General features: G+C 46.1%; 3 protein-coding genes across 3 annotated transcripts in view; all 3 read right to left on the bottom strand.

Annotated features, from left to right (window-relative positions):
* Positions 1-11,517: 11,517 nt before the first annotated feature.
* Positions 11,518-46,149, bottom strand: LOC121047795. The gene is made up of 5 exons (XM_042288603.1): positions 46,110-46,149; positions 43,405-43,540; positions 33,889-34,034; positions 32,644-32,776; positions 11,518-11,770 (listed from the first exon to the last, which is right to left on the bottom strand). Exons 1-5 carry the CDS (start codon positions 46,147-46,149, stop codon positions 11,518-11,520), a joined length of 708 nt encoding a protein of 235 aa, XP_042144537.1.
* Positions 46,150-51,237: 5,088 nt separating this feature from the next.
* LOC8041743 lies at positions 51,238-58,734 on the bottom strand. The gene is made up of 5 exons (XM_040217005.3): positions 58,728-58,734; positions 58,182-58,311; positions 55,445-55,593; positions 54,520-54,652; positions 51,238-51,490 (listed from the first exon to the last, which is right to left on the bottom strand). The coding sequence occupies exons 1-5, from the start codon at positions 58,732-58,734 to the stop codon at positions 51,238-51,240; spliced, it is 672 nt and encodes a 223-aa protein (XP_040072939.1).
* A 12,466-nt stretch (positions 58,735-71,200) lies between these two features.
* Positions 71,201-72,089, bottom strand: part of LOC115322167 — an 8,702-nt gene continuing 7,813 nt past the window's right edge. The window contains exon 3 of the mRNA XM_029982492.4: positions 71,201-71,620. Coding sequence (XP_029838352.2) covers positions 71,368-71,620 — 253 coding nt within the window. The 3' untranslated portion in view covers positions 71,201-71,367. The remainder of the gene's footprint in view (positions 71,621-72,089) is intronic.

Here is a 72,089-nt window from a genome sequence, read left to right as displayed (position 1 = left end):
GACCAAAGTTAATTGCATATCTATTAAGTAAATTTAGGAACTTATATTGAGTTGTTAATGACCAAAGTTAATTGCATATCTATTAAGTAAATTTAGGGCTTGCTAGAAACCGCGTCTCAAGACGCTCGCGCAACCGGGCCTTTGAAGGGCTTTCTATCACCCATTCTCAGCTAAGACGCTGTTCTAGCAAGCCGGCCGTGAATGATGGAAAGGGATTTATTAATTGGCAAACTTAATTGTGTTCTTAATCAGTAAATTAAAAATACCCAATTGCATTCATAATGAGTAAATTAAAACATATATATATATATATATTATATTATATATAATAAATCGTCGGTTGTTGCTGTTTTCACCGAGGGTTTTTTCTTCGCAGTTATATATATATATATATATATATATATATATATATATATATATATATAACTGCGAAGAAAAAACTCTTGGTGAAAACAGCAACAACCGACGATTTATTCTTCGACGTTTCGGCCGGAGTCCGGCCGGAGTCAGGAATATATATATATATATATACATAACGGGCATGGTGGCGGGACGCTGAAGGCGTGGATATATAACTGGGAAGAATTCTTCCCAGTTATATGCCCACGCCTTCGGCCTCCCGCCACCATGCCCGTTGCATCCAGACCGGCCCCCTTCGCACCCAAGGTGGAGCAGCTAACGCAGATGTACCCCAAGTGTCTTCCTGACGAAGGCCGGACTCCAGCCGAAACGTCGAAGAATAAACCGTCCGTTGGTGCTGTTTTCACCAAAGGTTTTTTTTTCTTCCCATATATATATATATATATATATATATATATATATATATATATATTTTCTTTTTTTTTTTTTTATACAGGGTGTTTTAGAGAACGCAGGCCAAATCGCTCCCGCGAAAACTACTCATCGTAACGAAAAAAGGCTTGTGGCGTTGTGGTCCTGGGCCAGGGGCCCATTTAAGAAAATTATTAAAGTCCGGGATAATTAACTTGTTAATTATTTTTGTCTAATTAACTTTTTTAATATTGTCTTTAAGGGCCTGGTTTAAATTAGAAAATTGCTCAGCATCATCGAAAACCACTAAACCAACGAATTGCAGAACGATAGTATAGGCACGCGAAGCATTTTACGGCTTTTTGAAAAACCGCACAAGTTCGACGGGTTTTTATGTTTCGGTTTGTTATCGGAGCGCATCTCGGCCCCGGCAGCACCGCAGCCGTGGAGAGAGTGCAACCAGACCGTGGTGCGTCGCGCGATGACAGCGCAACAGAAGTTGGGGATGTGGTAGCGAGCGCCCCAGCATGTACCACACCATCTAGAAATCCCCCCCCCCCCCGTGAAGGTATCGCCCCCATCCCTTCCACCACCCTTTTCTCCCGGGAGGCTGTCCTATCTGGCACAGAGCTTGATAACCAGCAGCGACTGTTTGAGCGAGTCCGCCGAATCTGGGTGGCCAAAGGAGCGCTGGACTAAGGGCACCAACCTGACACCGCAAGGCCCTTTCACTTTTCGAATATTAAAGTTTACGATGGTGATTATAATATAAAGGCGGGCTTCGTTCATTATTTGTGTGAACGGTAAGTTCTCTGGGTCGTCAAAAATTGGACCGCCGCCTGGTGGCGTTTACCATGAAAAAACTTATAGGCAGTGTCACCTCGGCTTTAGGGCTAGTGGGGACTTACCACCAATGTGGACATCCGAGAGGCGCTATCATTTGGCACGAAGCCCGAGATTTTATTTGGCTCACCAGGGCTGTATAGCTTACGTCGTCTTGGAGTCTTTTGAGACGGAGTAGTATAGATATACTCCGACTCACATTAAGTCCGCCGACAGCAGACAGCGCTATACAGTTCGATAGAACCGCTCAAGCAGCACCAAAAATACATCGTTAGGGTGCTCGTCGTCCTTGTGCGTTTGCTATATCTCCGACCAAAAACAATCACGCACAGTGAAGGCAGCATGACCTCGCGCTTTTCCTCTCTGTGCGCGATTTATTTAGCAGGTGATGGAAAACGTCGAAAGACGACCATGACAAGATGCGCTTTTGAAGGCTGCTTGATTGGCTCCATTCGGATGATATGCAGAGGGCAAGTGCGCCTGCCTCTTGAGCAGGAGTTGCGGTGACGTCAGAATGACGCCGAGCTCCAATTGGCTCTGATTGAAGGATATTGGGTGGACATCAAGTCAGCTTGGTATGAGGTCTACCCACCACCCTTCGATCAGAGCCAATCACAGCTCGGCGTTCTGGCTCCACCATGACCCCCGCGCAAAAAAAAGCAGACGAACTTGCACTACGTGCTGCGGGCGGACTTTGTGTGAAACGTAGTAGAGTGCCACTCTGACGGCCCAAGGATCGCGGGGCATGGCAATTTTCGAGGATTTTATGAACGCCCCGCGGGATTGCGGCATAAGACGATGAGCCAATGACGAAGCCAACATCTTGACCGCCATGATCCCGCGACGCCCTACGTTTCTGGACCCGTCAACGTCTCTCCTCTGTGAGGTAGCTGCAGCTGCATTAAAGTCGCTTGCACGTCGGGGAGGCAATCTTCTTCTCGTGGCCATGCCTTCGCATTTCCCTTTCCTCTTTTTTTTTTGTTGTTGTTCTCGGTAGCGGACCTTTCCTGAATTAAGTGACACTTCCAGACAGGCACGTAGCCAGGATTTTGTTGTGGGGGGCACTCATGACAAAATGACAAAATTCTGTATGAGGGGGAAGGGGGAGAGGAGGTTCCAGCAAAATGGAAGATTTCGGGGGCTGGGGGGGCACGTCCCCCCCCCCCCCCCCCCCCCCCACTGGCTACGTGCCTGCTTCTAGAACTTTTCGTGCCAACGTATAGAGACCATTACGCGAAGATCCTTTAGATCCCTACTGAAAAGTCTTATATGTATAGCAAAATTCCTTGGTCCATTGAACGCATATGATCAAACAAGATCATAAAAGACATACAAGAACCTTATAAGAACATAGAAGAACTGTATGCGGAAGGCAAGTCGTCTGCTTCTTGCGCAGGAGTTGCGGTGACGTCAGAACCGCGCTCAGCTCTGATTGGCTCTAATTTAAGGATAGAGGGTAGACCCCAAAGCGAGTTGCCTTGAGGTCTACCCATTAGCCTTCAGAAATGATCAATCAGAGCTCGATGTTCTGACGTCACCCGACCCCTACAAAAGAAGCAGACGAACTTGCGCCCCGCATAGGATCATATAAGAAGAAACTTTTTATCAGTTTCTAATAACTTCTTATGTAATCCTATATTGTTCTTATATCTTCTTATATGGTTCTTGCATGATCTTATATGATCTCTGATCATATGCGTTTATTGGAACTAGAAATTTCTTATACATATAAGATTTTTCACTACAGATCAGTCGAAAGAAAGTGGGCTGCACCCCCCCCCCTTTTCTTTCCCGGCTTTCCTTAATTTTTCTTTGTTGTTTGGAATTTGCTTCTTCATGCTCATGCTCTACCTGCACGGGAAGGAAAATATTAAAAATTGGGTTGTGTGTGTGTTTATACAGACTAGAACTTGGTCTGCCTCACAGGGGCGACGAGTCTCCCAGCTGTAGATGAGCAATTTTGCCAGTGCAGTACAACCGCTAGCCTGGGGTTTTTAACGTGCATCACGCAGTAGTGATACACGACCGCACGCCGGTACGATGCTCATCCATATCGAAACGGGCAGGGGTGGGGCTCAAACCCAGGATCCCTGGGTTCTGCAGCGCGAGCTTTCGCTCCACGTGCTCCGAGCTGGTGTGCGATAGACCTTTTCGGCCACCGATCCCCCCAAGAAAAATATTACGAAATTACTATACTGTACATTGCACCAGCATCCCGAAGTGCTTGATTGTCTCCATCGGAGTTGGCTGGGGTCGGATGTAATGTAAAACAAATTATAAAAACGTCTTTTGAAAAAAAAAAAAAAAAAAAAAACCAGCTCATCGTCTTGTCATTAGCTTGCACGCAAAGTCGCGTCCACGCCGCTGTCTCCAAAGGCTAGCGCAAACGAAATTATGGTCCTTCACAGCGCAGCAGTAAGGAGCTTGAAATACCTCCAAGGCCGCCGTTTACAACTGCTCGCTCGAGCGAGCCAATAACATCTAGAAGCAAAGGCCTGCCCATGACGTCACCGTTAGTGGGTCCCCGACCCGCCCCAAGCGGCAGAACAAGCCGAAGCCTGACGAGTGACGCCGCTAAGCGGAAAACGCGTTCGTTTCTGCGTTACCGTCTGCTAGCGTCGCGCTCGCTGTAAGAAGCTGCGAGACGCCCTGACCACGATGCTGACAAAAGCTGAGTAGCGCTGCACAAAACCAATAGTTATTCGTCTTCTCAGCTTACATAAATTTTAGAAAAAGAAAATAATAACATTGGCTAGGTGGCGCAGGCCGCCTCCCAATTCGACGGGTTCAACCTCATCCATCCACCCATCCAGTGATGACGTTTGGAGAGAAAAGGCCCAGGCCTTGTCTTCTGTGTGGTGCTGAACGAGCACCTAATCATGAGGATTTTCCGCAGCTTCGAAGTAAAGAAATTCAGAAGACGTATATGCATCCTTAAAAACATTAATGAGCTTGTTTTGCGAAACTTTCTGCAACACCATTTGTCTTCTCTCTCGCTCTGATGAATGTCAGGTGCGGCGCGACAGGAGCAGGAAATTCGGAATGAACAATATTTTCATCCGTCCTAAAGGAGGAAAATCAAAGCTATTAAAGTTTTTTTTTTTTGTGCGTGTGTGCATTGTGTATACGCGCTTACGGTGTAGAAATGTCTTCTAATTATGTAGCGTACCGGGGAAGCCTCCACAGAGCTGGCGAGAAAAGGAAAGCTAATGCGATTCAAGACACGATCGCGTCCATATACTTTGACGGGGGAATATTTCTTTCCTTCCAACCACCCGGTAGATTAAAGCTTCCACGTCTCTTTTCGTCTTTTTTTTTCACTATATACCTTTTCCACAAGGGTGCCGTCGTCTTGAGTGTCGCCACTTCCAGGATGAGCGAAAACATTGCTTTGCCGTCGTCACGCCCATAGAAGTGATTCGGTATATAAGCCTAACCGTCACCCGTCCACTCTCGTTTTGCCTCACATCTATAGATTGTTTTCACTATTTGCAGGTTGGATTGTTTCATTAAACCTGATGAAAAACAGCCTCAGATCAACAGGGATGAAGACCGGGTAAAGGATACGACAGTATAAAGGCTGACTCGCAACTGAAGTTTATTGAAAGAAAAGTGAACCAAAGAAACTTGTTGAACAGATTACACACATGCAGATTATGTGTGCAATCTGTTTTATTTTATTTTTCTTGGTCGCCCATACCGAATATGTCTACCAGGTAGCTGGAAACGAGAGTAAACCAAAACGTTCTAGACTTGGTTCCAGCTCAAGTACAGAAGGAGCCGGTGCTACAAGCGCGAGCATGTGGCCCTGAACAGTGCTTGCACTGCACGAGCAGGCGTGCTTGGCAGGGACGCTGAAAGCCTGGAGCTGGCGCTTGTAGCATAGGCTGCGCCTGTACTTCAGCCAACAAATTACAGGGTGTCCCTGAAAAAAACAAAACAGAAATGCATGTTTATTCTTACCGCACAAATAAGCGTGTTTCACATGCAGCGATTTTGGCCCTAGAGCGGCGCGATTTCTGCCGTCGCGGCGCTCGTGCTGCTCAACCGCTGGTGCTGGCCAGAGCGCTTGTCGGCAGAAATCGCGCCGCTCTAGGGTAAAAACCGCTGCATGTGAAACACGCTATAAGCTATGCATCGCCGAATGCTCATTCTCAGTACAAAGGCAGCTCCAGAGGCCGGAACCAGTTGTCAATGTTTCAGCGCGAACCGAAATGTTATTAAAAATGATCAATTATTTTCTGAAACTTTTAATGGTAATATGGTGGCCGCCGGAGCTGGTGCTGGTGCTGTATGGCGCCAGAAACCGAAAACGGGCAAAAATGGGCCCCATTTTATCGTTAAAAGCTTTAGTAAATCACTTATAACTTTCGAATAAAATATCGGTTCCAGCTGAAACTTTGGCATCTGGTGCGGACCTCTAGCAGTACCTTTCGGCCTAAGATAAGTGTTCGGCCAAGCATAGTTTACCTTTGTGGCGAAAAAACCCTGTAAAATGTTCTTTCTCGAACATCCTGTATAAAAGCCGCAGTCATACTTGTGGTCACGCTGCTCATGCACTATACGAAAGACGGTGTCCGTTTCAAACACGATGACCTAACCTATATCTTTAACAGCTTGCCCTTGAGTCCCAAAGAATACAGGTAACTAGGGTGCCTCAATGTCCTTCTGTTTAGAATGATGCCACCCTTTGTATAGTACCCGATGCCGACAGCACGTGCTCACGGGGAAACTACAAAGAAATCGACGAAAACAAAATGTCGCCATAGCACAGTCAGCGCCATGAACGCGTGCAGAGGCACGCTCTTTCACGCGCTTCCGAACAAAAAATAAAGATAAACGTGTGGGACAAAATGGCGAGATGCCACCACCCTAAGCAAAGCGCACATTAAGGCACCCTACAGGTAACAAGTTAGGAAAGGTATTGTGAGTGTTTATTTTATATTTGTCTCATAAATTAAACACCGTCCTGTAGCCGTTCGAGACGACCGCCGTGGTACCGGAACCTTAAGCTGGGACTGCAGCCCACTCAAAGCTACAAGCGCGAACAAGCCCTCGCTGCTTCCTTTGATACGTGTTTCACCTTACTTGTGACCACAGCGGATGCTACGAGCCGTTCCAGCCAATCTAGTTCCGTGAATGTAGCACGTGATACGTTCCCCGCTGCACTCCCTCCAAGATCAGGGTACAGTCGCGCGGACTCGGATTGGCTACGGTTGCTCCTAGCATCCGCTGCGATTGGTTCTAAGGTGAAACGAAGTTTCTGTAGTGCGAGCGCTTGTTCTGCCAACGGACATCTTAAATCCGTTCTCTTTTGCTCTCGCTTTTGTAGTCTTGGCGCCAGTATCAACTAAAGTGTACGGCGTGACTTTGTTCAACCCTGGAGAGTGGGGAAACGAAAGGCAGGGCAAGACGAATTGGCGTCCTTGAGCGATCAGCGAGCATCGCTCAACAAGCCTTTCAGACGTTCAACATTATTCACACCATTAATGAGCCTTAACGCAGTTATTTCACGAATATATCTTTGAGGCATTGTGCGAGTCATTCACGTCGCTTTGTCGTAATTGCCTGGCGGACACGAAGAAACGTTGAGACGACCGTAGTCGTAACGATTGTGTCACAATGACAACAGAGCACCCCTTACGAAAATGGCAGATCTGGACTTATATAAAAAAAGACAAATATGGATATATAAAAAATTGGGCAGATCTGGCCATATCAAGCACATCAGTTTATATAAGCCTTATATAGCCAGATCTGCCCAATTTTTTATATAACCATATCGGGGTCTGCCAAATAGGGGTATATCTGCCTCCCATATCAGGGTGTTTTTTGTTTTTTTTTCTATTCTTGCAGATTTGTTCTTAAAAAATTCAGGAAAGCTGCACTTATGTGGTTTCTGCGGGTGAGTTATACGCCAAGGGGGATATACGTGGGCGCTAAGCTGTGCGATTACTCGGCTAATGAATTAAAATTCACTAATGAACTTTTCAATTAGTGAAAATAAACATACGGTTCCAATAAGCAGCTAGTGGGGCGTCGTCCAAAATCCCTAAATCAGTCATTTTCAGAAAGTCTTTCAGCGCGTGAGAAGCGCGCTAAAGGTACCACTCGTGAAGCCGGTACAAGGCTAGCGGTTTCGGTAAGGCGCCCCGCAATTTTTCTGTCTCTTATCTAGCCCAGCCTTGTACCTGGTCCACGAGTGGTAACTTCAGCGCACTACTGCGCTTCACACGCGCTCAGTCTTTCTAAAAATTACTGGTTTAGGGGTTTTGGACGACACTCAGCAAGTTTCTAATTGAAACCATATGTCTATTTTCACTAATTAAAAGTTAATTAATGAATTTTAATTAATTACCCGACTTATCGCAAAGATTAGCAGACTACATAACGTCCCCCTGGGCGTATCACTCTCGCACAAACCGCATAAGTGCAGCGTTCACGGCTTCTTTTTAAACAAATCTGCAAGAACAAAAAAAAAAAACATAAAAAAAACGGTATTTATGCTGGTAGTTGACTCTTCGACCCTCCACAGCGGAAGCAATGGTAAACTGTGCTGCGCTCGGCTGTAGCAATTACCCGGTATCGCAACGATCGTTTCGTCGGCATGAACCGCGAGACAGAGTGTCCGTCAAGTTAGAGAAAGTACAAGCGGGAGGAGAGGGATACGCCCGCGGATGACCGACTTAGCGGCACGCATCTCATAGCGGCGAGCAACGGCACTTTTCTACCGTTGTTTACGTTCGCGCACGCCTTTGCATCCGTTTTTGCCCATTTGTGGAGTAGATGTCCTGTGCCTATCGTTACATAACGCCGATAACGGCGATCGGTCGGCGGCGGCCCCGTGTGCAAGTTCGCCGAGACGCCGCCGTCAGGGGATCGGTTGGTGCCGTCCGCGAGACAGTAACCCTTGCAAGGAGCGAAAGTATCTTGGCATGCCGGTTAGGAAACATCATAATATAAAGCCTGAGTCAATGAGAGTTGTCCGTTATTTGATTTATTCTCATCCCAGGGTTTAGATTAGGACGGTAACTTAGCATTGTTTACCAGTATTTCGCAAAATCGTCACAATCTTTCTACAAGCGACTCGTAAAGCCACTCGTCAAATTTTGGAACCCGTAATTAAGAGTCTCTGTTTCTGTTCTTTTTCGGCGACACGTCAAAACTTTGTCGGCGGCATATCAAAACTTTCTGCTTGCAGCGCAATCGCACTAATGCCGAAACATTCTGCACCATGATTCTCCCGGCTGCCAGGAGATAGACACGGCCTAAATCTAGAGGTAACCTGGAAGAATACATTTAGGAAAAACGATCTATTGTCACGAAGTAGGTTGCAGCGCACTTACGTTGACGAGACGAAGGTGTTATCCAAGGGAGATGTCGACACGGCCACGGCAAAACCACCACTCGAACAAAGAAACGCGAAGGTGCCCTTGAAGATTCAACACGATGTAGCACAAGCTGTCGTTTGTAGAACCGAACACTAAACAGATCACAAAACATTCTTGGGCTTCTTTGAAGAAATCGCTTGCAGAACCAGACATACGCAGCAGCCACAGATGGAGAATTCACACGCCAAACTAGGTCCGGCTAAACGCATTCCGAGATCGGGAACGGCTAATGCGTCATCCCTCAAACCACGTGACCACTCAACTTTTACAACGCTTTCAGCTTAGGGAGAGAGAGAGGAGGATCAAGGGAGAGGCCAAAACGGGGTTTCACGAACAAAAGGCTTATCTTACGGGGCCGCAACGAGGGGATGTGTCACTTGTAACGAAGGTTGACAGTGCTGTGAATGCTAAGTGTGGCCTTGGGCGCCAGGCAGGTGCGATGTCCTGCTTTGTCACCAGATTCTGGACTGTAGTCACGTGACCCTAACCGGAGACATGATTGGCCTAAAACACGCGTAGCATCTACCCTGCTGTCAATATCGAGTGAACATAGAGCTCTACGATGTCCAGCTTTTGAACTCAAAACGATGCGAGTTTTACGCTGTATAGCCCACATTATAATTTTAAATAAAAAATAAACGCGACTATTTTTTTGTGCATGATGTCGACAAATAAATAAATATGTATACATATATATATGTTTACCAATAAATTTAAAATCATGTGTACACTGTTTCAAAGTTTTTTACGAACGAGTTACAAATAAAAGACACCACGGACAGCACATCTTCCGACTTTCAACACACGATGAATCGCCGACGCTCGCAAACGAACGGATATGATGCTGCGCAAACGGTTTTGAAAGAGTTGCATTTTGTACCCCGGGCGCAACGGCTTCCGTTCGAAGGGAAAAGGATTCGGGACGGCGAAGTAGCGTCTAGCATCTTGAGTAAGCTAACGGTTCGTGTTTACCTGCTCAATTTAGCGGGGAAATATGAAAAAAAAAATTTGTTTCACTGCCAGATTTCGCGGCAAAATTGACGTCACGTGACTAACGTACCAATTCAATTTTTCGCTAAATTTAACGGGGCGGTTACACCGATGGCGACGCCAACACCGCTTAATTCGGAAGGGTGCCTAAGAGCTGCGACTAAAATCCATTGTTTGATTAAGTCGCGTTACGATCGCACTACGTCATATTGGCACACATCAAACATACAACCAAATTTCATTTGTCTTTCAATCTTAAAATTGAGCAATTGATTAATTGGTCCAAATATCTGGAATAACTTCACTTTAAGGATGTTAACAATAGTTAACCAATTGCATGAGACTCATGCAATATAAATCAATCAACTAGTGTCTCAGCGAGTACATATAACTTGTTGCTTCCACAACTGAAACGGGCCCGTATATCATTATCTGGGGCTATATTTGCCTGCGTATATGGTGATATATGCCTGTATTTACGCACTTATACGGCCAGATCTGGCAGTATTTGCCCACCTATATGTCGAAATACGGCCGTATTAGTTCCCATATCTGGCGAAATACAGCCCTATTTGACTGCTTATATTATCATATCTGGCCGTATATAAAATATATCAGGGCCATATCTGACATTTTCGTACGGGACCGCACTCCGTACAGTCTTGTTGCGGCATTCTAGAAAAACCCCACTAGCGAATGCAGCAGACAGCGTTCGAGGCCACGGGGCGAGGGTAATCTGATTAATGAAAGAATGAAAAAAAGGTATATCTAGTCATTAAAACGAATGGGAGGACAGTTCAAGCATCGTCCTGCAGGAAAACTCGGAGCGAGCTTGTCTTTCACATCACATAGTCCACATTCGCCCAAATTATCATTATAAAATGCCATATAGCTTCCGTCTTCGCAATATACCCTTTTCTTAAGTCCATCAAGCAACAATGGCGGTCGTAATTTCTCGGGCAGGGAGCTTGTGATTGGATCCGAGATTTCGGCGAACGCTCACTTGGAACTCGTTCTCAATAAAAGCTGGGCCGAGTTCACGACGAACGCTGACGAAGCTTCGTTCACCAAAACGTGCTCAGAGGGCGTGCCCCAGCATTGATTGACTGGGATACTTGGCGCAGAAGCCGCTAGGTGACACACACTTTTGAAAATAATCTATTATAAAAAATTAAAAAAAAAACAGCAACAACAACGGTAGTTTTCTTCTGCGTGACCTTCTCACCTATCAGAAAGTTTTAGAAGACGCTACAATGCTTTGGGTCCCCTGAGCAGCCACAATGCTTTGGGTCCCCAGATCAGCTTGGGGCGCTGCACTGCTCATGCGCAGTGCGGCACCGCAAGCTCCTCGGGGGATTCGAGCGTTGAGACCCCCTATTCTAAAACCCTTTATGCTTCCACTTATAAACTGAGTTCTGCGGTTGCGACGTCGTACTCCAACGTTCTCTGCGAACGTTCTCGTCGTCACGAGCGTGCCGACGGCGCCGGTCACTCCGTAACGGTCTATTCAGCTTCGCGACGATCATCCGAGAGAGCGCACTATGGCCTTGAGCGGCGAGATCAGGTTCCTGGGCACAGTCTGGTTGGCCGGCAGCGGCGGCAGCTTGCCGAGTGCCAGGCAGTCTGCCGAGCCCCGCTGGTAACGTCCGCAGACGATACTCAGCAGGTCCCCGACCACGTTGGACACCGTGTCCTGGACGTGCTCGATGGTCTTGGGGTCCCCGCAGTTGTCCCGTAGACTCCGCTCTGTGCACTCGTAGAACTCCGAGTACTCACTGCGCGTGTAGACGAAACTCTCTTTAAGAACCCTTTCGAAAGTCATCACGTGCCGATTTGCTAAAAGCCATCCACTCATTCATCGTCAAAAACTTTTTCCAAAAGTTTCGAGGTTCCGCGAAACAGTAGAAGATCGAGGTTGGACAAAAGTTCGCAACATAGCTCTCTCACCAAAGGCCCGTTCACACACTTTCGTTTTGCTTATGACCGAGCTTTTGTGACCTCCAACGACGAGAGAACATACTGGAACGTGGCGACATCTATGTGGTCACCCTGGAACTGCATTTCACTAGGGCGAGGATTGTTGCGGTATTTGTCAGGTCAAATGTACGTACTATTGCGGACAATAATAGCTGAAACAGCCCTTAACGCTTCTTTCGGTGTACCTGCCAGGCATTGAAAGAACTGTGGGCCGAACTAAGAAGGGAATGCGAAGTTGAGGTAGCATAAACAAAGAACGAAGAGCGGGTTTCTGAAAATACAAGAACCAAACGAATAATAAAACATTTATGGACAAAAAAAGACAGCTCAGTTCTTTCCCCTATATGAACAAATGTTTACTGATGCCTCCTTCAACGCGAACATTCTCCCTCTCAACGTTTTAAGCTAAAGGAGATACATTAAAAACACCCGAAAAAAAAAACACAAAAAAAGAAAAAAAAAGAGAAAAGAAAACCACTTTTCTAATTTAGTTCTGGCTTCAGATAGTTAATTAAATTTGCAAATAGTATTTTTTCTTATTTGTTAATTTCTTCTATCTATTTTCTTCTTTAGTCTTTTTTTCAGTTTTTTTCTCAACTTCGTTTTCTCGTTCCTTTATTTCGGGGTTTTCTTTCTTTCGTGTGTTTTTTTATGTAACTTCCTCAATTTAAAAAGTTGGGAGGGAGAATGTACGCGTATAAGGAGGCACCAGTAAATGTTCGTTGCTAGTTGAAAGAACTGTGCTGCTTGCCTGTCCTTGTCCCCAAGTGTCTTCGTTTTTTATTTGATTTTGAGGTTCCATCGTAAAGGACAGCAGACGCAGAGAAAAGCCGGATCAGGCGTTTGAACTCATGTGTGTCCCCGGGTGTACTACCATCTTTGAGATCGTAGTTTATAGCATTGTCAAAACTTCAGACAGTATGCAAAGATTCTCTGAGACGTGTTTCTTCTTTGTATTCAATTACTGTCACAATATTCATAAAAAGAACAATGGAACCGACCTTTATTCGCAGAGTCCTTTTATGCATGAAATGCAGTACGGTGCGATCGCTTAAAATTATTTAGAGGTGGGAAGACATTAAACCGTCAGTTCGGGAAGTGAAGAACCTTTATTTTTTTTTTTTCAAATTCCCCAAAGCGTTGAGCGGGGAAACTGTAGTGTTGTTTAGGTTGCAACAAAATGTTCACTTGGGCTAGTTGGTTAGATAGATGCGCCGGAGCACAGGGACAAAGTGAAGGAGGCGCTCCGTGTATGATCGTTACCTTTTTCACTTTGTCCCTGTCCTTCGGAGCTTCCATCCAGTTCTGTATTGGCCTCGTGCCGTAAAGTCACGTTACGTCAATTTTTCTCGCTAAATTTGGCGTGAAAGTGAGTCGGCGTATCGTCCACGTGACACCAGGTCACGTTGCGTTAATTTTGCCCGCTAAATCGAGCGGGACATCTGAAGTAGCGTGTGGGTCACGTGACGTCAGGTCGTGTGACGGCAGATTTCCCGCTAAATTTAGAGGGGAAACTGATTTGGGGTAGAGGTCATGGGACATCAGGTCATGTTAAGTAAAATTTTCCGCTAAATTTAGCGGGGAAAGTGTACTGTTATACAGGTCACGTGATGTGAGATCACGTTACGTAAATGTTTTCTCTTCTAAATCAAACGGGACAACTGAATTAGTGTATAGATTACGTGACGTCAGCTCATGTGACAGCACATTTTCCGCTAAATTTAGAGGAGAAACAGGATTGGTTATAGGTCGTGTCACGTCAGGTCACGTGACGTTCAATGCCCGTCACGTGACTTAAACACAGATGCACTTTCCCCGCCAGATTTAGCGGGAAATGCAAGGACGGCAAAAAAAAAAATTAGAGGTTTGGGGTTCCGTTAAAAAAGCATTTCATGCTTGAAGAATGCCTGCAGACAAGTTCGCAACGTACATGCCCGAGTGAAGCGAACACACCTCGAACATACTTGAGGTACGTCTTCTCGAGAACTCTTCCATTATGTCTTCTGCGACCATTGTGCCTTTTGTGCTATGTATGAGCAGAGTGATTGCGCCTTGAAGGTTTGGTTCACAAAGCCCCGTCTCGTTACCTTACTTACGATACGAAAACTGACGTCTGCTTAAGCCTCAAACCACCGGTTCATCCGTGCTTCATTCTAAGAGTTAGTCTGGCACGCGGCATTCGTACGTAGAAAGTGGTAAGCAAATGGTGTTGTGTGAACCAGCCTTCAGCTAGGCTATATCCCCGCGCGACCTGTTCGCGCAAGTACACACTAAAGGCTCGCCCACACAGTTGCGTTTGGCTGCGTTTGACTTTATGATCGACTGCTTGCGTCGAGCTGTTGCCTTGACGACCCGGGGAGGGACGACACCCCTCCCCGGCTTTCTCACCTCCTCGCTCTCTTCCCTCGAAGGAAAAAATGCCTCCAAGTTTGCCCCCACATTGCGCCCCCCCCCCCCCCCCCCCCCCCCCCCCCCCCCGATTTGTCAAGCTCCAACGACGCCCCTCCTCTTCCGAACCGCAACCCCGATGCCCCAACACACACACTTCTTGATTTATCCCTCCGTCCATCGCCTCCTTCCGTCTCTCTCGCGTCCTATCTTCCTTTCTTGTTTTTTTGCCATTTAAATTGCTCGCATCTTTGTTGTTTTTTTTCACCAGAAGTCTCAAAGTCTCTCTGATGTAAGCGAAGCGCGAATGCACGGGGGAACGCGTACCGTATCTGACTGAACGTTGCTTACGCCGTAAAACGCAAACAAGAAACTATCGGAGCCTGGAAGGACATTTTTGGGGGGCTTCGCTTCCCGCGTCGCCCTCAGATGCTGCGTCATGGCCCCGCAAGGGCGCTCAGAACACCAGTCGTGGGTCTCCCTTTTAATCGCCCTCAAGCCGAGAGTCCCACTGCAAATGCATCGTACAAAAGAGAGACTGCAGACATGGTCGAAGCGCACAGATGTGTGAAACTATAGACCTTTTCATTTCACTAGTTGCCTGACCGTCGGGTAGAGGGCGCTGGCGCACTCGCCGCCATGGGGTTGCTTCAATTTGGTTGGTTTCGGTTTAGACGTGCACGCGATTGTGTTGCTGTTTCACGCCATTTTCGCTTAATTTTGTGATACAAATTTCTTTATTGTCGCATACAGCGAATGAAACATTGGCACTGAGGCACTTAGGGAACCACAAAGTGGTTTCAACTTAAATCGACGAGCACTTTCACGAACACCAGATGCGTCTGATTACGTCCATCGTTAATTTCGGCCAGGTTTCCGGCGGTGAAACAACTGCGCTGGTGCACAGGGAGGAGTACCATCGCCCACCGGTCGTACCCACGAACACTAGTTTCCAGAAAAATAAATAAATAAAAGGCAGGACAAGCTTCGCCTCAGCACGCGCTTCTTGCGTGCCGCCGGGCTTTGGCTACGCGTGCACCGAGTGGTGTGGAAGGGCTCGCGCTCAAGTAAGATATTCGACCGCTCATTTAAAGGCTGGTTCACACATTGGCTTCGGTTGCGTTCGCATGCAACCGAAACGACCGCTACGACAGAGTCACCAAGACAAGTGTTCGCCGTACACAGCGTGGCAAGCAATGCAAGGGGTAGCTCCGCGAAGTAATCCATGAGTCACGGTTGTTCCGGTGTTTTGGTCACTTTTGTCATTTCGGTTGCATGCGAACGCAACCTTTACAAATGTGTGAACCCGCCTTTATATTAGGGAGTTTTAGTAGATAGTTTTGAAATGCCCACTACCGCTACGGGCGCGCGCTTCAGAGCATGCATCGAAGTGGCAGCGCTCTAAAACTTTCTGTTGTAACAGACTATAATGCATGAGTGCTTAGTGAAGAAGCAGGTCCACAACATGATTGATAATGTGCTGAATCACGAATAGCAGATGAAGTGACAAGTTTACTGCTGGATGTTTGGAATTCGTACACCAACTTTTTGTGAACTTCGCAGACTGGAGAAGTCTCCTATAATGACGTATACATAATATAAAGAAGTGTCATTCTCTCGGCCTGTTTTATTTAAATAAATTAAGTTTCCGAAAATATTTTAATAGACCAACCCAGGTCGACTAGAGAATTTATTTAACTAATTACTTATTAACAGAATTTCACAATATTGGCCTTATAACATGGACTATTTGTGATTTGGACATTTGCTTGCGACGTTCTCAAGGTATGAGATAGGTGACAGGCCCCTTAAATGAAGCCTGACATTCATCTTCCGAAAATTTTGACATATGAAACTAAAGGGCGCAAAAGAAGTGATCCCCGGTAAGTTTGATTGAAGTTGAGTGCTAGGCACCACATGGACCTGTGTAGAAAGCTCTTTACTGGTTTGGACCGACGCCCTTTGTAGATTTTGGCGTCGCCAGCTACTAAAAGTGAATCGCCATTTGCCGTCGACAACGCTGCACTCGGGCGATTTTCATACAGACGGTTTCTTTTTGGCGTCACGCTTTTGTGGACCCCAGGCATTCTCAAGCTGCCTGTGAAAGTTTCTTACGCGGGGAGTCCCAACCTTTGTGTTGAAATGAATTAATTGAATTGGACTGGTTATCTGAAGAATGTCATTTAAGCAATTAAAATACTGTAGACATGGGACTAATTAACGGCATGCAGTTTCTTGGAATTCATAAATAAACCGATCAAGGGAATGTTTATATCGCAAAAAAAAAAAAACGACTAAGAACGTCAAACAGATGTAGATGTAATATTGTAAACAAATAAATTGCCCTGATCTTGACGTACCATTATTTCTAGCACTAGAAAAAAAAATTCAAATAAAACGTTTATTTTCTTGTCCACGAGTTCACCCATATAATCAAAAGCCACTGCTTTCGAACTGTTATGAATAAAAAACATGATGCTTTCAGGAAACGCACGTGGTTATTTGCAGTGAGTACTTTGTCACCTTCCTTGGGTTTCCAAATGCGCGATCATTATATACTTACATTGCGCTTCCCATTTCGAATGTTTTGCCGCTATTAGCAACCAAACCTGAGTTCTCGTAAGTTTTGAACTTTAAACCCCTTGTGCTGTCTAGTCATATATGTGCTGAACGTGCGTGAGCGCTAACACTGATTCATGTGCCCATACAGCCTCTTCACGCGTAGCCGGCAGGCCGACGGTAAAAACAGTAAAAATGTGTTACACAAATTAACTACAGAAGTTGTGCACACAATGGTGTAGTAGAATTACGTGGTAAATATAAGTATCGGATAACGCTTTACGGAGAAAGCTAAGAAATGCTGTGAAACGCGGCGAAAAACGCGAATTCAATGCATCCGCCAAGGCGCGGAGTGTCGCCGGGGAGAGCGGAGCGACGAGTTGAAGCAACCTAATGGCGGCCGCATCACGTGATGCCAAGATGGCAGCGCCCATGCGGCGGAGGGTGAAAAGGTCTATAGACTTTTCCAAAAAGAGCGCTCTGGCCGCCGCCATTTTGCGAATCGAGCGACCCCTATCAGCCAGAAATTTCTGGCACCCGCCTGAGCTGTGGAAACCCGGTCAGCGTGAATCCCCACCTGCATTTTGCATTCGGAGTTCGCCGGCTTTTCTTGGAAGTTTTTGCTTTATTCGCCTGTTTAGGATGCTTACCCTTTGTATGTTATCTTCCACTGTGAGAAACAGGGAATACCAGGGCTCGTAGCCCGCTCGGCCTTCGCAGGAAACGAACGAAGAGAGCGAACGTCAAGCAGCCCGCGACGCAGGCAGTTCGACGTGCTTGGAGGATTATTTCCGTCGAGATAATCTCCAAAAAGCCTTCCAGGCTGTGTTCCGGGTCTTCGCAAAAACTAGCTGATAGGGTCGGGTCCGGGGTGTGGCGACATAATAAGCACGTTCGTTCATTTGCTATGAAGCTGTGCAAAAAAGGAGCCCTCTTCTACATGTTCCCCAAAACACGCCGGATTCCGTCCGATCGTCGTGAAGTGACTATCGTCGACACTGTATATTGGACATTCTGTGTTATTTGAGACCTTTCTCGGATCCTGTTCGGATAAGGCGGCACCGAGGGGTACGTACAATATATTTTTTGTTCGATTGATGAGACTCATTGAATTTTATGTTGTGGGCGGAGAATATCCATGCAGTACGGATATCCTGTGTGGTCAAATATTTTGACCGTTATAGATTGACACGGCTGAGTTTACGGTGCCGTAAAACAATGAACATAAAATGAAACAAACATTCCAGTTGCATTTGTACTGTCGCGCACGGACTCACCAAAACAGCTTTCATTTCTTTGTTTTTGTTCCCAAAAATAGAGCACTGCTTTCTTAAAGACCTCTATAAATTATGCTCGCCACAGAATACAAGATAAAAAAGAAAACGCGGCAATTCAGCCGCCACCAGCGTTCGGAATTGCGCCAACGCAGGCTGCCACAGCCTACTGACGAGAAACTCCACAGCTCAGCGCAGTCGGGCAACACTGACGTACACTCTCAAAACCAGGGACACGCGCTGTAAATCGCTTCGTTCGAGACTGCCGCTGGAAAGGTCTATAGCCTCCTATGTATACTGACAAAGCCTGGCAGATCGCCACGAGAAGCGGCCGCCGAAATGGAAAAGGTGTAGCGGCAGACAATGAATAAGAGGAGAGCCACGTGACTGGCGCCCCGCTGCGGCGAGACGCCGAAACACACTTCTCCCGAGCGAACAAGAGTGTTTCGGGTCCTCGCCGCTGTAAAAGCTGTGCGCTGACGTCCAGGTTCGCCAAGAAATGGCTCTTTGATACTCTGTGCTACCAGATCTTCGCGCTCGAAGTCTGCGAACGGGCACTCTATGGTTCCGTCGTCGAAGAGCTAGGCTTTGTGAGTATAGATGAGGCTATGGCAGTAGGATCGATTCTAAAGCAAAAACCCAAAACAAATTTCATCTTGCACGCCCGTTCTGCAACGCCTTATTTTGGTTATTTACTTCGAATCTTTCATACAGGGAAGGCGAGCGCTTGCGGCGCGTGCACCTACAGTCCCAGCCTTCCCATGATGCTTAGGTAATTTAGCAATATGTCTTTTTGCACAGGATGAAAATATGAAAGCCGTTTACAACTCCCCGTAACGCCGAACTAGAGCGCAGCTCTTGAGGAGGAGGGGGGGAAGGTACGGAGGGGAGGCTATGCCCCTCTTCCTTTCCTTTTATTGAGGGGAAAATTTTCCGCAGCGGGGGAATTTTTCCGCGGCGGGAAACCTTTTCCGATAGATTTAGCGGGAAATTTTTCCAGCTAAATTTAGCGGAAATTTATTCGGCAAAGTTATTAACGGAAAAAATTCCCCGCTAAAATTAGAGGGAAACTTGTTCAGCTAAATTTAGCAGGTAAGTTTTTCCGCTAAATTTAGCTGGGAAAAATTTCCGCTAAATTTACCGGGAATGTTTTCCCCTGAATTTAGCGGGGAAAGTTTTCCGCTAGATTTAGCGAGAAAAATTTTCCGCTAAATTTAGCGGGAAAATTCCCCGCTAAATTTAGCGGGGAGTTTTCGCCGCTGAATTTAGGGGAAATTCTTCCGCGCTAAATTTAGCCGGAACTTTCTGAGGTAAATCTAGTGCAAAAACTTTTCCGCTATCCCCGCTAAATTTAGCGGGATATTTTTTCAGTTAGATTTAGCGGGTGATTTTTCCGCTAAGTTTAGCTTGAAAGTTTTCCGCTAAATTTAGCGCAAAAATTTTCCCGCTATCTTCGCTAAATTTAGCGGGATATTTTTTCAGCTAAATTTTGTGGGTAATTTTCCCGCTAATGTTAGCGGGGAAATTTTTCCGCTAAATTTTGGCGGGAAATGTTTCAGCTGAATTTTGCGGGGAAACATTTCTACTAAATTTAGCGGGGAAAACTTTCCGCTACATTTAGCGGGGGAATTTACCTATAATGCACCGCGCGGTTACGCCGACGGCGACGGCGACGGCGACGCCGCTCAAGCCGGAAACGGGCGCCTAAGAGCTGTGCTCTAAAAGGGCTTTTCCTTCGAATGCCTCCAGCACGTGCTCATGGGCTCCCGCATTGCAGTGGCTGTACGCACCAAACGAGAAAAAAAAAAGCTGTAAAAATACAGCTTGACGATAGGCCCTCGATCCCTTACACAAGTATTACAGCAGAGGCGTGGCAACATTACATATGGAGACAGGTTCAGTGCGCATGCCTCGCAAACAAGAACACATAAATCCTGAAGTAACAAATAAAGAATCAAAACGCTGCTACGTCACCCATAAACATTTGCAAAATATTCTTTAGGCTGTTTTGATATTATTTTAACTAAATGAAACTTCCTATCGTCAAATTTGTTAAGTATTCTAGGCAGCGTAGAGCCTTCATGTTTTCTCCGCGCGACCATTTCCAACGTTCCGCGTGACGAGTGTGGTAAGGTGGTTCCTTTACAGAAAGATGTGCCAGATTTGTAGGGAAACACGCATTTTTACTGTTTTCCATTATACAAGTATTGCTAAGTCTATGTTTCTATAAATTACATATTTTAATAACGTTGAAAGCCTTAAAAAGTCCAGTTGAATGGGAGTCGAACGGAACACTACCGATAGACCTCAACACTCATTTTTGTAAGAAAGCTATTTTCTCCATACTAGATGACGTAGTTGAGCTCCAGACAATGTGTCAATATTTTAAATTCAAACAAAACAAAGAATTATGATTTATCAATGTTACATTCATTGGTAAAATTGACTGGTGGCGGCATGGCAATCCGGCCTTTAGTGATATTTTGGTGACCATACAATTTACGTGATTGTCCCAGGACATACTCACAGGAAAACCAAAATGATTTCCAGAACCCTGAAATTACCCACAATCTCAACTGGAGTTGAATTAAGACTAATATATCCCGTTAGTGGGACCGGTTTGTTGTTTGTGCCAAAAAGTACTCCTTTAGTTTTATTTATATTAATTTGCAATGCGGTTGCGCCACTCCCAATTTCTAATCTGGACAACGTCATATTTGCAGAGGGAATTTCATAGTTGCAGTGTTCACCAGCTGGCACGTCGCACTCCTCTTCCGAAGTAAGTCAAATTTTATCGTTGGCATAGTTGACAAATTTTACATTTGGGTGAGTGTTGTCGACACCATTTACAAATGGGCTAAAGAGAAGAGTTCCTAATATGTACTCCCCTAAGGAACACCACATAGTATAGGTTTTACACAGGAAGCACTGGAAGCCCCTTCCCATTTCCACCCCGTCAGTGACAGGACAAGCCTTTCGTGCGGCCGACTCGGTGTCTCTGAGGCACAGCGCCAGCCTACGGGTCCCCAGGTTCGAATCCCGGCCGAGGTTCCCAAATTCTGCAGGACAATTATTGCGGAAAAGGCGCCGTGTAACAAGAGCTTTCGGTTGAACGTCGAACGTTCACCGACTGCAATAAAACTTGTTGTTGGCCTAGTTGGTTCATGATCCAGCGTAGATGATTTTGCGCGACACAAGGGACAATCACAAGGGAATAGTAGACACGGAGAAGCGCAACTTTCAACTAGTTTATTCGTGCCAAATCAACCACGAACATCCAGAAAAAGCATGCGTAGCACGCTCCTTATGCTAAGCATGCTCTTTCTGGATGTTCGTGGTTGATTGGGCACGAATAAACTAGTTGAAAGTTGCGCTTGTTCGTGTCTACTACTCTCTTGTGATTTTCCTTTGTGTCGCTCAAAGACTTCTCTACGCTGGATCACCAAGTGGTCAAAATTAATTCTCAGTCATCCTCTGGGGAGCGCTAGATGAGCGTCATAGGCTTGGCACGTAAAACCCCCGATTTAACTTTAGCCACTACGTGCGCAATAGAAGAGGTGCACTCGCGTCGTTAATTCTCTTGTCTGTTCGTTCCACGTACCCTGATAACCATCAGAACGCCCTTGTATTTTTTAATTTTAAATTTTTATTAAAGCGAAGATAAGCGTAAGTTACGGATCCGTTCCTCAAAGCCGTGGTAAGATGATAATCCGTGTCCTGGAACAATGCCACATAATCGTAATTCGACTGAAAAAAAAAAAAAAGAAAAAAAAAGATTATAGAAGAAACTTGACGATTGCGATTATGGGAAAATAGGCGAAGGCGCGGCCGAGCAGAACTCGATGTAAGATAATTGGAGTCTGCAAAGGGGCACAGGGACAAACGCAAGCCGACACGGACAAGGTCTTCCTTTTGAGACCTTGTCCACACCTCTTAGCGTCCAGCCCTGTCCCCTTTTCAGCCTTTCGGTAACGCTACAACTCCGTAGTTTTCTCTTTATCGATACACTGCACGCTAACGATAACTACTTCGAAAAAATATAAACAAAGTTGACGTGGCTAAACGACGCTTTGCATATTCGTTTCTTTTGGCGGCGAGATGTTTTGGTTCCGCCCTATATGATTCCCTCTCGTGACGTCATTAGCTCGGGAACAACAAGTTTGATGGTGTTTGTAATTAGCGTGATGGAAGCTTGAAATTACTGCGCTCTGAAAGCAACCCTGCTAACACCCTCAAACTTGAATTTCTTTCATTCCTCTTAGTTCCGTCGATGAGAAATCCTTTGCTGACGTCATAGTCAACATTCGGCCAGTCGTGGCCGGCCGACCACAGCGACGTTTTTGATCGCTCACATCACCAATAAGGGGCATTCACTTGAGTCCATATTTGAATGCGATGCTAAGAGCGTATGCTGAAAACGAGCTCACAGTAATAACCGGCTAAGACCGGCAATCTCGATGTTGCGGAATGCACCTTGCAAAAGAACTGCGAAGCTCGTCGCCAGCACGCGCGCAGAAGCCACGCATACAGCTATGGCTGCTAGTGAATTCTTTCTATATCATATACTCGCAAGGTCACTATTACTCGCAGTCAAGTTTGATTGAGGTCAGGCTTAACTGCGGTTAAGGGTACCGGTGAAGCGGGTATAGTTGGCAGTAACTCTTGACCGTACCTAAGCGTGACTGCGATTTAGAATCCCTTTCGGGCATCTTTAACCGCAGTTGTCACATTCAAAGGGAAACTGAAGCGGTTCTGTATTTGAGAGAAAACACTTAGAACGACATCAATTGGTCTCCAGGATGACGAATTTAAAAAAATACTTTTCAATTTGGTGCACAGAGGCTGTAGAAAATAACTTTCAAAGTACCGCTGAAGCGCCCTTCTTTCCTGAGCCTGACGCAATATCCAGAGTTTTTGGAATTCCCGTTCTCGCGCATCTTCAGCACCTATCAAAGCCATGCACGCGAATTTTTACTGTTTTTAAGAACATCAGAAAACGACGTCGCGACTGGTGTCGGTGCAGGGGGATATATAAATATACTTGGCAAGCTTGCAATTGCCCGCGCTGCCCACACGAGCGACACGCGCTTGGCATCCTAAAGATCTGGGTGTGACGTAACCATTGGTGGGAGATGTTTGGCGTTTCCTCGCGTTTAGTTACATCCTCGGGGAAAACGAACGTTATAGTCACATTCAAGAAAAATAATACTCTAAAATCTACCTCTAACTCGTTTTTGTTTTTTTCAAGAACCTCTTTAGTTGTTTTTTGAGCTGTGATTAAGGGTGGCCATGTGATGTTACAGGTATGCAATGTGAGTGTGCTTAAAAAGGCGTTATTTATTGACCTGTGCTTTTTAAACCGTGCTTCAAGTGAAAAAATAAAATCTTAAGAAACAAAAAAATGTATGAGGGGCTGTTTCGGTGGTCATACTTTTGATGAAAAGCGTAAATTTTTAAAGTGCGTTGAGGCTATTATCTTTTCTTAACGTTTCGCTTTCATCGTGTTTAACCTTTTTCTACTCATTGACTCATTGATAAGTGCACCACTAAGGAGGCATTAAGCTGTTGGTGGGTTACTGAAACTAACAATAAATAAATAAATAAATGCCACCCCATTCCTTCTGATTTCTTCCAGGTTTGTGCATTTCTTTTTACAGCGGAGCTGTTAAGGGCTAGGTTCCCGAGGATTGTGTCCGGTACCAAATGCCTGTCGACACAAAACACTAGACATCTACCGCCATATATAAGCGACGGCGACAAGCACACAGCCAATCTGGTTGCCGCCGTCGCTCTTAGATGGCGGCAACCTTTCCCGCTTTCACAGAAGAATGGATGGTTTGCGCGTTGGTGGGAATTCATCGTAGAAAACCGCGCAAAGAACAGACGAGGACGAAGAACTAACAAACGTGACGGTGTGTTTCTTCGTCCTCGTCTGTTTTGCGCGCTGTTTCCTACGCTCTTATCAGCTTCGGTTTGGACTCTGGATGTGTCGGGCGCGTGCTCTGTCGGGGAAAGAAGACTGGGTGCGGAAGGAGCGGCGACGTACGCAGCAGCGCGAATGGGTCCGCAACCGACGCAAAGCCGCTGTCGCCTCGACTTCCACTGCGTCCACTGTTTCAGACTCCCTTGCGAAGGAAGACCACATCGCTCGCCTGGAAAGCCACCTCCGAGAACAGAACCAGGGATGTAAACGGCGCCGGCGGGCCAACGCCACGGACGACAACCGTGCCAAGGAGGCCAAGTGCAAGCGCGAGGGCCCGACGACGACAGCACTCCAGGCCGGCTGAACAGTTCGCGGGTGCGGCGGCGAGGTTCCGGAGGGAGTTCGGGCAGAACTCGTTTGGCGTCACGTGCGCCGTGTGCGACCGACTCTGGTTCGCCGAATACGTGTCTACGATCGGCGGCGTGTCGGCGGAGAAGAGGCGGGAAAGGGGCGCGTGCATGTTGCGGCAGTGCATCGAGTCGGCGGACGTCTACAAAGAACCGGCGTACAGAACGTGCCGAGATTCCCTGCTGAAAGGCGCAGTGCCCCGGTTCGCGTTGTGACCGTGAACGGCTACAGGTACCCACCCCTGCCGGAGCACATACCGAAATTAAACGTGGTGGAGGAACGACTAGTGGTGTCTCGACTCCCGTTCATGAGCCTTCAGCGGTTGACGTGGTATAACAAAGACAACCGGGGACAATACGGTTCTCACAAAACCAATTACCCGATCACACCTTAATCCTTACATTTATAGATACTTCATTTCCACCATAGTACAGCTTCGCTGGTTTTCCTTCTTCACAAGAGTAAAAAGGCTGAAATTTTTTTCGTTTTGTTTTCTTCATATCACATAGAAATAGAAAACTGTATATCACACGAAAGTAGCGAGCGAGAGACGTGACGTTTCCAAAGATATCTTGAAAAAGAAGTCCCGTTCACACACTTGCGTTTGCTTAGGGCCAGGTTTTTTGCGACCTCTACCGACGAGAGAAGAGAGCGGCGCGCTGGCGCCATCTATGAAGTGACCCTGGAACTGTATTTCACTATAGAGCAGGTTTTGCGGTACTTGCAAAATTATATGCACGTACTTCCAATAAGAAATGGTCATTCTTGACATTGTCAAATGTTGTTTCGAGCGAAAAAAGAAACAATGATGTGCGAACAATCCTACCCGATAAATGGCGCCAGCGAATTCTGTCGTCATAAAAGATGCAAAGAGATTTTATGGCGCACGGTTAAGTCGTAAGTGTGCAAACCAGTCTTAAATGTGTCGTCCGTTAGTTCTTGTACTGGTTTGGTCCTAAGTGGAACTTCTACTCATGCCGAACGTGCATACCGATCCATGATACCTCGACTGAAATCTATTGCAGCTGCTTTCGCGGCTGATATCTCGAGGGAACGCAGACAAAAAGAGATATAATGTTACCTCAAAGACCCTTGTACATAATGTCAAAATTGACACTGGACAAGATCAGGTAAAAACTCAAGCTCGCCGACTTTGGTGCTTGAGCTGCTTGTTCTGTCAATCATATTTTGTTATCGTGCAGCAATAATGATTCTTGTGCATATCAAAAACTTCAAGTGGCTCGGGAGCATTTGCGGATATTAAATGATTTTTTTTTAAACTTAAAAAGCTCCCTCAGAGACTATTTACTATGGCATCAGAAGTAGAGACAATTCAATACTCGTTTGAAATTATTTTGTACAATCCACCCCACCAGTTGCATTTCTTTTTTTTTAGGCGGGAGCAATACGGGGCAAAGAGGCGTTGCTGCGGCAAGCCACGATTACTCTAACGTTTTAGTAAGATCCAAGTCCCTTGTAGTATTCTTCTTCTTTCAGAGACGGAAATAACAGCAACGTCAGAATGTCAACTTTGACGGTGTCGATTTCGCTGCAAGCTTTCGTCGTGCTTGTTAGGCATACAATCGAGCTTGTCGTTAACATTTCGAAATTCTAGTCATGCCGCCACAATTAGCCACGTGTACTATACTCGGAGACAACTTTTTTTTTTTCTCATTTCCGAACAAGTGGAGACATCGCATGGCACAGCTGTGATCGGCGCTCAACGTACGCGAGCGCACGGGTACCCATAGCTTTGGCTATCCTTGGCTTGATTGCCATAAAAAAGTTGTCTTCATGTATTGCCCTTGATCGTCTAGGTGGGATTGCTTGGCGCTTGCAAACGCTTACGACGATAAAAGACAATGGCGCCGCCTATCAGCTAGCCCTTGAATTTTCACCCATCTGCCTATGGACGCTTTGTAGCAGCTGTGCATATCCGCCACCATAACCGACCTTAAATTTTTCTTTTTGTCTTATTACGTTTGCTTCACTTTATCATAACCACAGCAGGGCAGGGTATTGCCATTTTAGATTCCACTGTGTCATTATCCGCAGCATTGGCTTTTGTGGAGGCTCGTCAACGCCAGCTCCCCTGGCTCGGTAACTGGGTAAGACTAGTGCCACGGTAAGACTAGATGAAGCCAGGTAAGACAAGAGAAGGTCAGCAATTGCGGCTGTAATCTGACCTGTTTTCAAAGCGTCTATACTAGACTGAAGGTTTCTGCACTATTTGTAGAAATCAAATCTACGCACTATCTCTGAGAAATGGTCGCATATAACATTTTCAGAAGTCTTTTGAGCGGGCGACGAAAAAACGATGCCTAAAAAGAACGTGGAGATATACTTAGACCGCAAGTGTTGAGGGGGTTACCATATAGATTGCAGATGGCGCCAATGTTTTTTTAGCAGTACGCGGTCACAAGCGGTCGTAATGCAGTCAGTCACGGTTAAACGTAAATGTGGAAGTTCGCCTCGAGGAACGAGTTGCGCGGTTATACGAACGCGCATAGTTGCCGTTACAACACAGAGAAACGCGTGGCAGCCACGAGGTCATCGAGTGTTTCTTATAAACCGCGTCGTGAAGAAATTTTTGAAAACACGAGGACTGCGCAACGTGTATACGGAACAGGGGAGCGGAAATTTCGTATGCATATAACTTGTCAAAAAAGAGAAACATACGGCGTCGACGTGAAGGTTTTCCGGGTTTAGCACCTATACTCGTATACACCTTTCGCTAAATTACCCAAGCACCAAGGTAACGACACTTCAGCTACCCTGGTGCTTAAAATCACGGTTGCCAGTTATATAAAACTTTATTTGACATCGCAGGAAACGTCTTTCCGTTCTCCAGAAATGTTGCAGCACTTGGCGACAGAGCAAAACGATATCACCCGAGCTTCTTCCTACCACCGTGTCCAAAGCTGAGGAAGACGCTTTGTTTTTTTTTTAAATTGTGACGATCGACTGTTACGCCTCCTCCGCTCTAAGCACCAAGATGGCGGCGCCCTCTAGCAGATCGGGGAACGGGGTGCCGATGCTCTTAAGCGTAGCTAATTTCGTAGCTCTATATAGTGGCAGCAGCAATGCCAACGCCGCGTGTGCTCCAGATATCCAACCTATCCGGTGTCTCTAAAGTCGCAGTCGCAATGCTCACACGTCACACAAAGACACGGCGTTCGCTCGAGACATGATGACAGAAGCATGTGCGGACAAGCCTCAAGCGATTTCGAATCATGTTTGCTTCGTAGATGTCGAGGGTACCACCCCCATTCCTTCCCCCACCTTTTCCTCCTGGGAAGCGGCCCTTTCCGGCACAGAGCTCGATGACCAGCAGCGACTGGTTGAGCGAGCCCGCCGAATTTGGGCGGCCAACGGAGCCCTGGACTAAGGGCACCGACCAGAGACCGCAAGGTCCTTTCACTTTATCAATTAATAAAGTTTACGATGATGATGATGAAGACAGTATTTGTATGACCAATGTGGACGTCATACAAGAAAAACAAAAGCAGGCCCCAGACGGTGTCTGCAGTGTTTTTCGTATGATATATGAGCAATAAAACCACAAATAAAAAATGTCTTTTTGCGCAGATTTAAATTGCATTTTGTTGCAGAGAAGCAAACGTAAGTGTTGTGCGTTTGCGTTAGCGTTGCGTGCTCTAGCTTGCGCATGCGCGTCGTCGCCATTCGCCAATTCAAGACGCGGTGTGAAGCTCCGCTCACGCTCAGCGTGGAACACGCAAGACTAACCCAAACGTCCAGTGCTTGCGTTTGCGCGTATACGCAATTCTAAAACTCACTACTATTTATATTCTTTTAGATATTCCCAGTAGGCAAGTCCTGCGCATTCTGTCATTGTTAGTGCATGATCCGCGACCCGCCCCGCGAGCGGCAAACACTCTGAAGGGCGATTCACACACTTCTGTTGAGTCCTATCCGAGTGCGAGGGTTGCTACAGCTGCGTCGTACCCCGTTTTGTTGGAGCCGACGCAGTTGTTGCCATAGCAACCCTCGCGCTAGGTCCGACTCAACGCAAGTGTATGAATCGCCCTTTACCGACCTACGTTGCCTCAAGATAACAGGAACGCGTTACCCTTACCGTTACCGATAAAAGTAACGCAGGTTACTTTTGGGGTACTTTTTATTTACAAGTTGACGGAAACAGCTTTTTTTTTTTTAGGGGGGGGGGGGGGGGGGGGCGAGAGTGTTTTTCGACACTGGGACAAGGGCCTGGGCGTTGCGGTTTTTCTAAGGTGAGGCTTTTCGTGTGGGAAAAGGCAGGGGAAATAGTAAAGGTGTGTGGAATGAGTGCAGTCATTAATTACTTGGTGCCCACAGTTCGTTCCCGCTTGAGTCCAAGTGCAATCGACGCTACCAACTAACGGGACTTATCGAGCACCGTCGTTATCTGAAGTCCCTGAGCCTTTTTTGGTTATGATTGGTTCAGCGTTGATAGAACACGCACAGAAACGTGACGAACGCCATGACGGGGCGCTTTCGACCGTGTCTGATTGGTCCCATCAGCTCATAGCGTCGGCTGCGTAAAAAAAAAGTGTAATTTTTGTAAGGTTTTAGGAGGAAAACGTAACGAGTGACGCAACTCCGTTACCCGTTACTCGAACTGAGTAACCTAAGTACGTTAGCCGTTACTGTTTCTAAAATGTAACGAGTACGTTACTACGTTACTGGAAAAAGTAACTCGTTACTGGTAACGCCGTTACTTGTAACGCGATACCGCCAACACTGCTCGGGGGTGACGGAGCATATAGTGACGATGCTGGAGGGGAGGAAGCGCGAGGTTTCCTCTTCTACTGTCGGTGACAATCTAAGAATGTTGTCGAAGCATATAGTGACGATGCTGGAGGGGAGGAAGCGCGAGGTTTCCTCCAGCGCACGCTCGGTGCTTCGCGCCGGGCTTTGTCTACACATGCGACAAACTGTTGTCAAAGATCTGCGTAAAGCTCGCGCTCGAGGAGTGCCATCTACCAAGTTCTTAACGAGTCACCGACTACTGGAATGCACTGGATGGGGGACCGGTGACAGTGTGTTGACGTACCAGAGCTAACGGAGCTTGGAGCTCGTGGAGCGAAAGCTTGCGCTTCAGCGCTGCAGTTTTTCGTGGGTTAAAGGGGTCATGAAACAATATGGCGTTGGAATCTTCGTGACTTTCCAGACGGGTACTGGTCCTAATCTGGCCCAAGTATACTCGCACGGACCGCTACTGATTCGGAAGATTCTTTGTCGCGGTAAAATTTCGAGGATAAAAGGGGACTATTTCTTTCAGTCTTGCCGCCGCAAAAGCTCGATGACGTCATTGTAGCATCGAAACCACCCGCCTCACGACAGTCAAGCACGGCGCATGAATTGGACACGAGAACTGCGCGAACACTCGACTTCGGCTCGTAACCATCGATGCCTCGGCGGACAGTATAAGTTGTAGCTCGTGTTCAACCACTGCGGCGAGGAGAATAGCCGAACTGTAACAATGCCTGGAGGAACGATACTCATGTTTGTCAAAATAGTTTAGTGAATGCCATCGCCTAGAAAGAAAAATTAAGGTAAGCTTATTCAGTTATTAACATTACGGAGTGATTCAAAGTAGTATTTAGCGAAAGTAGAAAAATCGTTTCACGGCTCCTTAAGATCCCAACCCCTGCTCAATACAGTCTGGACGAACATCGTACCGGCGTGCGATCGTGTGATCGCCATTGCGTAATGCAGGTTAAAGGCCCCAGGCTAGCAGTGGTATGGTGCCTGGATCGCGTCTCCGACTGGCGTGTTTACCACGTCCAAAAAAGTGGTCCCTCGATTTCCGCCTGATGACGTCATAGAAGTGTCACGCTGTCGTCGGTCGCGACCCTGGCGGTGTCCCAGCAGGAGTCGTGGATTTAGCAGACGCCTGTTCTGCTGCAGGTCGCTCTCCAGCTTGACAGTCCACGGAAGCTTCCGCAGCTAAAAGTTGACACGTCATGACGAAAGCGACGCACACGTCTGGTCGCGCTTTTTGCGGCAACTTCTACGACCAACCACCAGGATCGTGCACATTCAACAGCGTGACACTCCGACTTTTGCGACGTCGTTTGGTGCCACTTCGGAGCCACTTTCAATGCATGGGTGGAATAAGAGGCTAAGCACACCAGTCGGAAACGCGTTCCGGGCACCGTAGAAGTGGTACTGCGTTGCCTATAAATTCCTCATGTACAGCAGAGACACCAAACGCCTATCAGGGCAGACTAAAGGCAGCTTTACCAAGGCCTCCGCATGGTTTCCTCTTCTTCTATGAAACGTCATCACAGTCGGATCGCGCTCGGTCGGCTATTTGACCCGAGCCCGACCTTCGACGCGCTGATTGGCCACGAGCCGCAGCCGAACACTGACGCAGCACTCGTGCCCAATCTCTCGCCTCGATCGATCTGACTATGATGACGCGTGTGGAGGCCTTCTGTCTAGGTGGTGTTGGCTTTACACACTTGCGACGACTAACAACCCAGTACCTTAAAACCTCTTCAAATCTCTAATGACCGTCGAACACACTGGCGCCATCTATTGGTTAGCCGTCATACGCTTGTCATTTCCGTATATTTGCTTTTTTGTTTTCACCCATCATTCTTTTTTTGCTTGAAAACGTTGACAATATTAGAAATGTTATGAACGGCAATTTCTTTTATAAGGTACGTGCATTTGATCTTCTAAATACTGCAAAGCCTTCGGTCTAGTGAAATACAGTTCCAGGGTCAACTCGTATAATGACGCCTGCGTGCTAGTGTGTTTTATCGTCGCAAGATATCACAAAAACTCCGTCGCAAGCAAACGTAAGAGTGTGGATGGGCCTTAAAGGGGCTCTGAGGAGGTGTCTTAGAACGCCTAAATGTAGCGATAACTAACTCTGCTGGCTCTAAGCATCCTGGAAATCCCTAAATCGCGACGATACGCGGCCGAGTTCCCTATTAAAAAGGCAATCAAAGATCGCAACACACCGAGGTCATCTTAGGCGATAGGCGGAGCATGTCCCGAAACCGGGACCGCTGTCAGTCAATAGTAAGCAAAGGATCTTCGAGTCTCCGACCGGTGGACCATTAGAGACAGGCGGGCCTACGAGCCCAGAACCACTATTGCCTTTTAGTCAGTCGCACTGTCCTGGCAGGCGAAGTCAATTTGTGTTCCATCGCAGCGATCGCTTCATTGCGCCATGGCTCTCACTAACCTGACGCCGATGATTCGGCCCAGCGAGCGCGTGCTCGAGAGCAGACCAGCAGACGACCCACATCACTTCCGCGGAAAAAGAAAAAGAAAGCATACTGCGCTGTTTTTGAGACGATTATTGCATGATGAAAATAATCCCTGGAGAAGGGGAACAAGAGGGACAAGGGACAAACATAAATCTCCAAACACAGCTAGGTGACTGGTGAGCGACCGAAAAAATCCGCCTGGTCCGGGTATCGAACCCGGGACCTCTCCATTACAAGTGGAGCGCTCTACCAACTGAGCTAACCAGGGGTTAGACGTCAGTAGAGCAAACGGGTTTTATCAGCTGCCACCAGTCTAACACCAACAAGGGTGAAGCTTGCAATTTAATGTTATAATTATAATGCAGTTAAATGCCCTTCTCCCCTTCTCCTTCTCCCCTTCTCCAGGGATTATTTCCCTTCTTCCCCTTCTCCGGGGATTATTTTCATCATTATTGTCCAGCTCGCTTTCCCCTTTGCATTGAACTGCATTATGATTATTGCAGTGTTATGTTTTTATTTCGCGAAAAATTAACATTTGTCTCATACCCTTATTGGCTCCTATCATATACAAAAGCAAACACATTTTGTAATAACAGCGTTTGGAATCTTCACGAAATGTCGCGTTTTCATCGGTCACATATCGCCCTGCATGCCGGAACATGCTCCTCTCATCGTCTGAAATGACCTCGGTGTGTTGCGATCATTAAACGCTTCTGTAATGAGGAAATGGGCCGCTCATGGTCGTGACTTGAGAATTTCTCGGATGCTTAGAGCCGGCAGAGTGATTTATCGCCATGTTTAGGCGATCTCGGAAACCTCCTCAGGGCCCCTTCAACTCCTCGCTATGTAAACATACACAAAGTTACACTTTTACTACACCTCGACCCACCTACCAGCAGGCGTGAGGGACCTTGACCTTGCGCGGCGCCTTGGACGCCGCGATGAAGAGGGCTTCCTGGAAGCGTCGCACGCAGGCGTGGATGCCGGGGCCGGCCTTGTTCATGCAGCCCACGTGCTCGAAGTACCCTGGAGGGCGGTCGGACACATTATTGCTCAGCGGGACTTACCGAGAAAGCGCCTTGACGTGTCAAGAGAAGCCGTGTTTGTTTTTCCTGCAAGAAATTTGCCCCTTTCCAGCCACTGTAAACAGCCCGGAGTGAAATGCTGATGTTTTAAGAGCGTCGAAAAGGAAACGTTGCGAGATGTTACGTAAAAGTCTCTTACACCGAGGCAAGTGGAAAAATATGGCTCCAGTCCTTGGTACAGGGCAACGTTACTAGAACCACTCGGTTGGGAAACTGCCATAGAGACTGCTCTGAAAAAGTGGCCCCAATCTGTCCACCAGAACCGAGCTAATGGCGAACGCAACGCCGCCATTTCTCCCGCAGCGGCCACTCTAGGAACTGCACGTTACTTCTATTTTGGCTTTAATCGACCATTTGGTGCCGAAACATATGCAGCGGAAGAGGTTACAGGTGTGCCACCCCCGTCTCCCCAGCGAACGCGCCGCGAATTTGTACCGAAGTTAAAATGCACCTAGGTAGGGACGCGCTACCTGAAAGGACCGCTGAGGCATGGTTGTATAAAAACAATATTAATTGTTCCGCAAAACCTTGCAAACTAAAGATGATAAAAACCTCACGCGCCCTTCATTTTGTACTACACTTCAACAAATTTCATACAAAAAGAGTCTTTTCCGTTTGTTTTTACGCAAAACATACTTTCTAAGAGCTCAATGTGACCACAGTACAGACAAATGATAAAGAGTGGCGCTGTTGTCGTATTTAGCTCGGTCTCGGTGGACGGGACGCCAGCGGCCCAGGTTTGGACGGCGAGTTTCCCAACTGCGTCTTCTAGTAACGTTGGTACAGGGTTTGGTTGCTTTACGAGTAAAAACTGAGGGAGAGGGGGAGGATTGAGCACCGAGCTCTGATTGGTAGGACAGTGGGTAGACGCCAAGGCTAACTGCTTTTGTCTCCACTCACTGCTCAAACGCGTTTGAAAAGAGGGTAGAGAGAGACAAAGGCGGTTAGACGAAGAGTCAGCAAGTGCAATTCGTCTTACGACCAAGAGGTGGCGTTTAAGGAATTCGAGGCCGCGGACAGATTGTAAGTCCGTCTGCAACTTTTCTTTCTCACGTCTGTGCAAGATGTGGGTCGAGTCGCATTTGCCTTCGACCTCCTCCTGAACGGCGTTGATAGCCACCAGGGCGGCGCCACGGGTGAACCCCAAGAGGCAGCGACTGGCGTAGTCCTTGGCGCAGCTCAGGCTTTTCAGCTCTTCACTGCAACGACAGACATTTATACACTTGTGCCTATTCCGAGGATGCCTCGGAAAGTGACGCCCCACATTTTTTTTCCCTTTCCGTAGCTAGCGTCGCTCGGTTGACCTGTGCACGTCCTGCACATGCCTGCACCGGCGCAGAAAAGTGTATGGCGGCGTGCATCCGGTCGTATCTCATTACTGGAAGCACACTACCCTAAACTTTTCTGGACCGGTGCGGAAAGTGCCGTCAAATTGAACGAGACTACTGTTTATTGAAGATGTACGGAATTCACATAACGTATTACTGCATGCTTTCTTTACGTATTATTTTCGACATAATGTCCGCTAATTTTTACGGTTTCACGCCACTTATGCCAACGAAGTCGCATAAAAAAGGCACGCGTGCCTTTCTTGTACCACATCGTTTCCAGTTTTCGTGGCACCATACGAAGCTATATACCCAAATCCTGTTTCATTTGTCTTGCTCTTAATCCGATAACACTCTTAATGCATCTCACAAAAGATTGTGTAGACACTGTCAGAGGCATCCTTCTGTATTGTATGGCGGTCACATTGGTCATACAAACACTGTCTGTAGGCATGTTAGAAATATACAGCATATGAAGAAACATTCAACAAACATTCTTATGGCGTGTTCGGGTTTGCATATTATTTTGTCAACATACACCTTCGGCGAACACGGTGCCTTTTGTATACGAAGCATGACCAGCGTGCACTTTAAGAGGCGATGTTACCTCTCTCGGACACAACGAGCGGCAACATATTTATATGGAAAAATGAACATTCTTAAAATATCCTCTTGGTACCGACAGCCAAGATTGTATTTTTAAAAATTAAATGCAATTCTGTCAACAACAACAAAAAAAGACACACGCGCACGCCCGCGTGGGCAAGCACACGCACAAACACACACGCACGTGCGCGCGCACGCACGTAGACGCACACACGCACGCAGACACATACACACACACAAACGCTGCCTAATTTGGCGGAGGCTCCCCGAGCCATGGTCAGTGAAAGCCACTTGATAAACGTCGTCGACTTCCGGTGTCTCTGACGACAGTTAAGTCATTAAAGTGACTGGCTCATTCAGTGCAAGCCAAGGAACAGCGGAAAGAACAAAAATGCCCTCCCCCTCTCACCCAGGGCGTCGTCTGCTCCGCCGAGTGGGCTGTACTTAACATCCGGCTGGCGTTCCAACTCGGTTTAAAATCGCGTCATTTTGAAAGTTTAAAGCGCAGATGAGCGTATTTTTTATATGTAAGTTAATGTGGTAATGCTATGCTCGATAAAAAGACTGACCAAGTCTAACCGCACTGCTACCTGCGTGCGAACAAAAAAAAAGAGAAAAAAAAGGAGAAGCTGTTAGAGTGGCCGGTCGCTCCGGCGAAAAGTAAATCCGGTTGCTGTAGCTATTTTACAATACGGAGTTCGTACTGGTGTAGGCATTTAGCGACAATGAGTGGAAGTCTTGAATAATAAATAAAAACGTGCTCTCCTGGCGCAATAGACGCAGTGGTTGAGGTGCCGGCTGACTCCACTGCTATTGAAGTAACGGAACAAAGATACGCGAGTTGATCATTTACTGAAATGACACACCAGAGCGCTAAAGGCTGATTTCGGAGTAGCCATAAATATTCTAAGAACGCAGACCACTTCATAACGGCAGCCACGAGCGAGTGTTGGGTGTTAGGTACAGCCCGCCGGTATCGCCGAAAGATAGAGAACGGCAACCTTCCGGCTTGTCGTCTGCTATTAGCCCCGAGAAGTTTGCGTGGCGCCCCCTCACGGTGAACCGGGGTGACGTCGCGGCGAGGACAGAATTTTTGCCGGACTCGCTGCGCTCGCCCTGCGGAGGCTGTGACGACGTAGCTTTCGACGCGCTCGTTTCTATTTAATTTTTTTTTATTTGTGCGTGTCTTTTGTATGAAGTGTAAATTATTATATGTGACTTTGTTGAGGTATGGCATGTAGCTGCAGGCGAAGCTTTCACGCATGGTTGACAATTGGCAGGCAACGCATAAATCACAGTTAGTGTATAAAAATGAAGAATTATGGCCACAATTGCAGGAGCATCACTATAGATATACACCTCACAAAATCAAAGCTACTGATTGTCTGAATGAATTGGCAGGTTATATATACTATTCTTTTATTGTATCTTTGTTTGTAAACAAAAACGCCGAAGCAGAAAAGCTGCATGTTAAATATATATTGTCTGGGCTGTGGAGAGAGAATCACAAGTGAGACAGCCCAAGTACAGGGATAGAGTAAAGAAAGAAGGAACACAGGCATATACCAGTTATTTGTTCACATCTGTTTATATTGCTCGTATATGACCTTTGCTGGATTCGGGTAGTTTTTCAGTGGACTCTACTGGTTCTGTTTGTGGACATGTTTATAATATCACTCAAGTAATGTACAACAAACAAAAGTGAAGGTGTCTAGCCCGTAATTAGCCCCTTAGCCTCTAAATTGATATCTTAGCTAAATCAAATTGTCCTGAAGCTAAAATACCAGAAGCTAACATGCAAACTGTCACCAGGTTCCACATTTTCTGCTCTTAGTGCTGCATCTACAACTGGACACTCGTTCGAATGCTGGTTCTCCTGTTTTCCTCTGTTGTCAGAGTCCAGATGTAGGGAGTTATGTGGCTGAGGAAGCTTTTGAGGAGCTGCAGCTGTGTCTCTTTTAATTGGAAAAGACATTTCATACTAAACGGTGTATTTTCCGAATACACAAGGCTGAGAAAATGAAAGAATGCCAGGAAAAAGTATAAACATACCAAAGTACGATACTATTGCTGTGCATATTTGGGGCAGTTCAATACATCCCATACAGGCAACTGGGGGTAATTCGACCGTTTTCTCTGCTACCATACAAACTAATTTCCAGTAATTGTGCCTGTTCTAAAATATATAAAAATGCCTGCATACGTGTACGAACTATATTGTTAATTCACGAAGAATCTGCATTTATGTAAAACAACCCTTTTCCACGAGTATTTTAAAGGCCTTTAAACCATCTGCGAACCAGCTCATACAGAGTATTGCACGCGCAGAGTCAGGTTCGCGAGCTAATTCGCGGACCGCCTGAAGGCCTTTAACATCAATGTCATTTGAAATGCCTGCAAAGCGGTATGTAATATTCTCCAAAATCATGAACATACAAGGAACAGACTTCTAGCTTCTGAAACACTTACGCCGCCACTTCACCGACCCCTCGAATGATCGCCTTGTGCCGTGTGGACCGACAGGGAGGTTCATCAGCGGAATTGCTTCCGCCGATAGCTTTCGGGATTCTCAACCCAATTATAAAGGTAAAAGTGACAAGCACGCTTTTAGAAGGTACGTAAGCGCGTCAGTATCGGCCTAGCCCAGCGTTTTGTACATCGGGTAAACAAGGTCCCGTTCCTCGAAGTGCTTGCGGCACACAAGGGCCGAACCAGGAAACCGGGGCAGGGGAGCAAGCCGGATCGGACATCGCGAAGCGGAGTCCTTCCCCTGACGTCACGGCGCACCTCACCCAATCAGGGTGCGGCGATCTCAGCGACGCTTGTGTTCGCTCTCGGGGCTAATAGCAGAACCGGGCGCGTGCCCTCTCTCTCGTTTTACCCCGCCGAACCTGCTGAACTTCCCAGATGTGGGGAGAGGGCGCTGCGGTCTAACAAAATGGCGCCGCCCTGAGAGCACTAAATGGAATGGTCTAGGTAGCGCCACTCGTTTTCCAAAATGGCGGTTGTAGTGAGGGTCAGAGATGCGGACTGGTATTCCAGTTGCTGGGCCTGTCTGGTGTGCTGGCTTCACTGAGTGAAACAAATTATCCCCGCTTATACGAGGGAGCTAGAGTGTGAGGCCCCCAGGTAACCTTTTTAGCCTGAAAACAAAAATGGTGTTTTGCGTAACACTTACGCCAGGAGGCTTGTTTTAATTCAGGAACGAAACCGAAATTAACTTCTATTTTGGATTAAATTTTCCGATATAGGTGTCAATTTCGTTTTCTGCTTTTCTAATTCAAGATGTGTCTCACAGCGCAATTATTATGCTAAGGAACTGGTTCACGGAAATGTTTTTTGTGACATATACGTCTCAGATCCAGATGCTTCCAAATATTTTGCACAGTTCAGTGCCGTTTTAAAGATAGGGTCTTCCATACAGCTCAGAGGTATCAGAACGTTTAATTTGGTGAAAAGATCAGCACTGATATTTCTGGGCTCTTGCTGCCTTTCCTCACTCAGATTATTGTAATCTAAAAAAAAAAAAAAAATGAACTAGGGGCCCTTTAATGGGTTTTTCGTCATTTAGATGATTAATTGCTTTAGCATTTATTTTAAGCACAAGATTAACATAATTAATCTAGATTATGCAAAATATTGCCACGGGTGATGAGATTAGAATATGTTCATAAGATGTATAAATTAAGAAACGCTGTTCTCACTACAAAAACCCAAAAACGGAATCCGAGTTAGACAACAAAAGTGTTTTTTTTTTTTTAAACAACGCGTGACGCATATAGTACTTTATCCGGTGTTTAAGTATATCTTGATACCGATGATAGAGATTTTCATACGCAAAAAAAACAAAAAAAAAACAGTGAGACATTTCTTTAAAGGCTATTATAGTTAAATGGCGTATTATTGTGGTGTTGCCTACATTACCCTAATCTGTATTAATTATAATACATTTAAGATATTTTAATGCACACTTTTTCAAGCTCTAATATAAATTGTAACCTATTATCTAATTCCAAACACATAAACAACTTTGGCAATCCCAAGTTTGAAAATTGTCATCGCTGGTGCCAATTGCAGCATTTTTAATCAACATGTTTAAAAAATGTCTAAAATAAAGGAAAATATTCTAGCTAGCCTGAGGAATTTATGTGCAATGGAAACGATTGTGAGTAAAGCATATGGTGCTATCAAAGTCGCGACTTTTGACAATCGGCAAAACTTCCAAATTCGCCGCCAATCCTTCCGGACCAAATGCACAGAAAAACAAAAGAGGAATTCCGTTTAAATATATTTCTTTTTAATTACGCAACTTCTCAAATCGTTTATTTTATTTTATTTGTACACGCCGTCGTTTTGCCAATCTCATCTTTCCAGTTCGAAGGAACGCATACCGGCTTGACGTCTGCTCCCTCACTGCAGCACGTTTCGTTGGCGTTGGAAAACCGGTACAGCAGAAGCGAGTTTCAGTATTGCGTTCACGAGCGAACGCAAGCACTGCGTGTTTGCGTTAACATTGCGTGTTTCACACTGCCCGTGAGCTGAGCCCAGAATTGCGGTCTTTGATTGTCGTCGCACGACGACGGCGCGCATACACAGTGGGGAGCATACAACTCTAACACAAACGTACGGTGTTTGCGTTTGCTTTTATATTCAATACTAAAACTCTCTAGATAGTAAGGCACAATCAAATACCGCCTGCAGCAGTGCATTAAAACAGTGGAGAGTGTTGTTTGCATTCGGAAATGATATTTCCTCGTGCCATGTTCACGAGCAGTTCCGCCGTGCCCGCTGAGCAGTAGAACCGGCCAGACCCTCACTAGAGTGCTTCCCGTTTCCGTCGCGAGAGGGCGAACAACGAGCTAGAGACGCGAATAGATCGTCGTCTATACTCCGTTCACAGCTAAGTTGACGGGGTGGTGGAGGCTACGTGCTTGTTTGACCAGTCATGGGTCGACCTTTCACCAAGTGAGCACGCTTTCGCTCATACCCTCGCACAGAGAGTGGAATCAGGTAATGAAATGGCGGTTGACTAGTACGGCGAATCCGAAGCTCCCACTAACCTGTCAGATTACGCACGGTAGCCAGACTTGATGAAAAACAAAACTGTTTTCCCCCCAAGGTGATCTTACTGGCTTTTGAAGTGTGGCTGCTTGCAAACCTGTATACAAGGCATTTTCCACTCAACCTGATAATGTGGGCCGATTACCCTTTGAAACGTCCATGGCTATTTGCAAACGCGTATGCAAGTCAGGTAAATCTGTGTGTGTGAAAGGGGGGAGGGGGGGCTTCGTTCCTTAAACGAATGGAAAATATATCCGGCGATAATCGAGGTGCATTGTTTGTGTCACCGTTCGACCGCGAAGAAACTGCGAACAAGTAAAATGCTAATGACTGAGCAGTTAAAGAAGATGACACGACGTTATGTAACAATGCGGCTTGTCTGCAATGTGGGTCCTAAGTGGACATTTAGGTTGCATCACCCCTCATGAGACTCGGCTTAGTTTTGACGGATGAAGCGGAAGCTGTGTTCGGCGTAGGCATGTCGGACGGGCCGGGGACTTAGTTGACGTGCGGTACGTTAATTGCGACCTTGAGGGGAGCTTTTCTTCATACACGTTAATTGACAAAAAGAAGAGGCGCGCGTTGCCCACTACTATATACCAACTCAACGTCCCGCCACTAGGGCGGCGCTGGTGTCGGCACTGCGCATGCGGAGACGCTTCCTCTCACACGGACTTCTGCGCATGCGCAAGGCCCACACCGGGTAAAGCGCGGACTTGTTTATAAACAGAGAGTTGGTCTATCTGTTGCAGGGTACGAAAATCAGGACAAGACCCTCACATAAAGTGCTCTGCTCGCCATGACCCGTGCTTTCCTCGTCTTCTGACGAATGTAAGTCATTTTTTTAATTACCTCGAAATTTATCGCGAGTGACAGTTTTCGGCACCATTGAAAACTGAGCCGCAGGTCGGCAGTCAAAACACTGATTGCGTCGACACAGCTCCTTGTTTCAAAGTGGTGGTCATTCTTTGTAGCCACGTTCTGCAGCCGCATACTCGAAACCACCCTAAACACAAAAACACACACACAAAAAAAAATGAGAGCAATGACCTGGCTACAAAGAATGACGAACACTTGCTAACAAGGAACTGTACCTATAAGAAGGATCGCCCACGGACTCAGAGGCGCAGGGAAAACAGTAACCCCAACACTGACCCAACCCCTACTGATTTCTAGAGTCATGTATACGGGATTCCATTTATCACCTCGATAAAAAAACAGCAATAAGGAAACTATAAGGAGTATGATGCAAGGAGAAGCATTGCAGCCCTCCCGTGAAATGTTCAGCTCAAGGAACTGCATAGATGCGTCTCCTTTCCAATCCTCAACTCCGAAGGCAACATGAGGAAATCCATCGAACCAGACTGATGCGCACACCCCCCTGATGAGCCATCGTGAAACTGTTCGGTCAAAATACGGAAAACATAGAAAACTTCCTTGAGCGAATGCCGCCGTGGGAACGGACAAACATGATTTCACCCACGCCCATTCCCAAGAAAATTGATCCTAAACACCAAGAAAGGAGGGAACAACGATACGTCTAAAAAACACGAGCAAGATGTGGAGATTACTCGGCAACTTCCCCGAGGCGGCAACCTACTACACGGACAATGCAGTAAACGAGAGAACTTCAACGAGTGCGCCTTCCTCTGTCCACTTTCTTGTCGCTGTGTTTTTTTTTTTTCGCTTATCTGCCGCGGTTACTCACCGCAGAAAAGGTAAGGGTCTTTCTCTTTGTCGAATGGAAAGGGGAAATTGAGGGAGAGTTTGCTCCTCTTTCTGGCTTCTCGTCGTCGACGCCTTCGCCCCCTCCTCCCACCTTGCGTTGCAAATACCACGTGACCCTGAATTAGCAGTTGGAAACACTCTCGAATGTAGGCACACTGGTGTTCGCTCGCCGTGGTCGTAAGCGCCATCTATTGGGCAACCATGGAACACTTGCTGTTTCCGTATATTTCCGAATTCCTTTTTGCGTATCCTTGTTGTTTCGTTTTTGTTTTTGTGTGAATATTATAAACGACCATTTCTCGATGCGGTCCACGGGCATTCCGCGGCTGCGAGCCTCCGTTCCCATTCATCGAGCGCCAAATGCGCCATCATTAACAGTTTTATATTGTCAATTCATATCCACTCGAAAAGGAGCTCTGCTCTGTTCACGCATTTTGCACTATTCTATTTTTTTTACCAAGTTTCGCTTTGTCTAATAAGTTGATTCTCAGTCCTTTCTCGTGTTAATCAACGGGAATGGCAAAACCACTACAAGACTATAATAGTGCGAGCTCTTTGCTCAAGGAGGCACCTCGGCTGCGTGAACTCTTACACAGCAGGAGCAACGGCCAAAAATAAAGGTATGGGCTCAGGGTTCTAGCTGTCAAAAATACCTTTACAATGATAGCATTTCTTTATAACGCTGCGACAAGAACTGTCAGAAAAAGAAAAACACTTGCATGAAGAGATATTTTTTCTATGTTGAGCTTAGGGAATTGTGCGACAGGACAAGGATGGTGAGCTTGATCTCGTTCTATTAATAACTTCCTATACACTGGTATGATGACGTTTTAAATCTTTTTATAACGTCAGGCGTGCGTCCACAGTAGACGTACATGAAAAACTAAAGAGGGAAAAACGACGAGCTTACAGAAAGCGCAATGATCCTTGTCTCAAAATCTCTGGGGTGTCGCTGGGACATTCAGCTGTTTTTCCGCGTGAAACACTGATGCTGCTTGCTTTGTTCGTTTTGTTTTGTCTCAAAATAGAAAAATGTGGCCCCCGCCTCCGTTGGATCTCCTGCTCTCAGGGGCCCCCACACTGGAATGAGTTTGATATCCCTGCTCTATGTAGTGAAATGCTGTTCCAGGGTCACCTCATATAGATGGCGCCAGCGTACCACCGTGTTCTCTAGAGAGCTCAGATTGAGAAGAAGTCTCATCTCAAACCGTGGGGAGCGTTTACAATTTAATGGCGGACACCTTGTGCGCCGATCGGTCGCAAGTGCGCATGTGCCGCATTTTCACGTGGCGAGGAAGAAAGGCGGATATGTTTGCAGACAGTAAACGCTTTTCGTCACCTGCTCGCCGCTCGTATCACAAAATACAGCTGGAAGCACTCCGTAATACATGTTTTCTCTCTCTAAATGTTGTCCTGCTCTAAGATATCCCAAGAACCTCGGTCCAGAGCAAACGCGAATGTGCGAACCAGCCCTTTTGGAACATATATAACGGTAAGTTTTAAGCCGCGGTTACACTTCTCATACATCATACGAAAGACAGTTTTGCAGACAAACTCTGAGGCGTGTCTCTTCCTCGTATGACTGTCCCATTGGTTATACAAAACAACTTCGAACATGCATAGAGCTTTGAACATGCACAGAGCATGGGTATGCTTCGAAGCATGGATATGTATAAAGTAAACATGCTTTGAAGATGCTTTGAGGCGCGGGTCCTCCGTAGCTAATACTGTAATTTCGTCTGCATAGAGAATGGTATGTGTTTGGTATACGAAGCATTAGCCGTGTGACGTGTACGGGGGCAACAGTGCGGCACACGTAACAGGGGGAGGAGGGAGAGGCGCTCACGTGCAGCTGGCGGCCAGTTTCTCCGGGGTGTCGGGGAGCTGCGAGGCCTTGGAGAAAACGAGGAAATCTGTGCCGCAGGAGTCGATGACGTGATCGCTGCAGCTCGCATCGTCCCTGAACTGCCCGGCCGCGCTGCCTGCGATTGCCCAGGAGGCGGTTGTTTCCCACGTCACCAGTGGCGTTTCGTCGGAACGTGTGTCGCTCGCGTACCGCTCGGGTCAATGAACCGTATGTAGAGCCTCTCGAGTCCCGTACAGCACTGTTGCGCTCGAGGGCGTTTGACAACATTGCTTTGAGACGCGGCCGCGAGTCACCAGGTCGTATCTGTGGTTTGCAGGAAGCGTGGTAACAAATTAGTGGAGCAACTTGGCACGCGGCATATATGAAGCACGATTGTCGTGTGGTTACCCGCAGTTGTAACGCGGTCACACGCACTCCAAAGGTTTGTTTACGCGTACACTGCAGCGCTAAATACACACTGGACAGCGTTTATGCAGCACTGACCTGGGTGTACCTTTGCACTTATGCAGCACGCTGTATCTGTATTGTATCACTTATTTAGCGCGATTTGAGCGATGTGTTAGCAAGGTCAGTGCTATATTTAGCGGTGGCTAATAGGGTAGTGATAGCGCTATATTTTATGTATGAACAGGCCTTTACGCGCTCAATCGCAGTTGTGTGAATGGACGTTTCACGGGGCTCGAATTACCTTTTTCCCGCGGTGCCACAATTTAAGAACGAAATGTTTAAGAACAACGCCCGCCTACGTGTTTCTTTTGTTTTTCAGAGGTTAATTTAGTTTTGGATATCACTTTTACCTCGTGGTTCGCGAGTGACCTCCTTCGAAAACACGATAGTAACAGCGACCTTTATCTGCGAAGTGCCATAAGTAATGCATGCCACACTGCATTTAAGGAGCCATTGTTTAAATTTGTTTAGAAGACACCAAGCTGTCGTTTAGGAGGACTGAACACGAATAAATTGTTTAACAATTTCCCCCTTAATTAAGCGATAAAATTGACGTCGCGTCAGGTAATGTGACGTCTAATAACGTGACGTTGTAATATCACGTGATACTACGATTTGACACTGACGTCACATCACACGGCCACATAACGTGACAGCAGGGCACGTGAAGTCATTTTTATACTAGATTTATTGAGAAATACACGTGACGTGGCACGTCGTGACGTCACGGTGTTGTCATGTTGTCACGTGACCTCGATTCGTACGCTAAATTTAGAGGAGTCAAAAATGAAAATTAACTTAACTAAAACTATACATTGTACTATAACTAACAAAAAACAAAATATTCTACCATTCGTATACAAGCTTGGAAACGAACCTTTAGTACAGGTGAACGAGTTTAAATATCTTGGCCTTACCATATCATCAAACTTAAGCTGGAAAACTCACGTTGACAATGTGTGCTCAGCTGCTAGGAAAAAACTCTGGTATCTCAAGCGCAATCTCAAGCTCGCTCCCCCTGAGACAAGACTAACTGCATATAAAGCACTAATACGGCCTACTCTAGAGTACGCTTCTATAATTTGGGATCCTTTTAGAGCCTATCAGATAAATAAACTAGAAAAAATACAAAGGATGGCAGCCAGATTTATATTGTCGAGATATCAGAGAACAGAATCAGTACAGGAAATGCTTAACTATCTCAACCTTCCAACGCTCTGTGACCGTAGAAAAATAGCACGCCTTAAATTCTTTTATATGCTACAAAATGGCCAATTTAATTTTAATACGGACCCTTACATAGTTGCTCGGCAGATCAGGCCTCTCAGAGGCAACCACTTAAACCACTACCAAATAGATACGGCAAATATTGATGCATATAAATACTCCTTTTTTCCAAGAACGATAACTGATTGGAACAGCCTACCACAAGAATTAACAACAGCAAATACACTAACCTTATTTGAAAAAAAACATTCTGAACCTTTTTCAGTGATATCTATCGAATCCTTAGTATTTCCTATTCACGTATAATCATGAGAAAATTGTGATGTTATTGTGTGATGTCTTTGCTTCGTCGCTGTTTGACGATTTATAAATTCAATGTCAAGCGCTATTTTTGTATGTTTGAATTGTTGTTGATACAGTGTCCTTGTTTCTTTTTGTATTTGGTCATATGTATTCTCGTGCCTTGTGCACCCCTGTAACAACCCTAACGGGTTAACAGTATACCTAAATAATAAAATAAATAAAATAAATAAAAGCGTATGTACGGACATAGAGAAAAATTTGCAGCTACATGGATTAATACACTTCTTTTTCACTCCCTCATATTGAATTATTCGTTTGTGTAATTGTGTGTATGTTTAGAAAATCGGAAGTTAGTCAGCACTAATGAACGTGTTAGTGTCTCCGGCAAATTTTAGCCTTTAGCATGCGTCACGCAGTAGTGATACACGACAGATCTCCGGTGCAATGCTCATCCAGATCCAAACGGGCAGAACTGGGGATTGAAGCCTGGGCGCGAACTTTCGGTCTACGTGCTCCGAGCTGCCTTCTGTCTACGCACTCGGACACCAATCCTCCGCCATTCGTAATTCAGACTAACACAAATCTGACACCAAACGAATCGTCAGTATAAAAGTCCACGAGATCCGGAAATTTCAGGAAAACCCTTAGGCAGGTCTGGTCGAGACTTTGAATGCAGAGCGACGCGGAGTGCGCACGGTGAAGCTCACCTAAGGCCACCAAGAGCCAGCTCGCCGCAATTCGCACCATCCCCGGAGCCGCTGGGACTAAATTGAGCGACGATCTCGCGGCTGAGGTAAGGTTCGTTCCTTTATTCGGACGTCCGGCACACTTTCGCCAGCAACCGATTGGATAAGACGCGTGGCTGCCTTGACTCAAATAAACGCTGCTATCGTGCGCGCGCGCGCGCGACGCGAGGCGTTTTCAGAGAAGTGTGCCTAGAGTTCAGAGTGCTTCCAACTGCTCGATAGGGCTCACGTGATTTGTAGACCGCGTTTGCAATACCATCTTTTGGGGAGGTGACGAAAGCTTTGGTCGTCTGCAAGTGTGTCTGCTTTCTCACCCACTAGCTATCCTCCTTCTTTCTCCACGCGACAGCGACCGATTCACCCAAAAAGCGTCCGATATTGAATTTAAAAAAAAGAAAAGCTCTCCGTTGTTTTTGTTGCTTCCTCTCTTAAGTCTAGGCTCTCTAGCGCGCAGTGTGCAAGGTCGCGTGTCTGGTCGACGCCCGCGTCGGGCCCTGCGGGGGATGCCTGGCAGAGACGGGGTCGGCGCTCACGTAACGCCGGTGCCACGAGCTTCTCAAGGTTGGCTGAGGACCAAAGCAGCGACACGTTGTTCCGATGCTCGCTGTATCGGCGACAAGAACTTATAAAGCCCCATTCACCCTGCTCGAAAACATCATACAAAAAGACTTGGAGTTCGCTGCGGACATGGTGACAGAATTTCCTGCGGACACGCACCTCAAGTGTGTTTGGAGCATGTTTGCTTTATATACATTTCCGCGCTTTGAACATGTCTACAGACAGTTTTTTTTGTTGAGCTATGTGACGCAGTCACTCAAGAAAGAGTGTCGCCTCGGACAGTGTCCTCTCACTGTCTTTCCTGTGATGTATTAGCACAGGGACTGCGGCTGAAAGAAGGAAAGAATGAAGCAGGGAGGGACGTGGGTCGCCGCTACGGAGAAATTCACTACCCGGCTTGAGGATAACAGAAATCCGAAGGTGGCTGAAATGAAATTTAGGAATTCTCCCAATTAACGGCGTGCTTGGGCTGTGAGTCGAGCTCAGGGTCATTCTGAACTTTTTTTGTTGTGGTGTGTGCGGGTGTTTGGAAACGATTGGCCAAGCCTGTCTACCTCGTAAAGTATACAAGAGGTATTTACGTGCTCGGGCTTGCCTATAGTCGACGTGGTGCATCTGGGATAAGGAGCCCTTGAGAAGTGGGAACGGGCAAACTACTCAGGGAGTGACGATGCAGCGAGGCTTTGCGCTCTTTTTGCTACACTGTGACTACCGGAAGCACGCGTGTTCGATGTCCTCCGGTGCGCCGCAATTCTGTCGGGTGGGGTTACTCCCCCGCTGGACTTTTTACGGAATGTATCTTGTGTCCGCACAGTTTTCCATCGATGATTCTCTTGGGAGCTTACAAGTGATCGCAGGAGGGGCTGGTTCCTTAGCAACCCCTGGGTGTGGCTGGCACTTCTCTGTTAAGAAATCGCGTTCAAATCTCCCTGACTCGTTTTATCGGTGAAGAGCGACACTAAGCGTGTCGATAAGTCAGGAGATCAGCTTTCCCGTGGTCCACAATACCAGTGTGCACTGGCAACGACTCAAAAGCAAGTCACACGTTTTTAGGCAAGGTGGCGCAAGCTACCGCCCGTTATCAAGGGTAGAGCCGTTACTATCCATCTGTCCGTCCATCTACCCATCCAACGGTAGTAGAGAAAATGGAGGGCAGACGTTAAATTCATCAGGACGATCACTCTTCCCGAAGCTAGCACAGGCCCTCCAGGTATGACGTAATAAAAGTTATTGCCATGTTAAACCTATCCCTGACGCAACAGTTCTGACTACGGATGAAGACCTCCATCGTGGCAGTCCCTGTCGCAGAGCCTGTGGAACTTTCGGGGAACCTACTATACATACATACCTGAAGGCTGGTCCACACATTTCCGTTTTACTGTGATGAAGTGCGTTGCGTTCCCTTGCAGCCGCTTAGAAATATGTTCACACACTTGCAACCGAGTAGGACCAGTTGAGACAAGACCGGTCTTTAAGCCTCTTGCGACGGCTTAGGACCTGCTCCACAGCAGCGCATCTGGTCCTAAGCCGTCGCAAGAGGCTTAAGAACAGGTCTTCTCAAAGCCGGTCCTACTCGGTTGCAAGTGTGTAAACGGGCCTTAACACACCCAGAGAACACACTGGCACACTGGTGCCATCTATCGGGTAGTTCTAGAACGCGTTCAACGCGTGTGCATAGGCCGATGCAGTACTTGCAAGATAGGGTTCACGTACTATCTACGGGAAATATAACATTCACAAAATCATTTTAGGCCCACAAGGCCTGCATCTTTGCTCCCTAAACGTCATCACTAGTGGAGGCACTCAGCGCCACCTAGCTTACGTCAGCATCGCTGCCAGCGCCTCTTGAAGCGGCTTGCAACAATCGTGACGCTATCACCCTGCAACTCCAAGACGGACGTGTCTGCCACTTGGCGCCGACTCTTTCTCCAGCATGTTTGCCGCTTGGGGCGGGTGGGGATCCACTTATGATGACGTCATCCGCAGGCCTTGTCTTCTACGTGGTATTCGGAGAGCAAGTCGTCTGCTTCTTGCGCAAGGGTTGCAGTGACGTCAGAACGACGCCGAGTTCTGATTTTCTTTGATTGAAGGGATAGTGGGTAGACTTGGCTCAATGCTGAATGCCTTCACGTCTACCCACTATCTTTTTTCTAATCAGCCAATAAGAGTTTGGTTTTCTGATACCGTCGCAACCCTTTTGCAAGAAGCAGACGAACTTGCGCTTCACATTGGTCTGCGACCGGTTTTATTATAATCAGAGACCAGGGAAGCAGAACCGATACGTATGGCAGAGACGGCGACATCCCCTAGGAATTGCATGTAAATATGAACTGCTGTGGCGAAGGGGTCGAAATGTGAATAGTATAGCTAGGGCGTATACGTTAGTAATATCCATTTTTGATATTACACTGATCCGCGGCCATTCCCACATTTGAGTATACGCCAAGAGCTCAAAGGCAAGAACAATAAACACCTGTTCTCTCCACAGGCAGGAACCTGCACCCTTGAGAAATTTCTTGCCTTCACACTAAACCGCGGCAGAAATACGTGCTCTCTCCAGCTGTCTGCTGGCGGTGAATCTTGTACAACAATCCTTCTGCTGTGCCTTCAGGGTGGAGTGATCTTTTGCAGAATAACTCCGGACCAGTGAGGTTGAAAAGAATCAAAGAAACAGTTTGTTAATTTTGGTCCTTTTTTCCTTAATAGCATATTTTCGAGAAAAAAACGAAAAAAAAAACAGGCATTTTCCAAAACCTTTTTAGACACTTTTCCTAGGTTCCTGACCCTCGTTAGATACATTCATTACACACAGTGTCTAAAATTGTTTTCAGTACCCCTTGAAAGGAATGAGTAAATTATATCCGATCGGTTCGCATTTTTCACACGTGTGACGCAAGTAAACTAAAAAGCGACATTGCTGAGTCAAAAACTTATTTTGTTGTCGTTTAAGTTCAGAAACAGAGGCAAACCTTTTTTGTTTTTTTTTGTTTTTGCGGAAGCTTGAAAATTACGGTGTTGAAGTATCCGTAAATGTCTGTCCATACAGGACACTTCAGAAATTGTCAGGCGACAGGACTCCGTCGAAAATTGTGGAAGTTGAAGCGCCCGGCAGTCCGGCAGTCCGATGTCTGTTTGAGCACCACCAAGCAAACATCGCGATTTTTCCTCTCGCTTGGTCCGCTTTACGGGGACCTCGGTGCTCGTCAGATTTGACGTCACATGGCACCGGCCAATGCTGTTCATCTGTTCTGCCGGGCCCTCGTATTCCTGGTCGTGTTCCAAAATTTACTCGATTTCACACCCGGGTAAGGCTTTTGTACCTTTGTGTTCGAAAACCTCCCCACGTTTAGCGTCGCTCTATTTGTATTATCACGTGACACAACCGCCGAAGTAGCTGGGATCTATTTGGGTAAGAGTTTGAACATAACCCCTTTTCTTTCCTATTTTTGAGACCTGGGAAGTAGTGGAGGTATTGAGCGATTGACTAAAAGCCAACAGTGCTTGTGGGTTGCTTTCCGAACCCACGTGATAAGCATGTTCAAAGCCCCCGTGGACGACGCGGGCGAAACTTGACGCCGTTAATGAAATTGGGTAAGAAACACTGCAAAATAAAGTCACCCACCACACAACTTTAGTAATGAATTAAGCGTCCGTACAACCGTTAGAAGAAGTAAATACATGAAGATTCCTGGAATTTTGGTTGATAGTGATGATGGAGTTGGATGACCGTTCCAATCACGAGTCCCCGGTGGGACCGCGGAGGTGACCCAGTTTTTTTCGTTGCTGAGGTAGTGCGATGGAGGGAGACTCGAGGAAACAAACATTGAGATGAACACAGAGGCGCTTGTAGATGGGACACAAAAAACATACCTTGGGAGTCAATATAGAGCTTGTTAGCGATACTAAGCAGAAAAAATGAAATGATGTTGCCAACTGCGCTGCTCGTTTTGGACAGTTTGATTACGAGCATATTCCCGCGTTTCTGGTGCGGATTCTAGATGGCGTGCTCAAGTTGGTGTCGAACGTGGCTTTTGACGGGTAGTGGATAGTGATGGCGGGGGTGGTGGGGTGCTTTACAGGAATCTATTCATAAGTTCAAGAAGTGTTAGGAGCAACGCCGCTGGCGTGAGTAGGTACAAGCACCCCTTTTAAGAGGCACTCGTGTCGCCCGGAGTTGTGACACAGCGATCTGGTAGGACGTATTTTTAGGTGTCCAGGACTGGCGCTTCTGAAACTGGCCACATAACTCATCCTAAATAACAAAGCCATAGTGATGCGTATTCGATGTCACTTAATTAAAGAAGGTCAACGTGGAAGAGGTTGGACACCAGTACTACGTCAGCGGTCGGCTGAAATGCATGTTCAATCAGTAGGAGCACGAGTCTCTGGTGAACGTTGACACAGTAGCCGTGTCCAAACTGTTCCTTGCGTTGGCCTTCATTGGGTAACACCGAAAATTCAGCACTACGACCTCGTCACCTAAGAGGCGTCGGGCCAAGGAGGCTGTCGCCTCAGATACGACTGATAGGCGTTACGGCAGCGTGGTCACGAAGGCCTTGAGCAAGAGGATGAAGCTCCGAGGCGCGGTCTCGTTCGCGGCGAGGGCCGGGAGCTTTCCCAGGGACTTGCAGTCGGACGAGCCGCTCTCGTAACGGCCGCAGAAGACTTTGACCAGGTCACCGAGGACGTGCTCGGCGGTCTCGTGAACAAGCTGGATTGTCTTGGGGTCTCCGCAGGCTTGCTCGAGGCTCTCTTGCTTGCAGCGGAACAGGCCGTTGTAGGCACTGCAAAAAAAGAAGAATAAAAACGGATTACTTAACAGTTAACGAGAAGCTTATCCAAGCCAGCGCATGCTTAACTTTGTCAAGGGGTTCCTTCGTCACCATACATTCTAAATTCACGCAGCAACAACGAGCCCTCACTTATACAGCAACGAAGCCAGAGTATTCCAAGGATCGGTCATCTCACCGATGCTCTTTAATATTCTCATGAGATTCAAAGCGACGGCCCTTGAAAATGAATATACCGTCAGATTTACGGTTTATACGGACGACATCACGCTCTGATTGGAGTATGATGATTTCGAAAGCACAGAGCGTGCATGTGAATAACTTCAGAACGCACTCCTCCTTATCAAAAAAAGCATGCAAGTATCGCCGAAAAAAAAAAAAAGTTTCCGTATCGAGGGATCTACCGAGAAAAGAATGAAAATGTCATTCACGTTACAAAAAAAAGAAAAAGACCCTTTTCCAATTTGATGAAGGCTGGATTCGTAAATTGGTGATTCACATCAGTTTCGAAGAAGGAGCGAACACGTGGCTCAAGCAACTCGCACCGGTTTGGAGGAAGTTCCTCCATCTAATTGGGCGCATATCCAAGAAGTTCGGAGGAGCAGCACAAGACATTGCCGGGAAGCTTGTGGAAGCCGTCCTAGTTTCACGCGCATGTTACGGAGCTATACGCTATCAGCTCACACAAGTATAGCTACTGAAACTTGAAGGCCTCTTCCGACAAACCGTGCGGATCATACCCGGACTCCCGCATCACACACGCACGAAAGTGCTATACAGGTACAGTAAACTCCCCGCTCTACAAGATATATCAACCAAGGCAAACAACGACCAGGCACAACGCCTTCGCACCCCGCAGGGTTAACGTCTTTTGGAATACGACGACCACATATTCCACGTGACAACGTTTGACTCCACGGTACCCCCCTGGAAAGACATACTCATGACCACAGCAAAACCTATACCTGGGATTCCGTGTTTTCGGATAAATTTGAAAAACTCCGAAAAACACCCGTCGGCAAAATTTTGGTCAATTCGGATTTTACAATTAAGTTTAATCAGCAGTATGGGGTCAATAGTTCTGGGAAAATGCCTTCACATTTACCTTTCTAATCTCAATCAGGATAACAGGTCATTGTACTTTCGGGTAGCGACAAAAGTCACTGCTTATGTTTCGAGTTTGGGTCCTACTATTTGTACTTTAGAGAGGAAGGAAAGGTTGTGACCATAGAGATTGCATAAAGTGGGGAAGAGGGGCAGTTGAAACTTCTCTATTACATCCTTTACCACTCCATCTCGCATGGCCGCGGGGTTGGTTCATGGAGTAGGTTGGAATGAATACAAGCTTCTCAGCGACTACCTCCAGGAGCCTAGTGATTTTAAAGTATCGACGTTTATCTAGGGAACACTTGTGTGCAACTTTTGTCGTGGGACAAATTGTATTTCTAATGGTAATGGCACGAACGCCAAATCTAGCTGAAGAAATATTAATTGATAAAAGCGCATTTGTTTTTGATCTAGCGTACGTTTACACACTGATATTATTTATTTATTCTTAATAGGAAACACTGCGAAATTCAACTCTGAATTTTGGAGAATCGGGAATAGAACAAAAATGAACTCCGATAAAATTCGAATTTTCGGAAAGAATCAACTCCGATAAACAGCCTCCGAATTGGACGAAAAATAAACTTCGAAAACATGGAATCCTACTTATGCCCGTGAAAGTAACTACCAAAAGAGTGCGTATGCGCAAGCAGCTCCTGCGGCATGCCCCAAAAGAACGGAAGATCTACGTGGGCGGACCATGGCAGCATTGCGGCGGCTTACTGGCTCAGCTGCAACTGACACCTTTGGAATGCAAAAGACGTGCAGAGCCTTTCTACACCCGACATTATCTCCACAACGGAGCTCGAGTTGCAGGCTGTCCTTCTGGGAATAAGGAAACTGATGGAACACACATCCTAAAAAGTGACTAAAACTAGCATGTTGACGGACAGCCTGGAGGCTCTCAAAACGCTACGAAACCCCGCACGACGGAACTCTACGCCCTATACTTATTAAGGAACTCAGCATGAAATTCCGAAGAGGCCATAACATCAAAATACGTGTACAGTGTACACCAGACCACGCTGGGAACACAGGCAACGAGGAGGCACACATTCTTGCGACTGAGATTCTTCTCAACCCCCCCTCTATTCTTCAACGCCCATCCCTTAGAGCAAACTGTCCCCGGAAGAGCAATGAGCAGTAACAATACATAAGAGCAAGGAGCAGCTTCGGCACACCATATCCATACATCCCATACCCAGACACACTCGAAGGAAGGCCCAAGTCCTTACCAGTGCTCGCTCTGGTTAGGCCACAACTAAGAACGTCATCGGAAGATAGGAAAATTACAGGAAGCATAAACACAGAGAGTATTCCCGACCAACTCATTTTCAAACAGCGTCGGCAAGAAACCTCAACCATAACCGGTCCTGACCGTCTCTGGAATCCATTAGCAACAACCACAGACCTCCTGGGGTCCAAACTCTCATAGACTGTAAATACTGATACGAATCATATAGAAGAAAAACTACTCGCGCTGTGGGCCTTTGCCAAAGAGGACCAACTCGTCAGCAGAACCTGAGGATTGCAAACGCCCTACCCCCCACTCACCCTCTCCCCAAACTGGCCAGAGAGCCCTCCAGATCCAATAAATTCAATCATTAATTGATTGATTCATTCATTCATTTTCTCAATACCACTTAGAACGTGCGTCAGAATCGCTGCTTACATGTCTTTCAGCGTCTCACAAAGAGCGCGACGCTAGCGGGCAGCAACGCTAAGATAGACTCGTCTGCCTCTTCGTGGCATCTCTCGTTTAGCTTCGGTGTGTTTGCCGCTTCGGGCGGGCCGGAGATCCATTAAAAATGACGTCATGAGCAGGCCTTGTCTTCCAGGTGGTGTAGGCAAAACACGCGCCAGTCGAAGACGTGTTTCCGGCCCCGTATTCCTGAAAGCCGTTTTAGGGCGCTTACCAGCATCCGTAAGGAATCCTCTTGCTGGTGGCAGCCTTTAGGGCGACCGTGTACAGCTCCTCCTTGAAGAGCTCCACGCACTTGTGAATGCGCTCACCAGCTTTGTTTAGGCAGTGCGCGTTCTCTAGGTAACCTGCGAACACACACAAAAGCACCTTCCTCTGAAATTCGTCGGCAGCATATTCGCCGCAGGAAACTAGTATGTCTGTTTTCTGACCACTTGAAAGGTTTTTCATCCCGTGATCTGTAATCTGCAAGTGCCCATCGGCGTGCTCTAGTTCGCTGATTTGCCTCACTGATACACTGAGCCACTGATTTACCTCAAAACTGGTTTAATACACTAGCAGACATATGTGAACTAGTATCCCAATTGCAAGAAACAATATATATGTTTTTTTTTTCGAAGTTATTGAAGTTTTAATTTTGGTCCGAGAGGCTAGGAGACTTTACTGGCAACAATAAAAACGTGACGTCAGATGTCCTAAAATAAGGCAATATTACCAAATTGTTCCCGGTGGATTACAAGAAATTTTGACGGTGTTAAATGAACGTTGGTTAAGCTCACTTTACTAAAATTAAAAAAAAGCATGCTCAAAATACTGTTTCTTAGACTGCCTGCTCGACTTACATGAAATACGTTATGTGACGACACCCACTGGAAAGTGCGGGAGAATTTGAATATTTTTGGAATCACGGTCGTTCCCCGTTTTATTCATCCTCCATTTTGAATTCCGAGATAATAAATAACCTGCCTCCCCCCCCCCCCCCCCCCAAAAAAAAAAAAAAAAAAAAAATCTTGGCAATACAAAAATTTGTTTAGTTTGGTAAGCTCAGAGAACCTTTCAGGGTATCAAGCGCCCAATTTTTACCCCCAAAAGAATGGAGCGCCAGAAAATGTGTGGTGAATCTCGAGCAATATTCTCACGCTTGTGGTTCGGGTGCGAGGAGTCACACTTCCTGTCCATTTCCTCCTTGAGCGTGGTGAGGGCCGTGAATGCGGCGCCACGGAAGAAGCCCACCACCAGGCAGCGCTCGGCGTAGTTCCGGGCGCACGCGAGGCCCTTCAGCTCCCGCCTGCAATGATCGACCGTCGTGTTCTCCTCTTTCGCCGACTCACTCTGGCTAGTATGCCTGCTGTAGAGAGAAATGCTCGAAGACGCGCAGAAAAACGAACCGTACTTGATCGGATGAAACAAAGGTACCATCTCGTCGCGGACAAAATATTTTTCTTTTGGCGTCCTCGTAACCTTTTGCTCCATTCGGTCAAGTTCTGGTCATTCATCTGCATATTTTCGAATATTTTATCTTTAAAGACCACGTGGGGCGGTTAAAGTACCCCTAGTATAAGGGGCATTCGCTGAACCATATTCGAGTACACTCTTCACCGTGCATGCCCAGAACGAGCTCATACTTATAGGCTCCTAACACTGGCTGTCGGCGATTGTGTAGAATACACGCTGGTATAGCACTGTGAAAGCCAGACGGTCAGCTGCATGTTGAGTGGCTGCGGTCTCTGCTATGGCCGCAAGTGAATACCGCATATTCGAGACTCCATTGACCTATAGGGGTCTCCGTTATCGGGCAAATATGGCAGCCTAAACAGGTCGTGCCGTACACGTTCCAGCTCAACGCACAACGTTCGGGTTTCGCCAGGTAAGCTTTGGACTCTAAATGGTTTGCTCACGATTAATAGGCTCTCGTTTCAGACCTGCTGCGATGTGTCGCTGTAAGCGCGAGCTTCCGGTGGCTTGACCACCTTCGGGGAAGCGAAGGAAGTACCGTCCACCGTCCTTCTACTGTGCTCAGTAACGTTGATGAACGCACAATTTCTGGTTCCCGCGGTAGGTTGGGTTCAGAGCTACTTGGGCAACACGCAGGTACCACAGTAACTACAGTAACCGAGACAACTGTTCCACCTCGACAGCCGCCGACAACATGTAATCAAGCAAGCCACACTCAGAGACTAGCAGAAACCGCAAAGCACCTGTCCCGTCCAGTTAAGTTCTTTGCCGCTAGGTGCCGTCTGTTTTGCAGGAATCGCGAATAGTCACAGTATGACAAGGTGTGATGCGCCGAAAAAAAAAAAAAAAAAGCCCCGAGTAACAATTTACGAAGCAAGAAGCGTTGACATAATTAGTCATGCTATGCGTTTCTTAAGCTCTCAGGGACGTAAGCACATTAAACGCCATACTCAATGCCCCGAACGAACTTTTTAAATTTTTTTTTAGATAATTTTTAGACGTAAACATATGTTCAGCCTCGCCATTCAGCGAGTTCGCTCCGTTTATTTGCGGCGATTGGCTCTCCCAAAAGCATTGGGAGAAAGTAGTCGCTCCATATTTTTTCTCTTTTTCTAGAGCGACTTCTGTTCGGGAAGCGTGTTCGAATGAAACAATTGATTACACTGCTCAGTGTAGAACGACCATAAAAACGGAAAACATAAATAGAGGCACTGACAATATAATAAAAAAAAACAGGGCGGGGTTTATTATGTTCTCTCCTTCCTGATTGGCTCTTCGGAGATCTTGGTGGCTCGTGCCCTACTCTGATTGGCTGCAGAGCGAGAAGAGAATGTTCGGGATTCACCAGGCCAAGTCCTTTTTCGAAATTCAGTCTGGCCACTTTGATCATTATCGTCATCATCTGAGGAATGGCATCTGCGCCGCACTTATAAAGGCATTCTACTGACTGACGAAAAAAGGCGTTGAATATGCTCCTAAGCGGACTATGCGAGGTGTATACATTTGGGGGTTAGTACATGTCGACGCAGAAATTGGACACAAAAGCATCGTAAGCGTTCATTTCTAACTCAGAATCAGTGAATCTGTGGGCGGCACACAATCGGCTCTAACGCGCTTTGGTGTTTAAAATTTTATCTAGGCGTCTATGTGGGTTGGAGCTTCGTTCTGACCGGTTGCATTTTCGTCACCATAGAAACTGAAAGTGACTGAGAAAGAACTTCAAAGTGGTGAGCACGTCCTAGCCTGCCATTGACTTGCGAAGGTGAGGGTGCTTGATAGAATACAAGTTCATTACCGACATTGGTATGGCAAAATTTAAGCTGCTATATGATCCCCCAGATGAGTGCCATCTGGTAGAGCATACAGCATATAGTAGTGGATCATATAACAAGCCCCTAGCTGTTCTTATCACAATGTCGATACCCTTTCTATACCTACTGGTCGTGATGTGCTCTTCGTTGCAAACGCACCTAGTAGGATCTCCGGTAGATGTTGAAACTGCGATTCATATTTGAAAACAGACTCTTGTGTCAAGCTTAGCGTAATTGAAGGAATAAACAAATAAGACAATGCACAACACCTTCACTTCTGTACGTGACGTCTCATGTCTGTTCGTACCGCTCCCGACCCCCGCCGCCATCTTGATGCCTTTTTTGTTCAAGGCGGGTACGACCGGCGATGGTTACGATTTAGAAAATGCTACTTTCCGATCTTTAGGTACGCGGTGTCAGGAAACTCGGACGACGTGGTTTGGCTTAGTCGTGGGCTGTTCTGACATTTATGGTGGACACAAAAGTATTTCCTGCGATTTCAGGTAATTCCACATATCATCTGGCAACCATGATATTAAGCACCATGACGGCTCCAGTGTCATCCCTCTTTCCGGCGTATAGTTCACTCAGTAGGCGTAGTTGAGCTTACTTGCAACTCTCTTCGAGTTCGCTGAGCGTTTCTGCGACTCGTGGACCGTGGGCAAAGGCCACGAACTGTTCCCCGCATGCTTCGATCACGGCGTCGTTGCACTCCGGAACATTCTTAATTTGGCAAGCCCCTGAATGGAAGACGAGAAACACAGTTCAGGAACAAGCACATCACAGGAAATAGAAATGGAGATGCATGTTCCCCTGAATTTCAGAAAAGGAAGGAGGGGGTATCTAAAGAATCCAACAGAGACAGGTGCTTTCACTTCTTTCATGCGTGCCCCAGCGTGAACAATTCCTTGGTTGATTTTCTCCGGGAGATTAAAAATATGCATGGTATCAACCCTTTCATTACATGAAAGCTTTATCGTATAAACGTTTTGTGACAGAAAATGTTCATGCCACGAACACTTCATGACATCACCTTACTCGCGTTATGAAAATTTTGATGTAAGATCGTCTGTGATTTTAAGTATTCCTAATGTCAAGTAAGCTCTTCATGATAAGGAAGGCTCGTATATGGTATTCATCATAACACAAAACGTACCATTCATAATTTGGAATAAATAAACGAATTGTTTTATGGTATGAAAGCTGCAACACGGAGCAATGTCATGAAAAATATTATATTATAAAAAGTGTCTAATCTAATGGTCAATGCATACGTAATGGTATTTGTTATATTGTACACTTTAGGACATAAAAACTTAATAATGTCAAGGGTTTTATTATACAAAAACTTGGTCATATACCAATAAGCTTGTCTCGACTTTCGGTTGTTTCGTATATTTGAAGAATGGAAGCATCATGATTTAAATGTTTAACGCTGTGAAAGGTCTAGAATATCTACTCTTTCATGACACGAAAGCTTCATAGCACAAAGTTATTTATTATTCAAGCAAAACCCGCAGCACCTCTTATTGATTATTGCGGGGAGTATTTATAATATAATGATGCATTACACAAATATCTCAGAAGCTGAAAACTTCAGATTATAAGGAGATTCGTGAAATGAAAGGGCCACTCGTCGATGTCCAAACGCACTGCAATGACTTTAGGACAATTATAGTTACGAGGTAGCATACAGTCAGTTGTATTTGCGTCGTTTTGATATTTGCAAAAATGCCATCTTTGATTACAGATACCAATTAAATAAAGAAATGGCCATTCGCAAAGCAATCAAAAACACCACCTCAATCACCACTATACTAACACATCGCACAAAAGACAGTTTGCAGACGCCGTCTGGGTGCGCGTTTCTTCCTTGTTGACAATTCTGTCACATTGGTCGCACAAAATCTACCTGCAGACATGCTCAAAGCACACAACTGTATGAAGCAGATATGCTACGCACATACGCGAGGCATGTCCGAGGATACTTTTACCAATATGTCCGCAGAAAACGCCGTGTGTTTTGCATGATGTACGAGCAGTGATTGCGATTCCCGCGGGTTAGCACAATACTCTTTGTAAAGCAGTCTTCGTGAATGCATGAACGAACACACGCACACACTACCAAAAGTTCATCAAAAAGCGACGAAAACAAACGAGGTGCTTACCCGAGCCAAACAGCAGGAAGACACCCAAAATAACCAGCTCCATATTTTGTTTCCGGACTACGCAGCTCATGTAAACAAGTTTTGCGCCGGTGTCTCCGGGAGCGGGCTCTTTTTCTACGCGCGACGTGCTAGCAGATCGGTCTTTGATTGGAGAAGTCGCTAGCCTTGACTTCAATGCGATGCGGTCACGTGACCCGTTCTCCGGCGCAAAAAGCCTTGTCTGGGATCTCTGCCGCGTTGCTTCCCGCCATTACAGGTCGTATGAGACGCACTTAGCGAGCTGTCGTAATACCCGACGGGGGACAGGACTAGAGTATATTACGATGTTGCCCTACGCCTGGGGTTAAAAGAGACTGCGGCACATTGTTGCGGCTGGTCGCTTTTCTTTTCCGGAACGTTTGGCGGGGTTTATAAGGAAAAAAAAAAAAAAAAGAATGGCTGTTAAAGAGTGCACAAAAGTATCTTTGTTTGTTAGTGTGTGTTCTTTTATGTAAAAGTCAACAGCCGCGTTGCCTTGGATCAGTGCCACATTTTTAAGCGAGAAAAAGGAAACATACTTTCAGTTGGGAGTTGCAGTTGGAGCTCCGTTCTACCGTTACTATAAGAGCATCGAGTGCAACGGTCCCATAGACCGTTACCCTTGATACTTTGACCGTTGCACTCGCGTCGTGGTAATTATTTATTTATTTTAGACTGCAGCGGACCGCGAAGTGATACTAGTGATCCAGAGGAAGATAATGCTTCACACTGAGATTTCGGCGAATGGCCTGAAGCCGGAAGAAAACACGGGGCTGCGTTCCTGTGGTGCTTGATTGCGGACTACGATGAAATGAGATGGCATTGGGGGGGGGGGGGGGGGGGGGGGCTTGTTTCTTTAAAGGCGATTGGCGACGTGCACAAACAAAAGCGTCGCTGTGATCGCCATTCCTCGATTGGCCAAATTCTGAATATGACGTCTTCAGTAGGACTAATTCTGCTTTCATCGACGGAAACAAAATTACTGTCAGACTGTCAAGTTTGACGGTGTTGCTTTTAGAATGCGATGGCTCCAAGCTTTTACCGTGATCTTTTCCACACACCATCGAAATCGTCTTTGGTGGCCGAGTGTCATTGGTGGTCATGACGCCACAGGTGAAGAACACAAGAGGGAGGCAATATCGCTGCCAATATTCCAGCGTCTCTTTGGCACATCGAGCACGATCATACTCACCACATCGCCTAAATTCTGTTCAACAAACTCCCTTTTCTGTGAAAATGCGTGACCGAGTGCATAAAAAAAACAACTTAATTGCACCTTGATAGCATAGAGTTAATACAGTAAACGCTAGAGGATCAGCTGGCGCTAGTGTCTACGGGACTTCCGGTTGCAAATTGAAGCAGACAGCATGCGGTCTATTTTTCCAGTCTTCCTGTGTAATCCTATGGGAAAACGTACGTGCTATTTTTTTCTTCGCCAGGAAATAATAGAAATCAGCGTAGTTTCTTTACTCGTAACGGGTAGTATGTAGTTTCATTCACACCATAAAAGTGTAATTAATTTATTTAATGCCTTTTTTTTATTACTGAGCGATGCTTAATTTAGCAGAAATTGGGGCCCAGGTCTATGTTGTACCGCATTATATGGCGATAAAAGCTATGAATTCAAGCAAAAAGAACAACTATCGTATCTATTTTAGAACAAGAACACTCGCGTACTGCTTTATTTTGATTATTCATGCAACGCTTGTTACTAATCCAGTAAGTGTTCTTCGTACCATAACTCCATGCTACGTTCTTGTAGTCTGTTTTGATTGGTTGATTTTGCATACGAGGGGGGACCCAAAAGAAACCGAACTAAATTTTTTTGCACTTATTTATTCCCATTTCAAGTACAAACGTTCAATATCCTTCAAAGTACTGTCCACTTGCACTAATACACTTGTCTAATCTTTTAATCCATGTGTCGAAACATTGTTTAAATTCATCTTTTGTGATGCTTGACAGCGCCTCCGTCGTTTTTTTCTTCACCTCAGCAACGTCAGCAAAACGCTTTCCTTTCATTTCTCTTTTCATTCTAGGAAACAAAACAAAGTCGCACGGGGCAAGGTCGGGTGAGTATGGGGGGTGAGGAACAGGGGTCATACCATTTTTGGTCAAGAATTGTCGTACAGACAAGGCAGTGGGAGCCGGGGCATTGTCACGATGGAAAAACCAGTCACCCGACTTCCACAAATCGGGCCGCTTCCGCCGCACACTGTTGCGCAATCTTTTCAAAACCTGCAAGTGGAAAGCCTGGTTAACTGTCTGACCCTGCGGAACAAACTCTGAATGGACGACTCCTTTCACATCAAAAAAACTAATCAGCATTGTTTTGATGTTTGATCTCACCTGACGAGCTTTCTTGGGGCGAGGCGAACCTAAAGTCTTCCACTGGCTTGATTTTCGCTTTGATTCAGGATCGTAACCATGGCACCAAGTTTCGTCACCTGTAATAACTTTTGAAAAAAGTTTGGGTCACTTCGGGACTCTTCTTTCAAAGCACAGCATGCTTCCACGCGACCTTGCTTTTGTTCAGCAGTCAGCAGTCGTGGCACGAATTTGGCAGCCACCCTTTTCATTCCCAAATCTTCTGTCAGAATTCGCTGCAATGAACTCCAACTCACTCCCGACAGCTCCACAATTTCGTCAATGGTCCGTCGTCGATCTTCGTTGATGATTGCACGAATTTTTTCAACGTTTTCATGTGTTCGTGCCGTGGAAGGACGACCGGAACGAGGTTTGTCATCAATTGACATGTCGCCATTCTTGAAACGGGAAAACCACTCAAACACTTGAGTTTTCCCCATGGAATCGTCCTTGTACGCCGTTTTAACAGTTCAATAGTTTCTGTTCCACTTTTTCCGAGCAAAAAACAGAATTTAACCGCCGCACGCTGTTCACAGAAATCAGACATTGCAAAAACGACGCCCTCACGAAACACTTGTCACTATAAACCCAGCCGCAACTAGTCCTAACCTTCTTCGAGGACGGAATTAGGCCTAATGACTCAGCAATGTTCGCTCTATCAACTCCTGGCGGCAAAACGCGGTACTGCAAAAGCTCTGCTTAAAAAAGAATTAGTTCGGTTTCTTTTGGGTCCCCCCTCGTATAGTAGCATCCTTTAGGTGTTTTGTTAAGCTGATTCACTCTGTGTGCTTCATAGCATTGACTGTATGAGTAAATAAGTGCCCTATAATAGCAGTCTGCAACGTCAACGCGTAATATACATCTGTAATGGGCTATTTTAGCGCAGTGTTCGACGCCTGGATTTTGAAGAAAAAACGCTGTAACTGACGTATATTTTTTTTACATCCGATTGTAAAACGCTCCAAACATTTTATTCTGTCACAACACTAAGCAATATTTGCTCTTATAATCGAGCGTGAAGAGAAAACGCACTTGCGTTTTCCCATAGGAATGCATTACCGGAAGTTGAATTTAGACTGCTTGCTGTCTGCTTCAAAATGCAACAGCACACTAGCGCCACCTGAGCGTCTAGCGTTTATTGCAATAACTGTATGCCTGATGGTTTTAACTAAAGTCACTGGATCATAATAAAAGCAGGCCAAGCTCCCCGTATAGCCGCCATTTCGGTTTATGGAATGAGCAGTTTCTCCTCGACGTCTCCATTCTTAGTGAGCCTATATAAATTCGCCGTTGACGGGTAGCTTTATAGAGTCGTCCCCCGTATATCGGAATCTTGCTATTCACGGACAGGCGAAACAAGCGTACATCTTCGTACCGCCACCACATGCTGTGTCGGTGCTTGGTGACATTAAGACGTACATTTCGTGTCTTGAAATACGCAAGAACAATGTAAGAGATCTTCGAAAATACGCACGATCGATAAACTAATTGCTCGCTCAATGCCATATGCCAGGGGTGGCCAAGCTGCGGCTCGCGAGCCGCATGCGGCTTTTCGCATGTTGAAGTGCTGCTCGCGGCTACCCCCCCCCCCCCCCACACACACACACGCACGCACACACACACACACACACGCACGCACGCGCACGCGCACGCGCACACACACACACTCTCTCTCTCTCTCTCCCGCCTCCCATCCGGTCACACGAGCACTTCCCCAAAAAGAGAAATGGAGCGTGTTTAAAATCGAAAGACAGGTTGTGGTTTGGTAGTCTTGTGCTACTGCTACCTTACGCGCAGTTGGACTGGTGTTGACTCGGTTAGATTGAAAGCAGTTCGAGTTTCGTTTATTGCTTTAAACAAAAGTGTGCCCCTCCACCCTCCCCCCTCCCCCGCGGCTCTTGGAAGTTTCGTGGTTTTGTTTGCGGCTCTGAGGCCGAGTCAGCCTGGCCAGCCCTGCCATTTATGCTTATGTTGGTGGGGAATCGCTTTCAGTAAAATGACGCTTCCTAGCGATCTTCACGAGACTGGTTCAAAAGGACCCTTTTGAAGCTTCGACGATTTTAACGGAAGAAAAATGCGATTGCCATGACAACCGAGACAGTCACCTTGCGAGGTTTGATAGTCCGAAAGTTAGTATATCTCCTTGTATCCGGCTAGCAGGCGAGGGAAGGCAACGGCGCGACTTTCAAGAATCCAGCGACTTTACTTGTACCGCTAGCTGTAACAAAACCGGTGAACGCAAAATTTGTTGCGAAGGAGCTTTGGCACATGTGCAATGCGTTTGCGACGTCACGTGACATCATGAGGTCACATTACGTCACTTTATTTTACTCTTCGCCGCTTTTGTTCAGCCAGTTCCTCCTGAGGCCGCTCTAATACCTGCTGCGAAGCAGTGGACCGCGGTCCCACTGCTAATACACTCTACAAAAGACAGTCAGAAAAGGCACTGTCCGAGGCTTGTTTCTTCCTTGTGGGACTGTCGTGTCATATTTTCGTACAACAACTGTCTCCGGACATGTTCGAAGCATGCATGAAGCAAACATACTTCGAAGATGCTTGACGCTTGTCCACTTCTGACATCATGTCCGCTGCGAACACTGTCTTTTATGTGATGTAAGGGGAAGCAGTGAGAGTTCGGCTTTGCAGAGATTGCGAAACAAGGAAGAGATCCTTCACCGAGTCTTCTTCTTCTACTACTACTACCACTACCATTACCATTACCACCACTACCACTACATCTACTACTACTAATTTTTAATGGGCCTTTGCGTGTGTATTATTATTATCTCGCACTGGAGGAAAGCTCGCAAGGGCCAAGCGAGATTCGCAAATTCGCGTGTAGTGTTCCTCGGCAGCGCACGAACGTGCGGTGAAAAGCGCACTCCACGGAGATACGAAACCTGTTCGACCAAATTACGAAGAATAACGAGAAGTAACACGGAACTTCCAGAAATCACTATTAGCCTTCAATATTAAAATCAAAATCGAACAGTCGACTATTCGAAGCCAGACTTCTACACATTACTAAAAAATAATAAGGAATTACATCTACAATTACACGAGGAGAAGTTGTAACTACTTTTAGCTGCAATTACCCTTCCATAAAAGTAAGTGACCGTTACCAGAAAAACTAATCCGTTACTTTCTCGGCGTTACTTCCTGCCTAGGGTAAGACAAAAACATAGGAGTGTCAGGGAGGCGTTTATTGTTGCCACCAGTAAACTTGTTGTTACCTTGAGCAACAACTGACTCAAGAAAGTCTTGTGGGATGTCTTGCCTTGATTTTAACTGAAGAGGTCTTAGCCGCCGCGCTGAACGCCTTTGTTAATTTAGGCACTCACGAATGTCTGGCGCACTGCATTGAGTTCTTCTTGAGAAAAATGAAACAGCTCTCTGCCCTGGTGAAAGCGCAAAGCATCGTTGTTACAGCCGGTGTTTGGCGCTATTAGAATCGCAAAACTATGCCAATTGTAAATACAGATAATGTAATCTCAAATTAAATCACTGAATGGGGATATATGATAGAAACATATTTCAGCCGGCAGATATCGTTAAACGGTGGTACACGAAGATAGCGAGACACGGTCATTAAACATAAGAAAATAATTTATATATTATGTTCTTATATCAATATTTCATTAGCTTTGAACACATGTCGTGGCTTGGTCGAAATGTTGGCGATTAAGAGGATGGAGCTTTTGTGGATATATAACCAGCAAAAACATCAGGGGATCCCTCAGAAAAGAAAAATATAACGTCGATCAAAATATAAAGGTTGACGCGCGTATGCCGTGCCTACCGTTTCTTGATAGCGTCCAAGATGCAAGTAGCATGGACAAACTTGTGCCTGCCTATTTCAAATACTCTACTAAATGTACTTACTGTATTTGAAATACTTTTGGACGTCTCTTGGATATCTGGAAATACATTTATTGTACAGTATTTGCTACTCTATCTTAATTACATTTCTTCTTATCTTGTACACCGTACCCCAAATACATTTTGCAACATTAAAAAAAAAAAAAATTCGCAGGACAATGTATACGGAACTAAGGATCGTTAGATTTTGAGGCAAAACTGAACCGATCGCAAACCTGGAGCCAAGCGACCGAATACAGAACAGGAAACACGGCACGAGCAAAACGCAGCCCAAAATGCAAACAAAAGACCAAATGAATAGTCCCAAGTACGCCCGCCTCTATGTGTCTTATTGCTCTCTTGTCCACTTCTTTTTTTTATGCTCTTTGAATGCACTTCAGGCTTGTAGCTAGCAAAGAGCTGGTAACATCATCCGGATTTTACACTCAGACGCCAGTTTTTGTCTAGAGGTCGAGTGGTTCCGTCGGCAGGTGATTGTGACGCCAACGATTGGTACGATCACAATAAACCATTTTCAGAAATCGCAGGTTCAGGGGGCTCCAGTATGAAAATGCGGGAACACATTTTTATTCGAGCACAGGCAATCTTTCAGCCAAAGAAGCTAGAACCTGCTGGCTTTATAGAGCTGCAGTGACCTAGATTGAGTTCCACAAAGCTCCTTGTGTGCCTATAACTTTTGCAACGAAGCTCGTTCAAAAGCGTTTCTTTCATCTCCTTCTGAATGAGCATTGTTTCGTCCCCAAAAGCCTCAAAACCAGATTTCAGACAGGTGGAGTCATTTATAAACCTGTGGATTCTGATTCTGAGTTGACCACCTTGATCTCAGTGCGTCAAGAATGGTGTGAACTCAAGCAGAAGGGGAGAGGAGAAGGGGGTTTAAAAGAGGTTTTGTGTACGCTCTAGTGTGTTTCCCTCTTGACCTTCCTAGTATTTTTTTTTTTTGACAAGTTGAAGGTACAGGTGCTCTTTCTCGCTTTTGACTTTGGGGACAAAGAACTCACACTTGGATGTTAGTCAGCAGCAGAGGCTGCTGTCTTCGAGTATATGTTTCTGCTGAGCGTGCACGTGTGTCGTTCACTTGCGTCTTCATCAACAAGTCTGGCTGCCTGATCACTTCCAGTTTGGCTGTTATGAACATGCGATTCCGGTCTATATGTCGTCCCCCAAATCGCGGCGGGGCATATTACAAACCTTCTGTGGAATGCGTCAGGAGCCGAGCCTGCAGTCAAACTAAAGCACGGCAGGTGCCACGTCGAGAATACATGGGTCCCGTTTTGTTCCTGAAATATTTCGGCACGCATTATGTTGCATAACCTGAATTGTTTCGGAGTAAACTTTAATAGCAGCAGCCAAGGCGCTTCATGAAGGTTATAAAGATCGCAGCAAGATGTGATTTTCAGAGAAGTCATCCCAAATAGATCGCTTCTCTCTGACTTTTTATTCTTATACTACCAGCTTCCAAAACTTGCCAAGTGTCTTCGAGTGTAATTCAATGAATTTTCAAAGTATTTCTACTGCACGTAAGTTAGTTCAAACTAAAAGAAGCTTGAATGCTATTCTAAATACATTTCCAAATGGGTGTTTAGTATCTCATTCTAAGAAGATATTGCAGTAGCATTGCATCTCCGATAGGAACTTTTCCAGAATCCAGATGGCACTGGGGAGGAGACTTTCTACTGATCTGCCTATGCGATATAGTGTTATTTTTAAATAAAAATAAACAGAAAGCTCGTCTTTTTGTCCCCCCCCCCCCCCCCCCGCAAACAAACCAACCCCGTGCTCTCGGCCTGCGAGCAGCGAGAATGGCTTCAATTTTGGTTCTGTAGTTCAAGAAGATGATGGCGGGGAGGGGTGTCGGCCTCGAAGGCCATCGCGAAGGAGGCCCTGTGCCCCATCCTTACCGGGTTAGAAAGGAAAGAACGTGGTTAGAGAAAGCCTAATTTCGCTGCCGGGTTCTACTTCGGATAAACATTTGTCTCCGTTTTTCGGCTGTTTCGTATTCCAAGATTTTTCGTGCGATACGATCTTCCAAATAGCATGTAGATTTTTGATATCGTCAGTACAAAAACGAAATATGCCATACATTTCTTTTTTGTGGCGTTGTGTCATAATGTTGCGAAATAAGCTGCCACAACTCAGTATGCCGTTGCGTCCTAAATAGCAGCCCCTCAGAGCCTACCTTTCATTCCCGCGAAGCAGTGATTTGAAAAATAAAGCTGCTCACTCTAAAAAGTGCCTGATCTTCTTGTGCGAAAAAAGAAACGAAATTGACCAGAAAAGAGTCAAAGTACAGGCTAGCTGGTGGAAGTCAACCATTTCGTCGTTTACCCTGAGACTGGTTTTCTTTTCTTGAAGAGCAGAAGTGACAGAAAAAACAAACAGCTCTCAATAAAATGGTAAAAAGCCTGCTTCAGGTACGATTAACGAGAAAAGAGTCAAAGTACAGGCTAGCTGGTGGAAGTCAACCATTTCGTCGTTTACCCTGAGACTGGGTTCTTTTTTGAAGAGCAGAAGTAACAGAAAAAACAGTCAGGTCTGTTTTTTTTTGTTACTTCTCCTCTTTAAAAAAAAAACAGTCTCAGGGTAAACGACGAAATGGAAATTGACCAGTTCGAGATACACTCGGTAGCCGTTAGAGTCCTCCGACGGAGAAAAGCTCACAGGAAAACCGACGGATGCGGAGAAAAGCTCACCAGTCTTGATGGATACGTAGAAAAGCTCTCCTCTGCGAACCGATCTAACATTCTTTCTTTTGCACCTCAAGGTATTTTATCGAACACCGTTTTATCAAAGTCATTTAATCGAATACCCTTTCATTGAATCCAATTTCATCGAAGTCGTAGAACGCCGTTTTATCGAAGATTATGGTCTCTGGGCAAATAATTCCTCGTTCTTGAAAGATTTTTTTTTTTTTTTTGCATTTAAAGGGTAAATATATAGTGTTCCGTTTTTCTTTTGCTTTGTAGTAACAGATGACCTTTCGGCGATGTCGCCTAAGAATGGCTTGATACTTTTTGGGAGGTCTGTTGTCGTCAAGGTCACATTGTTGCTGTTCGCAGGACTCAACATTGAGGCAATGTCCTGTCCCTGAAAGCTAACAAAAAAAAACGTCTTTTTCTTTTTTTTTTCTTCGATTTCTGCCTCTTCCCCATTCTCCTTAGAAAGTAAGCTATTGTTGTGAGGCTGGACGAGGACACTGTTTTACAAATGTACAAACATGCAAAATGCGCAGCATGAGTGGTAAGCAAAGTTCTGACGTGAGTTTTAAATAAAAACACCGCAATGCGAGCAGCAGCGAGAATATTAAATTTTAAACATTGAATAAAATATTTCGCAATTTAGCTTTTTTCCGCATTTATCGGTTTTGCCTTGAGCGTTTCACCATTGAGCTTTTCTCCGCCGCCCAACAGTAACAGCCGACCAAGGGCTCATCGCGGGAAAGACAGTGCAATCGACGAACACCACAATGAAATGTGTGCGGGTTCATGTCTAAAACATTCGCCTCAATTGTATAAAATACTGACTCAAGAGTGTATTTGGTGGGGTCGAACAAAGAACCTTCAGCGCGAGACTCACAACTTCCAAATAGCAACGTGTGACGCCTACTACCAAAAAGTTTGTTCTGTGTTCAACTTCACTGAATACATTTTCGCAATGTTTGTTTAATTACGGTAGAATCCACCACCACAAATTGATAGGCAAAGTGAATTTCGAAATGAAAACAAAATCGATGAACTCACGAATGTCTATTCTGCATTTAATATAAGTAAACATTTTAAATGCATCTCAGTAGAGTATTTGAAATTGCCAAATCAAATCATAATCAACTCTATACATACGACCACTTCACCCGCGAGCATCCCTGCGCACATCTTGGCCGCGTTTTGCTTTGTAGCCCTGCCGAAAGATGGCGCTGCACCTTAAATTTCGATGTATCTCTAGCGGTGCGCTCTACACATGTTTTGCATCGTAGTTTCGGCGTTTCGCGCACTTTTTTTTTCAGCATTTGCCTTCGTTTCCTAAATTCGTGTTCCTTTCTTGATTTTTCTTTTAAGTATGTAAGGCACGTCGCAGGACAAAGATCGGCATGATGTATTGCTGCGTGCTGTTCCGCAAGTCAGAACGAGGGAAATCAGTGGGAGTTAGCTTTCACAAATTCCCCACCACAACCATCCAGGACGGATGAATAAAGGCCGCTTGTCGTCAAGGTTCTTATTACTTAATTGAAAATGTCTACGAGACAGTGCTTCAATTATTTCATGTTTCGGGTGTCCTAGATTTCAGGTACCACGACGGTGAATTGGCGGGGGGGGGGGGGGGGGGGGGGGGGGGATGCCGTAGTGTCCGTTCGAGTGTTTGCAGTGCGCAGTTCACAGATGATAACTATCGTCCAGGACTTAAAACGACTTCGGTTCCCGAACCTTCTCTTGGTTCCCAGGCTATTTTGCGTACCTTTAGTCGACAGAGGCGTTGACTCAATGTCTACCGTACATTGAGTCAACGCAATGAGGTCGTCCGCAGCAAACGGAAAAGGTCGGTGCACTGTTCGACAAGCTTACTTATTTTGAATATGCTGCAACGGCTGCAGTCTGCGCACTCCTAAAGAGTCGATGCCCAGTGCAGCTTTTTCTGGAAGTTCTGTTCCCCTCTGTGACTCTGTGAGCAGAACCAATGAACCCAATTGCTGCAATGTTACAGTGACCTCTCGGAAGATCACGGGAGGGCCCTTGCTACCTTGATCATGGCTACGTTCATCAGGCCCTTCTTGGTGAACCACACAAGGAACGTGTCGGAAAAGAAGCAAGAGACCTTGAAAAGCAGGCCAGCATCGTGATGGGTGCTCAGTGAAGGCAACTCACAGCGAAACACTAAAAAACGAGGACAAACATGGCTGGGCCAAAATATGGCAAAGCAAAGGAACGAGGCAATAATAAAAGCCTTTAAAAGGCATGATGTTGCAAACATCAGTTTTGCCAAAATGAAAACATGCTGAAAAGCATCTACCATGCGCAGAAATTAAAATGCTTGCAATGCCCTTCTTTTTTTTTATTAAAATCAATTTCAGACTCTAAAATCAAATGCAGACTGTGATTATTTCACAAAAATCATAAACCGGAATGGTGTATTAAGATGGTGATTCGGGCCAGTTGGTTCATGATCCAAGATAGGCGCCGAAAAAAGACAAGGACAAGAAGAGACGTAATTTTTTTTTTTTGTGACACCCTGTACTAAAAACACCACCTAAAGGCAGCTTTGTGCCAAGTTTCAAGAGATTCCCCTTAACGGTTTATGCATAAGGTTTTCTTTCTTTGTTTACTTGCGGATTTCTCTCGGAAACGCAATGTAGAATAGCGTAGTTACAGTTCAACCGAACGTAGACACGTAGGACTTCATCAGGAGCACTAAGCTCTGGGGCACGGTCTCGTTCGGGTTGAGTTTTGGAAGCTTGTCGAGGGCGGCGCAGTCGGGCGAGCCGTGCTCGTAGGGCTGGCAGTACAGTGTGACCAGTTCGCCGAGCGAGCGCTCGAAGGAACCCGGCACTGGTTGGTCGGTGTCGGAGTCTCCGCAAGCCTGTTCGATGCTGCGTTGCTTGCAGTGGAAAAGCCTGCTCGTCTCGCTGGAACAAAAAAAAAAAAAAAAGGACAATGAATTGTAGCGACGAGGCACCAACCCGCTGTTAACAAACAAGTCCGCACTTGCCCACACCAGGTGTGAACATTGCGCGTGCTCAGAGACCGGATTCGCATAAGACGGAGCGTCTGAGTATGCGCAGTGCCGACAGCAGCGCCACCTTAGTGCTGTGACGTTAAAGTGTTCAGTTGGTGCACGCATTCAGCGTCGAAGTGTACTCAGGCTGTCGAACCGATAACACCTCCAACGCACCGGAACATAAAACCGAACAATGCCGTTCCTTTAGTTCAAAACAAAATGAACCAATGACGTTTTATTCTTACATTGCGTTTTTTTGTTTGCTTTTTTTACGAGGGCGAGCTGGTGTAAACGTGAGATTCCCAAGTGCTACAACCGCCAGATTCATTTAAATTTTGCGGCACAAGTTTCCGTTACACCCCCAAGCTTGCATACTA

The sequence above is a fragment of the Ixodes scapularis genome, unplaced genomic scaffold (assembly GCF_016920785.2).
Source record: "Ixodes scapularis isolate PalLabHiFi unplaced genomic scaffold, ASM1692078v2 PGA_scaffold10__122_contigs__length_95168666, whole genome shotgun sequence".
Taxonomy (NCBI): domain Eukaryota; kingdom Metazoa; phylum Arthropoda; class Arachnida; order Ixodida; family Ixodidae; genus Ixodes; species Ixodes scapularis.
Note: the sequence above shows the minus strand (reverse complement) of the source record. Positions and strands in the feature narration are given on the sequence as shown.

Coding starts and splice junctions, on each gene's coding strand:
- LOC8041743 (XM_040217005.3), bottom strand. Junction 54,653..55,444: donor CTCGCACCCGAACCACAAGC/GTGAGAATATTG, acceptor GTGTGTTCGCAG/GTTACCTAGAGAACGCGCAC. Junction 51,491..54,519: donor AGGATTCCTTACGGATGCTG/GTAAGCGCCCTA, acceptor CTTTTTTTGCAG/TGCCTACAACGGCCTGTTCC.
- LOC121047795 (XM_042288603.1), bottom strand. CDS start 46,149: ATGGTGCGAATTGCGGCGAGCTGGCTCTTGGTGGCCTTAG. Junction 43,541..46,109: donor CTGGCTCTTGGTGGCCTTAG/GTGAGCTTCACC, acceptor GGGCAATCGCAG/GCAGCGCGGCCGGGCAGTTC. Junction 11,771..32,643: donor AAGGTCCCTCACGCCTGCTG/GTAGGTGGGTCG, acceptor CTACACGCGCAG/TGAGTACTCGGAGTTCTACG.